Source organism: Petromyzon marinus, unplaced genomic scaffold (genome assembly GCF_048934315.1).
Source record: "Petromyzon marinus isolate PM22_M1 ecotype Great Lakes invasive population unplaced genomic scaffold, UKy_Petmar_22M1.pri1.0 PM_G_Scaffold_15, whole genome shotgun sequence".
Classification (NCBI taxonomy): domain Eukaryota; kingdom Metazoa; phylum Chordata; class Hyperoartia; order Petromyzontiformes; family Petromyzontidae; genus Petromyzon; species Petromyzon marinus.
In genome coordinates, this window is record NW_027422706.1 from 1939243 (window position 1) to 2000190 (window position 60948).

Consider the following 60948-nt stretch of genomic DNA (forward strand, 5'->3'; position numbering starts at 1 on the left):
CCAGTGGTGAGCTGTTCTCTCTGTGTGCCAGTGGTGAGCTGTTCTCTCTCTGTGTGCCAGTGGTGAGCTGTTCTCTCTGTGTGCCAGTGGTGAGCTGTTCTCTCTGTGTGTCAGTGGTGAGCTGTTCTCTCTCTGTGTTTGCCAGTGGTGAGCTGTTCTCTCTCTGTGTTTGCCAGTGGTGAGCTGTTCTCTCGCTGTGCCAGTGGTGAGCTGTTCTCTCTCTCTCTATGTGCTAGGGGTGAGCTGTTCTCTCTGTGTGCCAGTGGTGAGCTGTTCTCTCTCTGTGTGCCAGTGGTGAGCTGTTCTCTCTGTGTGTCAGTGGTGAGCTGTTCTCTCGCTGTGCCAGTGGTGAGCTGTTCTCTCTGTGTGCCAGTGGTGAGCTGTTCTCTCTCTGTGTGCCAGTGGTGAGCTGTTCTCTCTGTGTGCCAGTGGTGAGCTGTTCTCTCTGTGTGTCAGTGGTGAGCTGTTCTCTCTCTGTGTTTGCCAGTGGTGAGCTGTTCTCTCTCTGTGTTTGCCAGTGGTGAGCTGTTCTCTCGCTGTGCCAGTGGTGAGCTGTTCTCTCTCTCTCTATGTGCTAGGGGTGAGCTGTTCTCTCTGTGTGCCAGTGGTGAGCTGTTCTCTGTGTGCCAGTGGTGAGCTGTTCTCTCTCTGTGTGCCAGTGGTGAGCTGTTCTCTCTCTGTGTGCCAGTGGTGAGCTGTTCTCTCTCTCTCTGTGCTAGTGGTGAGCTGTTCTCTCTGTGTGCCAGTGGTGAGCTGTTCTCTCTCTGTGTGCCAGTGGTGAGCTGTTCTCTCTGTGTGCCAGTGGTGAGCTGTTAGTGTGTGCCAGTGGTGAGCTGTTCTCTCTGTGTGCTAGTGGTGAGCTGTTCTCTCTGTGTATCAGTGGTGAGCTGTTCTCTGTGTGCCAGTGGTGAGCTGTTGTCTCTGTGTGCCAGTGGTGAGCTGTTGTCTCTGTGTGCCAGTGGTGAGCTGTTCTCTCTGTGTTTCAGTGGTGAGCTGTTCTCTCTGTGTGCCAGTGGTGAGCTGTTCTCTCTGTGTGCCAGTGGTGAGCTGTTCTCTCTGTGCCAGTGGTGAGCTGTTCTCTCTCTGTGTGCCAGTGGTGAGCTGTTCTCTCTGTGTGCCAGTGGTGAGCTGTTCTCTCTGTGTGTCAGTGGTGAGCTGTTCTCTCGCTGTGCCAGTGGTGAGCTGTTCTCTGTGTGCCAGTGGTGAGCTGTTCTCTCTCTGTGTGTCAGTGGTGAGCTGTTCTCTCTCTGTGCCAGTGGTGAGCTGTTCTCTCTGTGCCAGTGGTGAGCTGTTCTTTGTTTGTCAGTGGTGAGCTGTTCTCTCTCTGTGTGCCAGTGGTGAGCTTTCTCTCTGTGCCAGTGGTGAGCTGTTCTCTCTGTGTGTCAGTGGTGAGCTGTTCTCTCGCTGTGCCAGTGGTGAGCTGTTCTCTCTGTGTGCCAGTGGTGAGCTGTTCTCTCTCTGTGTGCCAGTGGTGAGCTGTTCTCTCTCTGTGTGCCAGTGGTGAGCTGTTCTCTCTCTCTGTGCTAGTGGTGAGCTGTTCTCTCTGTGTGCCAGTGGTGAGCTGTTCTCTCTCTGTGTGCCAGTGGTGAGCTGTTCTCTCTCTGTGTGCCAGTGGTGAGCTGTTCTCTCTGTGTGCCAGTGGTGAGCTGTTAGTGTGTGCCAGTGGTGAGCTGTTCTCTCTGTGTGCTAGTGGTGAGCTGTTCTCTCTGTGTACCAGTGGTGAGCTGTTCTCTCTCTGTGTGCCAGTGGTGAGCTGTTCTCTCTCTGTGTGCCAGTGGTGAGCTGTTCTCTCTGTGTGCCAGTGGTGAGCTGTTCTCTCTGTGTGCCAGTGGTGAGCTGTTCTCTCTGTGCCAGTGGTGAGCTGTTCTCTGTGTGTCAGTGGTGAGCTGTTCTCTCTGTGTGCCAGTGGTGAGCTGTTCTCTCTGTGTGCCAGTGGTGAGCTGTTCTCTCTCTGTGTGCCAGTGGTGAGCTTTTCTTTCTGTGTGCCAGTGGTGAGCTGTTCTCTCTGTGTGCCAGTGGTGAGCTGTTCTCTCTCTGTCAGTGGTGAGCTGTTCTCTCTGTGTGTGTGCCAGTGGTGAGCTGTTCTCTCTGTAGGCCAGTGGTGAGCTGTTCTCTCTGTGTGCCAGTGGTGAGCTGTTCTCTCTCTGTGTGCCAGTGGTGAGCTGTTCTCTCTGTGCCAGTGGTGAGCTGTTCTCTCTCTGTGTGCCAGTGGTGAGCTGTTCTCTCTGTGTGCCAGTGGTGAGCTGTTCTCTCTGTGTGTCAGTGGTGAGCTGTTCTCTCGCTGTGCCAGTGGTGAGCTGTTCTCTGTGTGCCAGTGGTGAGCTGTTCTCTCTCTGTGTGTCAGTGGTGAGCTGTTCTCTCTCTGTGCCAGTGGTGAGCTGTTCTCTCTGTGCCAGTGGTGAGCTGTTCTCTGTGTGTCAGTGGTGAGCTGTTCTCTCTGTGTGTGCCAGTGGTGAGCTTTCTCTCTGTGCCAGTGGTGAGCTGTTCTCTCTGTGTGTCAGTGGTGAGCTGTTCTCTCTGTGTGTGTGCCAGTGGTGAGCTGTTCTCTCTGTAGGCCAGTGGTGAGCTGTTCTCTCTGTGTGCCAGTGGTGAGCTGTTCTCTCTCTGTGTGCCAGTGGTGAGCTGTTCTCTCTGTGCCAGTGGTGAGCTGTTCTCTCTCTGTGTGCCAGTGGTGAGCTGTTCTCTCTGTGTGCCAGTGGTGAGCTGTTCTCTCTGTGTGTCAGTGGTGAGCTGTTCTCTCGCTGTGCCAGTGGTGAGCTGTTCTCTGTGTGCCAGTGGTGAGCTGTTCTCTCTCTGTGTGTCAGTGGTGAGCTGTTCTCTCTCTGTGCCAGTGGTGAGCTGTTCTCTCTGTGCCAGTGGTGAGCTGTTCTCTGTGTGTCAGTGGTGAGCTGTTCTCTCTGTGTGTGCCAGTGGTGAGCTTTCTCTCTGTGCCAGTGGTGAGCTGTTCTCTCTGTGTGTCAGTGGTGAGCTGTTCTCTCGCTGTGCCAGTGGTGAGCTGTTCTCTCTGTGTGCCAGTGGTGAGCTGTTCTCTCTCTGTGTGCCAGTGGTGAGCTGTTCTCTCTGTGTGCCAGTGGTGAGCTGTTCTCTCTGTGTGTCAGTGGTGAGCTGTTCTCTCTCTGTGTTTGCCAGTGGTGAGCTGTTCTCTCTCTGTGTTTGCCAGTGGTGAACTGTTCTCTCGCTGTGCCAGTGGTGAGCTGTTCTCTCTCTCTCTATGTGCTAGGGGTGAGCTGTTCTCTCTGTGTGCCAGTGGTGAGCTGTTCTCTCTCTGTGTGCCAGTGGTGAGCTGTTCTCTCTGTGTGTCAGTGGTGAGCTGTTCTCTCGCTGTGCCAGTGGTGAGCTGTTCTCTCTGTGTGCCAGTGGTGAGCTGTTCTCTCTCTGTGTGCCAGTGGTGAGCTGTTCTCTCTGTGTGCCAGTGGTGAGCTGTTCTCTCTGTGTGTCAGTGGTGAGCTGTTCTCTCTCTGTGTTTGCCAGTGGTGAGCTGTTCTCTCTCTGTGTTTGCCAGTGGTGAGCTGTTCTCTCGCTGTGCCAGTGGTGAGCTGTTCTCTCTCTCTCTATGTGCTAGGGGTGAGCTGTTCTCTCTGTGTGCCAGTGGTGAGCTGTTCTCTGTGTGCCAGTGGTGAGCTGTTCTCTCTCTGTGTGCCAGTGGTGAGCTGTTCTCTCTCTGTGTGCCAGTGGTGAGCTGTTCTCTCTCTCTCTGTGCTAGTGGTGAGCTTTTCTCTCTGTGTGCCAGTGGTGAGCTGTTCTCTCTCTGTGTGCCAGTGGTGAGCTGTTCTCTCTGTGTGCCAGTGGTGAGCTGTTAGTGTGTGCCAGTGGTGAGCTGTTCTCTCTGTGTGCTAGTGGTGAGCTGTTCTCTCTGTGTATCAGTGGTGAGCTGTTCTCTGTGTGCCAGTGGTGAGCTGTTGTCTCTGTGTGCCAGTGGTGAGCTGTTGTCTCTGTGTGCCAGTGGTGAGCTGTTCTCTCTGTGTTTCAGTGGTGAGCTGTTCTCTCTGTGTGCCAGTGGTGAGCTGTTCTCTCTGTGTGCCAGTGGTGAGCTGTTCTCTCTGTGCCAGTGGTGAGCTGTTCTCTCTCTGTGTGCCAGTGGTGAGCTGTTCTCTCTGTGTGCCAGTGGTGAGCTGTTCTCTCTGTGTGTCAGTGGTGAGCTGTTCTCTCGCTGTGCCAGTGGTGAGCTGTTCTCTGTGTGCCAGTGGTGAGCTGTTCTCTCTCTGTGTGTCAGTGGTGAGCTGTTCTCTCTCTGTGCCAGTGGTGAGCTGTTCTCTCTGTGCCAGTGGTGAGCTGTTCTCTCTGTGTCAGTGGTGAGCTGTTCTCTCGCTGTGCCAGTGGTGAGCTGTTCTCTCTGTGTGCCAGTGGTGAGCTGTTCTCTCTCTGTGTGCCAGTGGTGAGCTGTTCTCTCTGTGTGCCAGTGGTGAGCTGTTCTCTCTCTGTGTGCCAGTGGTGAGCTGTTCTCTCTGTGTGCCAGTGGTGAGCTGTTAGTGTGTGCCAGTGGTGAGCTGTTCTCTCTCTGTGTGCTAGTGGTGAGCTGTTCTCTCTGTGTACCAGTGGTGAGCTGTTCTCTCTCTGTGTGCCAGTGGTGAGCTGTTCTCTCTCTGTGTGCCAGTGGTGAGCTGTTCTCTCTCTGTGTGCCAGTGGTGAGCTGTCTCTCTGTGTGCCAGTGGTGAGCTGTTCTCTCTCTCTGTGCTAGTGGTGAGCTGTTCTCTCTGTGTGCCAGTGGTGAGCTGTTCTCTCTGTGTGCCAGTGGTGAGCTGTTCTCTCTGTGTGTCAGTGGTGAGCTGTTCTCTCGCTGTGCCAGTGGTGAGCTGTTCTCTGTGTGCCAGTGGTGAGCTGTTCTCTCTCTGTGTGTCAGTGGTGAGCTGTTCTCTCTCAGTGCCAGTGGTGAGCTGTTCTCTCTGTGCCAGTGGTGAGCTGTTCTCTCTGTGTCAGTGGTGAGCTGTTCTCTCGCTGTGCCAGTGGTGAGCTGTTCTCTCTGTGTGCCAGTGGTGAGCTGTCCTCTCTCTGTGTGCCAGTGGTGAGCTGTTCTCTCTGTGTGCCAGTGGTGAGCTGTTCTCTCTCTGTGTGCCAGTGGTGAGCTGTTCTCTCTGTGTGCCAGTGGTGAGCTGTTAGTGTGTGCCAGTGGTGAGCTGTTCTCTCTCTGTGTGCTAGTGGTGAGCTGTTCTCTCTGTGTACCAGTGGTGAGCTGTTCTCTCTCTGTGTGCCAGTGGTGAGCTGTTCTCTCTCTGTGTGCCAGTGGTGAGCTGTTCTCTCTCTGTGTGCCAGTGGTGAGCTGTCTCTCTGTGTGCCAGTGGTGAGCTGTTCTCTCTGTGTGCCAGTGGTGAGCTGTTAGTGTGTGCCAGTGGTGAGCTGTTCTCTCTCTGTGTGCTAGTGGTGAGCTGTTCTCTCTGTGTACCAGTGGTGAGCTGTTCTCTCTCTGTGTGCCAGTGGTGAGCTGTTCTCTCTCTGTGTGCCAGTGGTGAGCTGTTCTCTCTCTGTGTGCCAGTGGTGAGCTGTTCTCTCTGTGTGCCAGTGGTGAGCTGTTCTCTCTGTGTTTCAGTGGTGAGCTGTTCTCTCTGTGTGCCAGTGGTGAGCTGTTAGTGTGTGCCAGTGGTGAGCTGTTCTCTCTGTACCAGTGGTGAGCTGTTCTCTCTCTGTGTGCCAGTGGTGAGCTGTTCTCTCTGTGTGTGACAGTGGTGAGCTGTTCTCTCTCACTGTGTCAGTGGTGAGCTGTTCTCTCTCACTGTGTCAGTGGTGAGCTGTTCTCTGTGCCAGTGGTGAGCTGTTTTCTCTGTGCCAGTGGTGAGCTGTTCTCTCTCAGTGCCAGTGGTGAGCTGTTCTCTCTGTGTGCCAGTGGTGAGCTGTTAGTGTGTGCCAGTGGTGAGCTGTTCTCTCTGTAACAGTGGTGAGCTGTTCTCTCTGTGTGCCAGTGGTGAGCTGTTCTCTCGCTGTACCAGTGGTAAGCTGTTCTCTCTCGCTGTGCCAGTGGTGAGGCCGTCGCTGTGCCGGTGAGTGGGTCAATCCCCAACGTCGCCCCCCCCCCCCGCCACGCCTCGTGTGCTGCTCTGTACAGCTCTCACACTAACAACAACTCTTCTCTCCGCCTGATGAAGGCCGCTCGTGTTGCCATCGAAACGTCGTGGGCTTTTTTGGCTTTTGTTATTTCCCCAGTGATTATTTAAACATTTTTACTATCTAATTTTTGCCGCGTTATTTTTATTTTCTATCTACCGTTACTTCATAGAAAGGACCAGGAATCACTAATAAAACCCTGTGTCTTCTTTGGTTCTTTCGGTAAAGTCACGAGGAATGAGAATAAAATAATAAATTGATAAAATAAAATAACACAATAATATTCTCACGACCTTTCGGCCACAACACAAGCGGCCTTCATCAGGTGAAGGGACGAGACTGGTAGGACAGCGCTGGAGTGAAAGAGCCACGTTCAGATCACGGCCTTTAAGCTGTGTGAGAGGAACAAAGCGCCTTGACAAAGGAATTAGCATATAATTTAGCATTGAAATGGCTGAATGATTAGCTTGTGACTGGTCACAGAAATAGTTATGTTAAAAGTTAAAGCATACACATCCGCAGAGGCACCCCTTGACAATGGAATTAGCATAGAATTTAGCATTGAAATAGCTAAGTTAAAGCATACACATCCGCAGAGGCACCCCTTGACAATGGAATTAGCATAGAATTTAGCATTGAAATAGCTGAGTGATTAGCTTGTAACTGCTTACAGAAATAGCTACGTTAAAGTCAGACCATACACATTCACCGAGGCACTTAGTACAAATCAAACAGGAGAATTTAGCATTGAAATAACTAGGCGAATTTAGCATTGAAATAACTGAGTGATTAGCTAGTGACTGGTCACAGAAATGACTATGTTGAAGTCAAGGCCTACACATCTGAGCTATTCACAGTACTATATAGTGACCCAATAAAAACTAAAATATAAATTACCTTAATGTTATCAATAAACTCTATATTCTCCAATCAGCTCAGCTACCAACAATAAGTCGTTATATATCACAATGCTATATGGCAAAAAATGGGTGGATTCTTACCCTCAACTTTAGCACCACGGATAGCTACGGGCCCCGTTCAGACGGATGAGTTCGTCCATGGTCGGAACAGAGGTGGGGGAGAGAGTCTCTCCGTGTCTCTCCACGTCTCTCTGTGTCTCCGTGTGTCTCCGTGTCTCTCCGTGTCTCTCCGCGTGTCCGTGTCTCTTGTCTCCGCGTGTCTCTCCGTGTCTCTCCGCGTCTCTCCGTGTCTCTCCGTGTCTCTCCGTGTCTCTCCGCGTCTCTCCGTATCTCTCCGTTTCTCTCCGTGTCTCTCCGCGTCTCTCCGTGTCTCTCCGTTTCTCTCCGTGTCTCTCCACGTCTCTCCATGTCTCTCCTTGTCTCTCCGTGTCTCTCCGTGTCTCTCCGTGTCTCCGTGTCTCCGCGTGTCTCTCCGCGTCTCTCCGTGTCTCTTGTCACCGCGTGTCTCTCCATGTCTCTGCGTGTCTCTCCGTGTATCTCCGTGTCTCTCCGTGTCTCCGCGTGTCTCTCCGTGTCTCTCCGTGTCTCTCTGCGTCTCTCCGTGTCTCTTGTCACCGCGTGTCTCTCCGTGTCTCTCCGTGTCTCTCGCGTCTCTCCACGTCTCTCCGTGTCTCTCCGCGTCTCTCCGTGTCTCTCCGTGTCTCTTGTCACTGCGTGTCTCTCCGTGTCTCTCCGTGTCTCTCCGTGTCTCCGCGTGTCTCTCCGTGTCTCTCCGTGTCTCTCCGTGTCTCCGTGTCTCTCCGTGTCTCTTGTCACCGCGTGTCTCTCCGTGTCTCTCCGTGTCTCTCCGCGTCTCTCCGCGTCTCTCCGTGTCTCTTGTCACCGCGTGTCTCTCCGTGTCTCTCCGTGTCTCTCCGCGTCTCTCCGTGTCTCTCCGTGTCTCTTGTCACCGCGTGTCTCTCCGTGTCTCTCCGCGTCTCTCCTTGTCTCTCCTTGTCTCTCCGTGTCTCTCCTTGTCTCCGCGTGTCTCTCCGTGTCTCTCCGTGTCTCTCCGCGTCTCTCCTTGTCTCTCCGTGTCTCTCTGCGTCTCTCCGTGTCTCTTGTCTTTCCGTGTCTCTCCTTGTCTCTCCTTGTCTCTCCGTGTCTCTCCTTGTCTCCGCGTGTCTCTCCGTGTCTCTGCGTGTCTCTCCATGTCTCTCCGTGTCTCTCCGTGTCTCTTGTCACCGCGTGTCTCTCGTCTCTCTGTGTCTCTCCGCGTCTCTCCGCGTCTCTCCGTGTCTCTTGTCACCGCGTGTCTCTCCGTGTCTCTCCGTGTCCGTGTCTCTCCACGTCTCTCCGTGTCTCTCCGCGTCTCTCCGTGCCTCTCCATGTCTCTTGTCACCGTGTGTCTCTCCATGTCTCTCCGCGTCTCTCCTTGTCTCTCCGTGTCTCTCCTTGTCTCCGCGTGTCTCTCCGTTTCTCTCCGTGTCTCTCCTTGTCTCTCCGTGTCTCTCTGCATCTCTCCGTGTCTCTCCGTGTCTCTCCACGTCTCTTCACGTCTCTCCTTGTCTCTCTGTGTCTCTCCGTGTCTCTCCGTGTCTCTCCGCGTCTCTCCGTGTCTCTCCTTGTCTCTCCGTGTCTCTCCGCGTGTCTCTCCGTGTCTCTCCGTGTCTCTCCGTGTCTCTCCGCGTCTCTCCGTCTCTCTCCGTGTCTCTCCGTGTCTCCGTGTGTCTCTCCGCGTCTCTCCTTGTCTCTCCGCGTCTTTCCGTGTCTCTCCGTGTCTCTCCGTGTCTCCGCGTGTCTCTGCGTGTCTCTCCATGTCTCTCCGTGTCTCCGCGTGTCTCCGCGTGTTTCCGCTTCTCTCCGTGTCTCTCCGCGTCTCTCCATGTCTCTCCGTGTCTCCGCGTGCGTTCGATGCGCGTGGAGCGACCCGCGTCACGGACTCACGCGCTATCTTCCTTTCTCATCGCCGCCCGCCCGCCCGCCCGCCCTTCTCTCTCTCTCCTCCTCCTCCTCCCTCTCCATGACCTCGTCGCCCATCGAGTCGACGAGCGAGGAGCAGCCAAATTCAACTGTGCGCCGGCCAGCCGGGGTGGAAGGCCGGACACACTGGACATACAGGGGAGGGTCGTGCATGCGGGCGTGCGGGTGGGCGGGCGGGCTCGCGTTCCACTCACTAACTCACTCACTCACCCGCTCACTCACCCACTCACTCACTCACCCGCTCACTCACCCACTCACTAACTCACCCGGTCACTCACTCACCCGCTCACTCACCCATCCACTCACCCACTCACTCACCCATCCACTCACCCACTCACCCAACCACTCACTCACCCACTCACTTACCCAACCACTCACCCGCTCACTCACCCATCCACTCACCCACTCACTCACCCACCCACTCACCCACCCACTCACCCGCTCACTCACCCATCCACTCACCCACCCAACCACCCACTCACTCACCCATCCACTCACCCACCCAACCACCCACTCACTCACCCACTCATTAATTTTTCCCCCCCGCAAAGACGTCCAGCAGGGGCACGGGGCTCAGCGAGTGACACCGACAATCGGGGCGACATTCTCGTCACAACAGACGGTCACGTGGGCTGGCGGCACCTGACGACAGCACGTGGGTCAAAACGTTGGACGCCGCGTTTGGTGGAATCGGGTGACATTGCTCATCGCTGTGCCAAGGTGCGACTCGAAGCGGTCTAAGTACGGGGCTCACGAGCGGCCGCGTTTGTTCCTCCGTGCCTGCTTGTAGCCGCTAAACAGCGGAATAAAACCCATCGCATTTAGAGGATATTGTCCCTTGTGATGCTTTGAATGTTGAACTGTGTCCATGTACATACAGAACAGAACAAACATACTCGTGATTAAAAAACACAAACATTAAATTCCGATTTAAAGCTTTCGTGACTGCAAGGATTCATCTTCTTTGGTTCTTTCGGTAAAGTCATTACCACGTAGAATGAGAATAAAATAATAAATTGATCAAATAAAATTCTCACGACGTTTCGGCCCAAACAGGGTGATGCCACTTCAGGTTGTCCGTTAGTTCTGCAAGATATAAACCCCACGGCGAAAGGTCTCGAGACCTCCCACGAGGCACAAATAAGACCGCGCGGCGTTGCAGCGGCGGTTTCTTATACGAACTACTCAAAATGTTACCTATAGAAAAGTCTTTTTTATTTGAAAAATCATTCTCATGTCCAGCTGCCTGGTGGGGTGGCGCCCCACCGCCCCCTAGTGGACTAAGTCAGACACCACCCCCCACTGCCCCTAGTGGACTAAGTCAGACACCACCCCCACTGCCCCCTAGTGGACTAACTAAGTCAGACACCACCCCCACTGCCCCCTAGTGGACTAAGTCAGACACCACCCCCACTGTCCCCTAGTGGACTAAGTCAGACACCACCCCCACTGTCCCCTAGTGGACTAAGTCAGACACCACCCCCACTGTCCCCTAGTGGACTAAGTCAGACACCACCCCCCACTGCCCCCTAGTGGACTAACTAAGTCAGACACCACCCCCACTGTCCCCTAGTGGACTAAGTCAGACACCACCCCCACTGTCCCCTAGTGGACTAAGTCAGACACCACCCCCCACTGCCCCCTAGTGGACTAAGTCAGACACCACCCCCACTGCCCCCTAGTGTGTGAACGCGCACCACCACTGCCACCACTGCCACGACCGCCACCACCACCACTGCCACCACCGCCACGACCGCCACCACCACCACCACCACCACGGCCACCACCACCACTGCCACCACTGCAACCACTACAACCACCACCCACCTCACCTCAAATGAGTACCTGGTGCGGTGTGTAGTAATCATCGCCAGGAGGGAGACAAAGGCGGCCGGGCGTGGTGCTGACCACCCACCCCCTCGTGTGCCACAGTGCCGGCAGCCTTCATAGCTGCTGCTACTCGCTAACAGCACTTGCCCCTACAGTCTGTTACAGGCTACACAGTGGGGAATCTTTGTCTTTGTGTTTGTGTGTGCCTGGCCCCGCCCTGCCTCACCCACCCACCACAGCCAGAATACCTCGTCACACACACAACGTGACGAGGTGTGAACACACACAGCGTGACGAGGTGTGAATACTCACAGTGTGACGAGGTGTGAACACACAGTGTGACGAGGTGTGAACACACACACACACACAGTGTGTGACGAGGTGTGAACACACACAGTGTGTGACGAGGTGTGAACACACACAGTGTGTGACGAGGTGTGAACACACAGCGTGACGAGGTGTAACACACACACACACAGTGTGACGAGGTGTGAACACACACAGTGTGACGAGGTGTGAACACACATTGTAACGAGGTGTGAACACACACAGTGTGACGAGGTGTAACACACACACAGCGTGACGAGGTGTGAACACACATTGTAACGAGGTGTGAACACACACAGTGTGTGACGAGGTGTGAACACACACACAGTGTGACGAGGTGTGAACACACACAGCGTGACGAGGTGTGAACACACACACAGTGTGACGAGGTGTAACACACATTGTAACGAGGTGTGATCACAGTGTGTGACGAGGTGTGAACACACAGGATGACGAGGTGTGATCACACAGTGTGTGACGAGGTGTGAACACACACAGCGTGACGAGGTGTGAACACACATTGTAACGAGGTGTGAACACACACACATTGTAACGAGGTGTGATCACACACATTGTAACGAGGTGTGATCACACAGTGTGTGACGAGGTGTGAACACACACACAGCGTGACGAGGTGTGAACGAGGTGTGAACACACACACAGCATGACGAGGTGTGACGAGGTGTGAACACGGAGTGATTGGGAACCCAGCAATAATGATCATTTCATTCACGCACGACTTGACCGTGGTAAAATCCTCTATACAAAAATAATAATTAAGGGGACGTCCATAAATGACGTCACGCGACTTTGGGTCATTCGGTAAAGTCACGGATAAAGGTTTCAAAGGAAATAAAATAAACTACGACGTTTCGATCCCAACACCAAGAAAATGAATTCCTGCAGTCATGAAAGTTTTAAGTCTTAAAATTGTATTTCTTACACTTGGCCAAAATAATGGGGTGGAGGGTATTGCGTGATTTCAAGAGGAGATTTTATATACACACCACCACACCTGGCTAAAGCAATTAACCACTCAGTTAATTAAGGTGCTAAGTGGAGGCACGTGGCTGGGCTAAACCATTTAAATGCTCACGCGCCACCCGCTAAAGCAATTAACCACTCAGTTAATTAAGGTGTTAAGTGGAGGCACGTGGCTGGGCTAAGACATTTAAATACTGACACGTGACACACCCGCTAGGCACTTTGAACACAGCACGTGGCTGGGCTAAGACATTTAAATACTGACACGTGACACACCAGCTAGGCACTTTGAACACAGCACGTGGCTGGGCTCAGACATTTAAATACTGACACGTGACACCAGCTAGACACTTTGAACACAGCACGTGGCTGGGCTAAGACATTTAAATACTGACACGTGACACACCAGCTAGGCACTTTGAACACAGCACGTGGCTGGGCTAAGCCATTTAAATACTGACACGTGACACCCCCACCCCCACACGCACAGCAGCGGTGGTGGTGACGGTGGTGGTGGTGGAATCTGCTCCTCCGCTTCTCAGCTGACAAAAATTTTTTTTATCTGCCGGTGTAGCGATGGAGAATGTAAAATCTCCGCTGCAAGTGAGTAGATAACCCCCCCTCTCTCTCATTCAGCGCTCCAACATCTCTCCCCATCTCTCTCTCTCTCCCCCTACCCCGACTCTCTCCCCCATCCACCTCCCGTACCGCGCGTCCTTCATTCCCGCAGTTTTGACTTCAGCAGCCAAGTGCGTCTCTGTGTTGTCTCTCTCTCTGTGTCTCTGTGTTGTTGCTGTGTCTCTCTCTATCTGTGTCTCTGTGTTGTTGCTGTGTCTCTCTCTATCTGTGTCTCTGTGGTGTGCCTCTCTCTGTGTCTCTGTGTTGTTGCTGTGTCTCTATATCTGTCTCTCTCTCTGTGTCTCTGTGTTGTTGCTGTGTGTCTCTATCTGTGTCTCTCTCTCTGTGTTGTTGCTGTGTGTCTCTCTCTCTATCTGTGTCTCTCTCTGTGTCTCTGTGTTGTTGCTGTGTGTCTCTCTCTATCTGTGTCTCTGTGTTATTGCTGTGTCTCTCTCTATCTGTGTCTCTGTGGTGTGCCTCTCTCTGTGTCTCTGTGTTGTTGCTGTCTCTCACTCAAAACTGCTCTAGAGGAGTTGTACAACCCTAGCTGCCACTGCTATTCAGTGGCCTAAATTATGGCCCTAGATTTTGGTGTTATAATTTATTTATGGAGTTTATTGTTAAAAATTCGGTCACAGTCCCTATGATCACTGTTACATTGCATTTATGGCTTTTATTTTGGTGATTTCAAAAAGTTTTTTTTGTTTTGGCCATGTTTTTGTTTATTGTAGTACGGAGTTAGACTGATAGCCTTAATCTTAGTTGTCTTGTGGTTGTTGTTGTTGTTTGACCTGCATCCCACTGGGATTTTTGCACACAGCGTTGGTGTACGGTGCTATTTCAGGAATATTTTGATATTTTTTTCCTGTATTTTCTGTTTGCACAGTCACAAAATCACTTTAAGATGTTTTCCTGTTCATGTTTTTTGTTTGTTGCGGTTGCACCCGATTCAAGAGCCGAATGTCTCACAGGGCTATACCAAATAAATGAACTATGAACTATGAACTCTCTCTGTGTCTCTGTGTTGTTGCTGTGTTTCTCTCTCTCTGTGTTTCTCTCTGTGTTGTTGCTGTGTCTCTCTCTCTCTCTCTTTGTGTCTGTCTCTGTGTTCTCTCTCTGTGTCTCTGTGTTGTCTCTCTCTCTCTCTGTGTCTGTCTGTGTGTCTATGTTGTGTGTCTCTGTGTGTCTCTGTGTTAGCAGTGGTGTAGGCAATTCCAACAAGACCTACATCTCTGCTTTATTGACCTGGTCAAGGCCTATGATACCATCAGTAATCCTGGGCTCTGGGTTGTTCTTCGTGCTTTTGGAGTACCTGACCCTCTGCTCACGATCATTAAGGACCTTCATGATGGTGAGCGGACCCGGGTAAAACTACGTGGCTGGGAGTCAGAGCCATTCCCTGTACACCTTGGGGTGCGACAGGGATGTCCTCTGGCTCCCACATGATTTAACATCTATTTTGACCACGTAGTTCGTGAAACCTTCAGTAGCTGTACCAGAGGAATTTCCATCTGGTACAGATACAATCGGAGGCTGATCGATGCCCGGGTGCAGTCAAGGGATGGCTCCCTATTGGTCAACCACGTTATGTATGCCGACGACCTGGTAATTGGGGTTCACTCAGAGGAGGCGTTGGAGGTGCTGCTGCTGAAACTGGAGTGTGCCACTAAGAGGTGGGGCCTTACCATCAGCCCCACCAAAACTAAGCACCTGCCTGGGTATTTTGTACCATCGGGCACTCCACCCCCGAAACTCACAATCGGTGATGGGACAGTTGTGGAGAGAGTGGAGAGTTTCCCATACCTGGGCAGTGTGCTCATGGCCGGCTCCAGTTTAACAGCAGAGGTCTCACTCCGAATCAGTCGAGCGGCATTATCTTTTCATCGGTTGCATAACGCTGTGTGGAAGCTACATGGTCTGTCGCTCCGCATCTCTACGCTTGCGAAACATGGACCCCCCTAATGGAATATCTTCGCCGGTTAAAAACATTTAGGCTGGCCTGCCTACGATCAATCCTGGGTTTAACCAGGCTGGATTGTGTGAGCAGCTCACAAATCCTCGAAAGATCTGGACAAAGTCCCATCGGTGAGTTCCTCCAGGCAGGTAAGGCTGCGTTAGCTGGGTCATGTAGCCCGCATGCCCAGCCACCGCATGTCTAAACAGCTTTTGTTCGGACGGATTGAGGGGGCTAAACGGGCGCGGCACGGGCTGGAGAAGAGATGGAGTGATGTGGTACAGAAAGACGTGGAGCTGAGTGGACTTGCCGATGACCGGTACCAGCGGTGTCAAGATCGGCCTCTGTGGAGGAGGCTCGTGAAGGACGCTACTGGGCAGTTGGAGGTAGTCGCCCTCCAACAACAACGGAGGGCGGAGGAACGACGCTCACAACAACGAGCGGAGCGCCAGGTGGCTAAAGCACAGCAGGTTGGCACAGTAGGAGGCACAGGTGGTGCATCAGCCAGTCATCTCAGTCAGTCAACCCGTGGCACCTGCTGGGTCTGCCCCGTGACCCCCTGCCAGCGGGCGTTCGACACTTCACGTGGCCTCAGGGTGCACATGGCCTGGCACAAGCGTCGTGGTGATGTCACCGCCACTTAGTGGCGAACGGCGGTTGTTGTTGTTGTTGTCTCTGTGTTATCTCTCTGTGTCTGTGGCGAGGGGTGATGCAGCGGGCCGTGAGCGGTGTGCTCCCTCTCCACGCCCCCGCGCTACGTCCTGATGACACCCAAACGGGCAGAATCATTCTTCGTTACATTTTCGGAAAAGGCAAACAGCGATGCTGCTGCTGCTGATGATGATGATGCTTGTTACTGCATGATGATGGGTGATGATGCTGCTGCTGATGATGATGCTGCTTGTTACTGCATGATGATGGGTGATGATGATGCTGCTGCTGCTGATGATGATGCTGCTTGTTACTGCATGATGATGGGTGATGATGGATGCTGCTGCTGATGATGATGATGCTGCTTGTTACTGCATGATGATGGGTGATGATGGTGCTGCTGCTGCTGCTGATGATGATGCTGCTTGTTGCTGCGTGATGATGGGTGATGATGCTGCTGATGATGATGATGCTTGTTACTGAATGATGATGGGTGATGATGGATGATGATGATGATGCTTGTTACTGAATGATGATGGGTGATGATGGATGCTGCTGATGATGATGATGCTGCTTGTTACTGCATGATGATGATGGATGCTGCTGCTGATGATGATGCTTGTTACTGCATGATGATGGGTGATGATGGATGCTGCTGCTGATGATGATGCTGCTTGTTACTGCATGATGATGATGAATAGGGGAGTGTATTGCCTAGAGCTCCTGCGTTATCTCCCGCAGCTGCAGCAGCAGCTGGAGCTGCAGCAGCAGCAGCTGGAATTCCAGCAGCAGCGGCTGGAGCTGCAGCAGCAGCAGCAGCAGCTGAGGCGTCAGCAGGAGGAGCTGCTTTTCCAGCAGCTGGACGCGAGCCTGGAGCTGCACCTGGTGACGAGGCTTCAGCACCACGAGTGGCTGGAGCAGGCGGAGCTCCGGCAACAGCAGCAGGAGCAGCAGCAGCATCTGGAGCTGCGGCACCAGCAGGCGCTGGAGCAGCAGCAGCAGCAGGAGCTGGAGCTGCAGCAGCAGCTGCAGCAGCAGCCGCTGGAACTTCGGCAGCAGCAGCAGCAGCCGCTGGAGCTGCGGCACCAGCAGCAGCTGGCGCAGCAGCTGGAGCTGGAGCTGCAGCAGCAGCTGGAGCTGCTGTAGCAGCAGCATCAGCTGGAGCAGCAGCAGCAGCAGCAGCGGCTTGAGTTTGAGGAGCAGCAGCTGGACCCACACCTGGAGCTGCACCTGGTGCTGAGGCACCGGCAGCATCAGCAGCCGCAGCAGCTGGAGCTCCGGGAGCAGCAGCGGCTGGAGCAGCTGGATCTTCGGGAGCAGCAGCGGCAGCAGCAGCTGGAGCATCCGGAGTGGCAGCAAGCTGCAGCGGATGGAGCTTGACCTGGAGCATGCGGAGCGGCAAGCTGCCGCCGCCGCCGCTGCTCCTCGGTGAGCATCCAAACGACGTCAATCAGCCGACGCTGACACCGAGAGTGGTGGTGCTGGGGGTAGCGGTGGTGGTGGTGGTGGTGTCAAGAAGCCGCTGTTTGCTTCTCTTGGACAGCCGCTCAGCGTGCAGCAGCACGATCACAGCCAGATGCTGAGTGAGCTCTTGAGTCGAAAGTGATTGGGGGGGGGGGCAATAAGCCAATTGCTTGACCGCATTAATTTTTTTATTTTTCCATCCCCATAGGAGATACTCTGCGGCGACACAAGCGCCGGTGCTTTTGCCGAGATTGTTGACAAAGCACGCTGGCCTTGAACCAGTTGATGCGTGCTGCTGTATGCCTCTTCGTGCTTACCTGCAGCGTGGAAAATAAAGACGATTTCTTGTCTTCTGTCCGGGCCACTTTATCACAGTTCGTTACACAACACTCACCTGCTAGGCCCGTCGCTCGTTCGCTCCCTCACTCGCCTCGTCCTTATCCTATTACTACACTCCTTCACGATCCTATTACTACCCTCCTTCACGATCCTATTACTAAACTCCTTCCCGATCCTATTACTACACTCCTTCACGATCCTATTCACTACTCTCCTTCCCGATTCTATTACTACTCTCCTTCACGATCCTATTACTACACTCCTTCCCAATCCTATTACTACCCTCCGTCACGATCCTATTCACTACTCTCCTTCCCGATCCTATTACTACTCTCCTTCCCGATCCTATTCACTACTCTCCTTCACGATCCTATTCACTACTCTCCTTCCCGATCCTATTCACTGCTCTCCTTCCCTACTCTCCCCGTTTCACCCCTCCCGGCTGCCGTGTCTCGCCGTGTCTCAGCAGCCCCCGGGGGGTCAAGCGTGCCGACGTACGGACCGCGCTTAACCCCCTAGCGGCCCTACCCTAGGCAGCTACGCAGGGCCACACAGGGCTACTCTCAGCCTGGCGAGCTTGGCCGGTCCGGCTTCTCTCGTCCTCTGTCTTCATCGACTCGACCCCTCCGGCTCGTCTTGCCTCCCTCTCTCTCGTGTGTCCCTCGCGACCCCTCCCAGGTCTCCCCGTCGATCCTCTCGTTTTGTTTATTTCCGTGTTTTTTTGCGTGCACCGGGATCATCCGTCCCGAGAGACAAAGTGCACGGCGGCTTGCGGCTCTTGGTTTTGATTGACGTGCCATTAAATGACCCCCATTGGGCGAGGCAGTCACGCCCCAAAACCCGTTGGTTGGCTTCCGCTACATTTGCTGTCCTTGGCCTGCAAGCAGACAGGCCGGAAATTAATACATCTGTAACTTTAGACGGTGGTGCACGTGGGGGCGTATTGTCAGAACTCCACAATTGTGCTGTAAATTTAAGTCGTTAATACCAGCTAACATCGTCAATACCAGCTAACATCGTCAATACCAGCTAACATCGTCAACACCAGCTAACATCATCAACACCAGCTAACATCGTCAATACCAGCTAACATCGTCAACACCAGCTAACATCGTCAATACCAGCTAACATCGTCAACACCAGCTAACATCGTCAACACCAGCTAACATCATCAATACCAGCTAACATCATCAATACCAGCTAACATCATCAATACCAGCTAACATCGTCAATACCAGCTAACATCGTCAATACCAGCTAACATCGTCAACACCAGCTAACATCATCAACACCAGCTAACATCGTCAATACCAGCTAACATCGTCAACACCAGCTAACATCGTCAATACCAGCTAACATCGTCAACACCAGCTAACATCGTCAACACCAGCTAACATCATCAATACCAGCTAACATCATCAATACCAGCTAACATCATCAATACCAGCTAACATCGTCAATACCAGCTAACATCGTCAACACCAGCTAACATCGTCAACACCAGCTAACATCATCAATACCAGCTAACATCGTCAATACCAGCTAACATCGTCAACACCAGCTAACATCATCAATACCAGCTAACATCATCAATACCAGCTAACATCGTCAATACCAGCTAACATCGTCAACACCAGCTAACATCGTCAATACCAGCTAACATCGTCAACACCAGCTAACATCGTCAACACCAGCTAACATCGTCAATACCAGCTAACATCATCAATACCAGCTAACATCATCAATACCAGCTAACATCATCAATACCAGCTAACATCGTCAATACCAGCTAACATCGTCAATACCAGCTAACATCATCAATACCAGCTAACATCGTCAATACCAGCTAACATCGTCAACACCAGCTAACATCATCAATACCAGCTAACATCATCAATACCAGCTAACATCGTCAATACCAGCTAACATCATCAATACCAGCTAACATCGTCAATACCAGCTAACATCGTCAATACCAGCTAACATCATCAATACCAGCTAACATCATCAATACCAGCTAACATCAATACCAGCTAACATCATCAATACCAGCTAACATCATCACACGCCTCACCAAAGAGAAGCAGTTCCAGCCCATCGCATTAGGGGGCGAGTTAATTAAATGTTTGACCAAATATTAACGGGCAAATTTTTAAGTTGATGATTTTGTATGGCCCTGCGAATGATGATGTTATAAATATCCGAATGTCCCTTGGCAGAAAAAATGTTCCCCACCCCTGCTCTAAGACTTCCAGTGATTTCTTTTCAGCTGTCATTGCTTCAAGGAATGCAAGAGGGCAGCTTTACAGGAGGCACTTAGCACAACAAGCTGCAACCATAACCTGCTGTACCAGCTGGGTTGTGACGAGTGTTGTCGTGGTGTCGTTGTGCACGGTACGATACCAGTTCTCGCTATTAGGTACGACGATTGTCGCGATATATGAACGTTCCATCACGGGAGAGAAAACCACAGACTCGGTATTCATGTCCGTTATTAACGTTTTAATGTTCGGTTTTTCACGACTGCAACAGACGTAAAAAAAAAAGTTACCGTCAAAATAAACGAAATGTATAAACACTTGAACACGTGGTAGAAGTAGGAAGCTTTTGCGACCAATTTTATCCATGAGGGGGTTTTTTTGGGGGGGAGTTAGATCACTTAAATGTGTGTCGTGAAACCCGCCACCACCCGACAGCCAAACAGGGAGGTTTGTCACGTGAACAAGACGTGCCAATTCGTTACGAGTGCAGCACGACACCGGCTGTGTGTTGGGGAGCCAAATCTGGCTGTCGCCTGACGATGCCGGCTGTAATCACTGGTGAAACGTCGTCCTCAAATAGTAAATGTTGTGGATTTACCCTCAAACACAGCGGTGTGCTGTACTAATAAGGAATTGTCCACGTTCTATTTACACTCAAACACAGCGGTGTGCTGTACTAGTAAGGAATTGTCCACGTTCTATTTACCCTCACACACACCGCTGTGCTGTACTAGTAAGGAATTGTCCACGTTCTATTTACACTCAAACACACCGGTGTACTGTACTAATAAGGAATTGTCCACGTTCTATTTACCCTCAAACACAGCGGTGTGCTGTACTAGTAAGGAATTGTCCACGTTCTATTTACACTCAAACACAGCGGTGTACTGTACTAGTAAGGAATTGTCCACGTTCAATTTACCCTCAAACACAGCGCTGTGCTGTACTAGTAAGGAATTGTCCACGTTCTATTTACCCTCAAACACAACGGTGTGCTGTACTAGTAAGGAATTGTCCACGTTCTATTTACCCTCACACACACCGCTGTGCTGTACTAGTAAGGAATTGTCCACGTTCTATTTACACTCAAAAACAGCGGTGTGCTGTACTAGTAAGGAATTGTCCACGTTCTATTTACCCTCAAACACAGCGGTGTGCTGTACTAGTAAGGAATTGTCCACGTTCTATTTACACTCAAACACAATGGTGTGCCGTACTAGTAAGGAATTGTCCACGTTCTATTTACACTCAAACACAGCGGTGTACTGTACTAGTAAGGAATTGTCCACGTTCTATTTACCCTCAAACACAGCGGTGTGCTGTACTAGTAAGGAATTCTCCACGTTCTATCTACCCTCAAACACAGCGGTGTGCTGTACTAGTAAGGAATTGTCCACGTTATATTTACCCTCACACACACCACTGTGCTGTACTAGTAAGGAATTGTCCACGTTCTATTTACACTCAAACACAGCGGTGTGCTGTACTAGTACGGAATTGTCCACATTCTGTTTACCCTCAAACACAGCGGTGCGCTGTACTAGTAAGGAATTCTCCACGTTCTATTTATCCTCAAACACAGCGGTGTGCTGTACTATGAAGGAATTGTCCACGTTCTATTTACCCTCAAACACAGCGGCGTGCTGTACTAGTAAAGAATTGTCCAGGTTCTATTTACCCTCAAACACAGCGGTGTGCTGTACTAGTAAGGAATTGTCCACGTTCTATTTACACTCAAACACAGCGGTGTGCTGTACTAGTAAGGAATTGTCCACATTCTATTTACACTCAAACACAGCGGTGTGCTGTACTAGTAAGGAATTGTCCACGTTCTATTTACCCTCAAACACAGCGGTGTGCTGTACTAGTAAGGAATTGTCCACGTTCTATTTACCCTCAAACACAGCGGTGTGCTGTACTAGTAAGGAATTGTCCACGTTCTATTTACACTGAAACATACTGCTGTGCTGTACTAGTAAGGAATTGTCCACGTTCTATTTACCCTCAAACACAGCGGTGTGCTGTACTAGTAAGGAATTGTCCACGTTCTATTTACACTGAAACATACCGCTGTGCTGTACTAGTAAGGAATTGTCCACGTTCTATTTACGTGACACCATACCAATTGGTTGGCGGGTTTAACGGCACATTTGTATTGAAGTGATCTCACCCAGAAAATAAAACCGTATGGATATATAACTGTCTTGGTACGAAGCGTACCAAATGGCACTAGGTTTTTATTTAAATTCTAGTATGCATTATCTCCACTAGGGTGCACACACATATACATTGTACCCAGGTTTAATGATATCTTATCGCAAAGAGGAAACATGCTCTTTGGTTCTTTCGGTAAAGTCACGTAGGTAATCAAATAAAATAAATGACGTTTCGATTGTAACACAAGCGTCCATCATCATCATTGGGAAAACCACAGCAAGAATTGCGTGGACGCTCCCCTCCCCCTACCCCCCTCTCTTACCGACACTGTATAACCTACATTCTTAGTTTTTTCGGTAAAGTCACGTTGAAGAGAAACAACAAAATAATAAAATATATATAACAATAAAAAATTCTCACGACGTTTCGACCATAACTCAAACGGTCATCTTCAGGTGTTTATGCAAACCAACACACCTGAAGATGACCGTTTGAGTTATGGTCGAAACGTCGTGAGAATTTTTTATTGTTTTATATATATATTATTATTTTGTTGTTTCTCTTCAACGTGACTTTACCGAAAAAACTAATAATATGAATTACTGCAGTCATGAAAGATTTAAATCAAAACTGTATAACCTCTTACCACAGCATCTCTCTCCCACTTCATCAAATAAATGTTCTTGCTGTGTCCTGACTGTAGTGAGTGTCAAGGCACGTGCATGCTGGGTGTGTGTTCACTGTCATCAGGAAACGTTTATTAAGAAGTCTGTTTACTCTTTAATTCAGCAGGACGTGTTTATTTAAAGTTGCGCATTTTGACGTGACGTCACATTTCTCAAACACCCCCCCCACCTCCTCACACATCGTCACAAATGTCTGACCTCTCCTCCACCCCCCCAGCTGGGTTACGTCATTTATGGACGGCCCCTTAACACATGTTTCAGCTATCATTTGTATTACCATACTCATCCTATCTACGAAATTCATTATATTACCTATCCAGACTAGGATTTAAAGTCTGAATCTTATCCTGGCTATCATTTGTATTGCCCGACTTATCACGTCTATGATAAGCACTAAACAGCCCCGCCGTGACTGAGAGGGACAATACGAATATCTTAGCACTGTGAGAATCACTGCAGAGCTTACGTTAACTAGAACCGATAACGCTCGCGATCATTCATCAATCAAGCGATACGTAAGGTCTAACTTACACACGTTACGACTAAGCAAAATGGGCCTCAATTCTGGCAGCCCAAACAAATGAACAATTTCAAACGCAGCAAAATCGTCAACAACTATTTAATACTTATTTAAAACAATTAACAAATAAGTGTACGCGCAGACACACACACAGACACACACACAGACACACACACAGACACACACACACACAGACACACACACAGACACACACACACAGACACACACACACACACACAGACACACACAGACACACACACAGACACACACACAGACACACACACAGACACACACACAGACACACACAGACACACACAGACACACACACAGACACAGACACACACACAGACACACACAGCGATCAAACCCCTAACATCGATGCGCTAGCCATGCGGATCGCACGCCCAGAGAGAGACGAGACATCGCCCTGGAGAGAGATGCCGCCACCACCCATCATCGCCCTCCTCCGTGTTCGCGTGAATCACCTTCGCCACCTTCGCCAATTTCGCCACCTTCGCCACCTTCGCCACCGTCGTCGTCCACACCGCCGCCACGTCCGACTAAAGAGTTTCGTGGGGGGCTACGGCAACCGGGGGGGGGGGAGGATTGGGGGGGGAGGAGGAGGGGGGACAGCCCCCCAGGACCTGGGCAGCTCTCCCTCACGCCAAAAACAAAACCTTCACTCGCGACGTCGTCGCCATCGCCGCCAACGACCGGGACGTGACGAGAGTGGCACGCGGACGAGGGGGACCCACTACCAGGGTCCCTCTACTGGGGTCCCCCTACCAGGGTCCCTCTACCAGGGTCACTCTACCAGGGTCCCACTACCAGGGTCCCTCTACCGGGGACCCTCTACCAGGGTCCCTCTACCAGGGTCCCTCTACCAGGGTCCCTCTACCGGGGTCCCCCTACCAGGGTCCCTCTACCAGGGTCCCTCTACCAGGGTCCCTCTACCGGGGTCCCACTACCGGGGTCCCTCTACTGGGGTCCCACTACCAGGGTCCCTCTACCAGGGTCCCTCTACCAGGGTCCCTCTACCAGGGTCCCACTACCAAGGTCCCTCTACCAGGGTCCCTCTACCGGGGTCCCTCTACCAGGGTCCCTCTACCAGGGTCCCTCTACCAGGGTCCCTCTACCAGGGTCCCACTACCAGGGTCCCACTACCAGGATCCCTCTACCAGGGTCCCTCTACCGGGGTCCCTCTACCGGGGTCCCTCTACTGGGGTCCCACTACCAGGGTCCCTCTACCAGGGTCCCTCTACTGGGGTCCCACTACCAGGGTCCCTCTACCAGGGTCCCTCTACCAGGGTCCCTCTACCGAGGTCCCTCTACCAGGGTCCCTCTACCAGGGTCCCTCTACCAGGGTCCCACTACCAGGGTCCCTCTACCAGGGTCCCTCTACCAGGGTCCCTCTACCAGGGTCCCACTACCAGGGTCCCTCTACCAGGGTCCCTCTACCAGGGTCCCTCTACCGGGGTCCCTCTACCGGGGTCCCTCTACCAGGGTCCCTCTACCAGGGTCCCTCTACCAGGGTCCCACTACCAGGGTCCCACTACCAGGCCTCTACCAGGATCCCTCTACCAGGGTCCCTCTACCGGGGTCCCTCTACCGGGGTCCTTCTACTGGGGTCCCACTACCAGGGTCCCTCTACCAGGGTCCCTCTACCAGGGTCCCTCTACCAGGGTCCCCCTACCAGGGTCCCTCTACCGGGGTCCCTCTACCAGGGTCCCTCTACCAGGGTCCCACTACCAGGGTCCCTCTACCAGGGTCCCTCTACCAGGGTCCCTCTACCAGGGTCCCTCTACCGGGGTCCCTCTACCAGGGTCCCTCTACTGGGGTCCCTCTACCAGGTCCCTCTACCAGGGTCCCTCTACCAGGGTCCCACTACCAAGGTCCCTCTACCAGGGTCCCTCTACCAGGGACCCTCTACCAGGGTCCCTCTACCAGGGTCCCTCTACCGGGGTCCCTCTACCGGGGTCCCTCTACCAGGGTCCCACTACCAGGGTCCCTCTACCAGGGTCCCTCTACCAGGGTCCCTCTACCGGGGTCCCTCTACCGGGGTCCCACTACCAGGGTCCCTCTACCGGAGTCCCTCTACCAGGGTCCTACTACCAGGGTCCCACTACCAGGGTCCCACTACCAGGGTCCCACTACCAGGCCTCTACCAGGGTCCCCCTACCAGGGTCCCTCTACCGGGGTCCCTCTACCGGGGTCCCTCTACCAGGGTCCCACTACCAGGGTCCCTCTACCAGGGTCCCTCTACCAGGGTCCCACTACTAGGGTCCCTCTACCAGGGTCCCTCTACCAGGGTCCCAGGGTCCCTCTACCGGGGTCCCCGCTAGTCTGAGGCGCTAGTCTGAGGCGCTGGGCTGAGGCGCAAGTCTGAGGCGCTAGTCTGAGGCGCTAGTCTGAGGTGCTAGTCTGAGGCACCAGTCTGAGGCGCTAGTCTGAGGCACTAGTCTGAGGCACTAGTCTGAGGCGCTAGTCCAAGGCGCTAGTCTGAGGCGCCAGTCTGAGGTGCTAGTCTGAGGCACCAGTCTGAGGCGCTAGTCTGAGGCGCTAGTCTGAGGCGCTAGTCTGAGGTGCTAGTCTGAGGCGCTAGTCTGAGGTACTAGTCTGCGGCGCTAGTCTGAGGTGCTAGTCTGAGGCGGTGCCCTCGTGAGGACCGCTCCTGCGGCTGCGCTTGCTGGGAATCTCCTCCTGGCTGCAGCCCTGGAAAGGGAGGGGGTGGGGAGTTACCCACACACAGAGACCCAAAGACTCACCACACATAGAGACCCATAGACTCACCACACACCGAGACCCATAGACTCACCACACACAGAGACCCATAGACTCACCACACACAGAGACCCATAGACTCACCACACACAGAGACCCATAGACTCACCACACACAGAGACTCATAGACTCACCACACACAGAGACCCATAGACTCACCACACACAGAGACTCATAGACTCACCACACACAGAGACCCATAGACTCACCACACAGAGACCCACAGACTCACCACACACAGAGACCCATAGACTCACCACACACAGAGACCCACAGACTCACCACACAGAGACCCATAGACTCACCACACACAGAGACCCATAGACTCACCACACACAGAGACCCATAGACTCACCACACAGAGACCCATAGACTCACCACACACAGAGACCCATAGACTCACCACACACAGAGACCCATAGACTCACCACACACAGAGACCCACAGACTCATCACACACAGAGACCCATAGACTCACCACACACAGAGACCCATAGACTCACCACACACAGAGACCCATAGACTCACCACACACAGAGACTCATAGACTCACCACACACAGAGACCCATAGACTCACCACACACAGAGACCCATAGACTCACCACACACAGAGACCCATAGACTCACCACACACAGAGACCCACAGACTCATGACACACAGAGACCCATAGACTCACCACACACAGAGACCCATAGACTCACCACACACAGAGACCCATAGACTCACCACACACAGAGACTCATAGACTCACCACACACAGAGACCCATAGACTCACCACACACAGAGACCCATAGACTCACCACACACAGAGACTCATAGACTCACCACACACAGAGACCCATAGACTCACCACACACAGAGACCCATAGACTCACCACACACAGAGACTCATAGACTCACCACACACAGAGACCCATAGACTCACCACACACAGAGACCCATAGACTCACCACACACAGAGACCCATAGACTCACCACACACAGAGACCCACAGACTCATCACACAGAGACCCACAGACTCACTACACAGAGACCCATAGACTCACCACACACAGAGACCCATAGACTCACCACACACAGAGACCCATAGACTCACCACACACAGAGACTCATAGACTCACCACACACAGAGACCCATAGACTCACCACACACAGAGACTCATAGACTCACCACACACAGAGACCCATAGACTCACCACACAGAGACCCACAGACTCACCACACACAGAGACCCATAGACTCACCACACACAGAGACCCACAGACTCACCACACAGAGACCCATAGACTCACCACACACAGAGACCCATAGACTCACCACACACAGAGACCCATAGACTCACCACACAGAGACCCATAGACTCACCACACACAGAGACCCATAGACTCACCACACACAGAGACCCATAGACTCACCACACACAGAGACCCACAGACTCATCACACACAGAGACCCATAGACTCACCACACACAGAGACCCATAGACTCACCACACACAGAGACCCATAGACTCACCACACACAGAGACTCATAGACTCACCACACACAGAGACCCATAGACTCACCACACACAGAGACCCATAGACTCACCACACACAGAGACCCATAGACTCACCACACACAGAGACCCACAGACTCATGACACACAGAGACCCATAGACTCACCACACACAGAGACCCATAGACTCACCACACACAGAGACCCATAGACTCACCACACACAGAGACTCATAGACTCACCACACACAGAGACCCATAGACTCACCACACACAGAGACCCATAGACTCACCACACACAGAGACTCATAGACTCACCACACACAGAGACCCATAGACTCACCACACACAGAGACCCATAGACTCACCACACACAGAGACTCATAGACTCACCACACACAGAGACCCATAGACTCACCACACACAGAGACCCATAGACTCACCACACACAGAGACCCATAGACTCACCACACACAGAGACCCACAGACTCACCACACACAGAGACCCATAGACTCACCACACACAGAGACCCATAGACTCATCACACAGAGACCCATAGACTCACCACACACAGAGACCCATAGACTCACCACACATAGAGACCCATATACTCACCACACACAGAGACCCATAGACTCACCACACACAGAGACCCATAGACTCACCACACAGAGACCCACAGACTCACCACACACAGAGACCCATAGACTCACCACACACAGAGACCCATAGACTCACCACACAGAGAACCATAGACTCACCACACACAGAGACCCATAGACTCACCACACACAGAGACCCATAGACTCACCACACACAGAGACCCATAGACTCACCACACACAGAGACCCATAGACTCACCACACACAGAGACCCATAGACTCAGCACACACAGAGACCCATAGACTCACCACACACAGAGACCCATAGACTCACCACACACAGAGACCCATAGACTCATCACACACAGAGACCCATAGACTCACCACACACAGAGACCCAGAGACTCACCACACACAGAGACCCATAGACTCACAACACACAGAGACCCATAGACTCACCACACACATAGACCCATAGACTCACCACACACAGAGACCCATAGACTCACTCACACAGAGACCCATAGACTCACCACACACAGAGACCCATAGACTCACCACACATAGAGACCCATATACTCACCACACACAGAGACCCATAGACTCACCACACACAGAGACCCATAGACTCACCACACAGAGACCCACAGACTCACCACACACAGAGACCCATAGACTCACCACACACAGAGACCCATAGACTCACCACACAGAGAACCATAGACTCACCACACACAGAGACCCATAGACTCACCACACACAGAGACCCATAGACTCACCACACACAGAGACCCATAGACTCACCACACACAGAGACCCATAGACTCACCACACACAGAGACCCATAGACTCACCACACACAGAGACCCATAGACTCAGCACACACAGAGACCCATAGACTCACCACACACAGAGACCCATAGACTCACCACACACAGAGACCCATAGACTCATCACACACAGAGACCCATAGACTCACCACACACAGAGACCCAGAGACTCACCACACACAGAGACCCATAGACTCACAACACACAGAGACCCATAGACTCACCACACACAGAGACCCATAGACTCACCACACACAGAGACCCATAGACTCACTCACACAGAGACCCATAGACTCACCACACACAAAGACCCATAGACTCACCACACACAGAGTCACAGCATTACCGTCCGACACCAATGAGGTAGGGGATCGTTTCGCTGGACAGACAAACACACGCACACTTACAGACAAACACACGTACACACACACGTACACATCCACACACACACACACACGTACACACAAACACACACACATACACACAAACACACATACACACAAACACATACACACACAAACACATATACACACACACACACGTACACACACAAACACGCACACATACACACAAACACACATAAACACATATACACACACACGTACACACACAAACACGCACACATACACACAAACACACACACACGTACACACATACACACAAACACACGTACACACACGCACAAACACACGCACACACACGCACACGTACACACACACAAACACGCACACATACACACAAACACACATACACACGCACACAAATACACATACACACAAACACACGTACACACGCACACACATACACACATACACATACACATGTACACACACACACACCACGCATCGTGACGGTGCCCTCACCAGGTCAGCCAGCAGTGGAGTGAACTTCCCACTGCTGCTGTTGCCGCTGCTGCTGTTGCTGTTGTTGTTGCTGCTGCTGCTGTTGTTGCTGGGTAGCTCCTCGGTGCCCGGCCCTCGTAGAACCTCGGTTCCACTCCTGGCCAGGGCTGACGCACGGACGGCGCCACCACCACCACCACCAGCGACCATTCCTCCTCCGCCGGCAACGAGCACGGCGCCGGCGGCGCCGTCGGCACCGAGCCGGGGCGCCGGCGACGCCGCCGACGGGCACAGCCGCGCCACCACGGCGCTCACGTTGTCGGCCTTGGTGCCGAGCCGGTGCCAGCGGGACAGCGCCTCCGCCACCAGCGCCTGCGCCAGCGTCAGGTCTACACCGCTGCTGCTGCTGCTGGCACCACCGGCACAACAACCGGCACCACCAGCAGCACAACCACCGGCACCACCAGCAGCACAACCACCGGCACAACCACCGGCACCACCACCAGCACAACCACCGGCACCACCACCGACATCACCACCACCACCACCGGCACCACCACCACCGCTGGCCTGCAGGATGAGACGTGTAAGTGCATGTAGACGTGTGTGTGTGTAGATGTGTGTGTGTGGATGTAGACGTGTGTGTGTGGATGTAGACGTGTTTGTGTGTATGTAGACGTGTGTGTGTGTATGTAGACGTGTGTGTGTATGTAGATGTGTGTGTGTATGTAGACGTATGTGCGTGTATGTAGACGTGTGTGTGTGTATGTATAGTGTGTGTGTGTAGACGTGTGTGTGTGTATGCAGACGTGTGTGTGTGTAGACGTGTGTATGTAGACGTGTGTGTGTATGTAGACGTGTGTGTGTGTGTATGTAGACGTGTGTGTGTGTAGATGTGTGTGTGTGGATGTAGACGTGTGTGTGTGTATGTAGACGTGTGTGTGTGTATGTAGACGTGTGTGTGTGTATGTAGATGTGTGTGTGTATGTAGACGTGTGTGCGTGTATGTAGACGTGTGTGTGTGTGTATGTATAGTGTGTGTGTGTAGACGTGTGTGTGTATGTAGACGTGTGTGTGTGTATGTAGACGTGTGTAAGTGTATAGTGTGTGTGTATGTAGACGTGTGTGTGTGTATGTAGACGTGTGTGTGTGTATGTAGGCGTGTGTGTGTGTAGACGTGTGTGTGTGTGTATGTAGACGTGTGTGTGTATGTAGACGTGTGTGTGTGCATGTAGACGTGTGTGTGTATGTAGACTTGTGTGTGTATGTAGACGTGTGTGTATATGTGTGTGTATGTAGACGTGTGTGTGTGTGTATGTAGACGTGTGTGTGTGTATGTAGACGTGTGTGCGTGTATTTAGACGTGTGTGAGTGTATGTAGACGTGTGTGTGTGTATGTAGATGTGTGTGTGTATGTAGACGTGTGTGCGTGTATGTAGACGTGTGTGTGTGTATGTATAGTGTGTGTGTGTAGACGTGTGTGTGTATGTAGACGTGTGTGTGTGTAGACGTGTGTATGTAGACGTGTGTGTGTATGTAGACGTGTGTGTGTATGTAGACGTGTGTGTATGTAGACGTGTGTGCGTATGTAGACGCGTGTGTGTGTATGTAGACGTGTGTGTGTGTAGACGTGTGTATGTAGACGTGTGTGTGTATGTAGACGTGTGTGTGTGTGTATATATAGTGTGTGTGTGTATGTAGACGTGTGTAAGTGTATAGTGTGTGTGTATGTAGACGTGTGTGTGTGTGTATGTAGACGTGTGTGTGTGTATGTAGGCGTGTGTGTGTGTGTAGACGTGTGTGTGTGTGTATGTAGACGTGTGTAAGTGTATAGTGTGTGTGTATGTAGACGTGTGTGTGTGTGTATGTAGACGTGTGTGTGTGTATGTAGGCGTGTGTGTGTGTGTAGACGTGTGTGTGTGTGTATGTAGACGTGTGTGTGTATGTAGACGTGTGTGTGTGTGCATGTAGACGTGTGTGTGTGTATGTAGACGTGTGTGTGTGTATGTAGATGTGTGTGTGTGTATGTAGACGTGTGTGTGTGTATGTAGATGTGTGTGTGTGTATGTAGACGTGTGTGTGTGTATGTAGACGTGTGTGTGTGTATGTAGACGTGTGTGTGTGTATGTAGACGTGTGTGTGTGTATGTAGATGTGTGTGTGTGTATGTAGACGTGTGTGTGTGTATGTAGACGTTTGTGTGTATGTAGACGTGTGTGTGTGTATGTAGACGTGTGTGTGTGTGTATGTAGATGTGTGTGTGTATGTAGACGTGTGTGTGTATGTAGACGTGTGTGTATATGTAGACGTGTGTGCGTGTATGTAGACGTGTGTGTGTGTGTATACGTGTGTGTATATGTGTGTGTGTGTATGTAGACGTGTGTGTGTGTGTGTATGTAGACGTGTGTGTGTGTATGTAGACGTGTGTGCGTGTATGTAGACGTGTGTGAGTGTATGTAGACGTGTGTGTGTATGTATGTAGACGTGTGTGTGTGTATGTAGACGTTTGTGTGTATGTAGACGTGTGTGTGTGTATGTAGACGTGCCCGTGCTCGCTGCTGCTGCTGTGCGTCCGCACGATGACAGAGCGCCACGGCCTCTGTGGGCGTGAGGACATCCCAGACTCCGTCGGTGGCCAGCACCAGGTAGCGGTGGTGCCCTGGGTCCAGCCTGTAGGCGCTGACGTCCGGCTCGGGGGAGACCACAAACTGGGCGCTCGCAAAGTCGTAGCTCCAGAGGTCCCCTGTGGGATATCGCCAACACACACACACACACGTACACACACACACACACGTACACACACACGTACACACACATACGTACACACACACACGTACCACACACACACACGTACACACACACACGAACACACACACACACGTACACACACACGTACACACGTACACACACACACTCACACACGTACATACTCACACACGTACACACTCACACACACGTACACACACACACGTACACACACGCACACGTGCACACGTACACACACACACGTACACACACACACGTACACACTCACACACGTACACACGTACACACACACACGTACACACACACACGTACACACACACACGTACACACACACGTACACACACACACGTACACACACACGTACACACACACACACGTACACACACACACGTACACACACACACGTACACACACACACGTACACACGTACGCACACACATACACGTACACACAAACGTACACACACACACGTACACACACGAACACACACACTTACACACGTACACACACACACGTACACACACGTACACACACACACACGTACACACACACATGGACACGTACACACACGGACACACGTACAACAACAACAACAACCGCCATTCGCCACTAAGTGGCGGTGACGTCACCACGACGCTTGTGCCAGGCTATGTGCACCCTGAGGCCACGTGAAGTGTCGAACGCCCGCTGGCAGGAGGTCACGGGGCAGACCCAGGTGCCACGGGTCGACTGACTGAGATGACTGGCTGATGCACCACCTGTGCCCCCTACTGTGCCAACCTGCTGTGCTTTAGCCACCCGGCGCTCCGCTCGCTGTTGTGAGCGTCGCTCCTCCGCCCTCCGTTGTTGTTGGAGGGCGACTGCCTCCAACTGCCCAGTAGCATCCTTCACGAGCCTCCTCCACAGAGGCCGATCTTGACACCGCTGGTACCAGTCATCGGCAAGTCCACTCAGCTCCACGTCCTCCTGTACCACATCACTCCATCTCTTCTCTAGCCCGTGCCGCGCCCGCTTAGCCCCCTCAATCCGGCCAAACAAAAGCTGTTTCGGCATGCGGTGGCTGGGCATGCGGGCTACATGACCCAGCCATCGCAGCCTTGCCTGCCGGAGGAGCTCACCGATGGGACCCTGCCCAGATCTTTCAAGGATTTGTGAGCTCCTCACACAATCCAGTCTGGTTAAACCCAGGATGGATCGTAGGCAGGTCAGCCTAAATGTTTCTAACCGGCGAAGATGTTCCATTAGGGGGGTCCACGTTTCGCAAGCGTAGAGAAGGGAGGGAATGACCGTGGCCGAGAAGACCTGAAGCTTAGTGCGGAGCGACAGACCAGGTAGCTTCCACACAGCCTTACGCAACCGATGAAAAGATATTGCCGCTCGACTGATTCGGAGTGAGACCTCTGCTGTTAAACTGGAGCCAGTCATAAGCACACTGCCCAGGTATGGGAAACTCTCCACTCTCTCCACAACTGCCCCATCACCGATTGGGAGTTGTGGGGGTGGAGTGTCCGATGGTACAAAATACCCAGGCAGGTGCTTAGTTTTGGTGGGGCTGATGGTAAGGCCCCACCTCTTAGTGGCACGCTCCAGTCTCAGCAGCAGCGTCTCCAACTCCTCCTCTGACTGAGCAGCTATTACCAAGTCATCAGCATACATAACGTGGTTGAGCAATAGGGAGCCATCCCTTGACCGCACCCGGGCATCGATTAGCCTCCCATTATATCTGTACCATATGGAGATTCCCCCGGTACAGCTATTGAAGGCTTCACGAACTACGTGGTCAAAATAGATGTTAAATAATGTGGGAGCCAGAGGACATCCCTGTCGCACCCCAAGGTGTACAGGGAATGGCTCTGACTCCCGGCCACGTAGTTTTACCCGGGCCCGCTCACCATCATGAAGGTCCTTAATGATCGTGAGCAGAGGGTCAGGTACTCCAAAAGCACGAAGAACGACCCAGAGCCCAGGCCTACTGATGGTATCATAGGCCTTGACCAGGTCAATAAAGCAGAGATGTAGGTCTTGTTGGAATTCCCTACACCTCTGCTGTAGCAGACGGACAGAAAATATGGCATCTGTGCAGGACCGCCCTTTCCTGAAACCGCATTGGGGCTCCGCAAGCCTCTCCTCAGCGTGCCTGGCAAGGCGATGCTGAATAATCCTTGCCAGGACCTTTCCCGGCACACTGAGGAGTGAGATGCCCCTGTAGTTGTTACAGTCTGTGCGGTCCCCCTTCTTAAAAAGGGGGACCACCAGGGCATCCTTCCAATCCTGCGGAACCCGTCCAGTGGTCCAGACTGTTGTTATGATGTCATATAGGGCAGTCTGTGCACAAACGCCACCCTCCCTCAGCATTTCGCTTGGGAGATCATCTCTGCCCGCTGCCTTTCCTGGTCTCAGACTCCGTATCGCCTTCAATACTTCCTCAGCAGATGGCACCTCAGCCAGCCACTCACAGGGGGTGACTTCATCCAATATTTGAGGCACCGCAGCCTCAGCAGGGTCATCCTCACTTTGTGCCACGATGTTTTCCTGGCTGTGGGATTTTCCCTCCCCCAGGACCTCACAGAAATGCTCAGCAAATCTGCGAACCTGTTCCTGGGGGTCGGAAATTGGATCACCGTTTTTTCCCCTAATGATGGTAATAGGTGTGGCGCTGCAGGTTACTTTTTTGATGGAGTTAAATAGCGATTTGTGATCACGGGCCACTGAGGCAGACTCCATCTCCTCAGCAACCCGCGACCACCACCCATCCTTGCAGCGCCTCACGGCTCTCCGAACCTCCGAGCGAAGGCTGCGGTAAGCCTCCTCATTCTCTGACGTGGGATTCTGTAGCCGATGACAGTGGGCCTGTCGCTTTTTCTCAACCATCCTGAACAACTCCTCTGTCATCCAGGGTGTCTGGGGAGGTCTGGACCGCGTACCCAAAGCAGCCATTGCAGCTGCATGAGTCACAGTCCTAAACCTCGCCCATTTACCCTCGACATCAGGAGGAGTCGGGGACGATGCCAATCCCAGCCGCAAGCGATGATGAAATTCTCGCTTGCAACTTTCATCAGATAACTGAGACCAGGCCACTTTAGGTTGGAATGGGGTCCTGGGTGTACACCCACCACCGGAGTGGAAGAATGGCAGGCGCATCTTACAGATGACTAGTCGATGGTCAGAGGGCAGATCAGCTCCACGGTAGGTCCTGGTGTCAAGGACATGGGCTCGCATTCGCTGGTCCGTCACTATGTAGTCCAGCAGATGTTCTTGCTTGGACCCGGCATGCATCCATGATGTTGTGTGGATGCGCCGATGCCGGAACAGCGTGTTGGTAATTACAAGCCCATGGGCTGCACAAAAATCTAGCAGCCTCCTACCGTTGTTATTGAGCTGATCTGGCCCATGCCCTCCAATCACTCCAGACCAGGTGCCAGTATCATGACCAACTCGGGCATTGAAGTCACCCAACATGATGACTCTATCCCGAGGGACCACTTTAGCCAGCACCTGTGACAGGAGGTCATAGAAGGCATCTGACTCATCGGCTTTGCCTGCATCCCTCCACGGATGTTCATCTTCGGTGGGGGCATAAGTAACCACGACCACCATTCCTCGCCTCCGGTTGATGGGAAGGCGAGCCCAAAGTAGCCTGGGGCTTACAGCTTCCCACACCTCACCGCCACGCTCCCACGCCCCCTTCATTCTTTTGTTCAAAAGAAGACCCACACCCTGTTGTTTGGCAGTCTGCTGCCCCGAGTAGAGGACTGTCCACCCCTCATGGTGGCAGGAGCCAGAGCCGGTCCACCGGACCTCCTGAATGCCGCATAGATCCATGCGGTACCGGTCCAGCTCCCGACAGAGGAGTGGCAGCCTCTCCTCTGCAGTGAGCGTTCGAACATTCCACGTGGCCACCCGTAGTGGCTTTTCGTTGCTACACACACATGTACACACGCACACACGTACACACACACGCACACACGTACACACACACGTACACACACACGTACACACACGTACACACACACGTACACACACACACGTACACACACACACGTACACACACGTACACACACTCGTAAACACACACGTAAATACACCTATGCGTACACACACATATACATGAACACACGTTTCACAACAACTGCCATTCGCCATTAGGTGGCGATGACATAACCAGGGCGCCTGTGCCAGGCTACGTGCACTTTTAACGCCAGATGAAGTGTCGAATGCCCGCTGGCAGGAGGTCGCCAGGAGGTGCCACGGGTGTGTATAGGTGTGTGTGTGTGTAGGTGTGTGTGTAGGTGTGTGTAGGTGTGTGTGTAGGTGTGTGTGTGTGTGTAAGTGTGTGTGTGTAGGTGTGTGTGTGTAGGTGTGTGTGTAGGTGTGTGTAGGTGTGTGTGTAGGTGTGTGTGTAGGTGTGTGTAGGTGTGTGTAGGTGTGTGTATAGGTGTGTGTGTAGGTGTGTGTAGGTGTGTGTGTAGGTGTGTGTGCCGGACGGGCAACTCTGTCGTGGACAGTGCTGTGGGGGGAGGTCCAATTTTGATTGGCTCCTCTACATACACACACAGGGGCTAAACGGGGGCTCTGGATGGATGCGAGGGGCTGGTAACCCCTCCACCTTCAATTAATTACCACTAAACCACGAATTAAGAATATATAACTAATAAGCTTGTGCCGGAGGCCCCGGGAGGCCAGGCGTCTATGACGTCTCCTGGCCAAACCCCAATTGGCGGAGCCAGGAGATTGAATATCTACCCTCGGGGCTCCTCCAGAAACAACGAAAAACCACTACGGGTGGCCACGTGGAATGTTCGAACACTCACTGCGGAGGAGAGGCTGCCACTCCTCTGTCGGGAGCTGGACCGGTACCGCCTGGATCTATGTGGCATTCAGGAGGTCCGGTGGACCGGCTCTGGCTCCTGCCACTATGAGGGGTGGACAGTCCTCTACTCGGGGCAGCAGACTGCCAAACAACAGGGTGTGGCTCTTCTTTTGAACAAAAGAATAAAGGGGCGTGGGAACATGGCGGTGAGGTGTGGGAAGCTGTAAGTCCCAGGCTACTTTGGGCTCGCCTTCCCATCAACTGGAGGCGAGGAATGGTGGTCGTGGTTACTTATGCCCCCACCGAAGATGAACATCCGTGGAGGGATGCAGGCAAAGCCGATGAGTCAGATGACTTCTATGACCTCCTGTTACAGGTGCTGGCTAAAGTGGCCCCTCGGGATAGAGTCATCATGTTGGGTGACTTCAATGCCCGAGTTGGTCATGATACTGGCACCTGGTCTGGAGTGATTGGAGGGCATGGGCCAGATCAGCTCAATAACAACGGTAAAAGGCTGCTAGATTTTTGTGCAGCCCATGGGCTAGTAATTACCAACACGCTGTTCCGGCATCGGCGCATCCACACAACATCATGGATGCATGCCGGGTCCAAGCAAGAACATCTGCTGGACTAGATAGTGACGGACCAGCGGATGCGAGCCCATGTCCTTGACACCAGGACCTACCGTGGAGCTGATCTGCCTTCTGACCATCCGACTAGTCATCTGCAAGATGTGCCTGCTATTCTTCAACTCCGGTGGTGGGTGTACACCCAGGACCCATTCCAACCTAAAGTGGCCTGGTCTCAGTTATCTGATGAAAGTTGCAAGCGAGAATTTCATCATTGCTTGCGGCTGGGATTGGCATCGTCCCTGACTCCTCCTGATGTCGAGGGTAAATGGGCGAGGTTTAGGACTGTGACTCATGCAGCTGCAATGGCTGCTTTGGGTACACGGTCCAGACCTCCCCAGAGACCCTGGCTGACAGAGGAGGTGTTCAGGATGGTTGAGAAAAAACGACAGGCCCACTTCGGAGAGCCATGAGGTGCTGCAAGGATGGGTGGTGGTCGCGGGTTGCTGAGGAGATGGAGTCTGCCTCAGTGGCCCGTGATCACAAATCTCTATTTAACTCCATCAAAAAAGTAATCTGCAGCGCCACACCTATTACCATCATTAGGGGAAAAAACGGTGACCCAATCTTCGACCCCCAGGAACAGGTTTGCAGATTTGCTGAGCATTTCTGTGAGGTCCTGGGGGAGGGAAAATCCCTCAATCGGGAAAACATCGCGGCACAAAGTGAGGATGACCCTGCTGAGGCTGCGGTGCCTCAAATATTGGAAGAAGTCACCCCCTGTGAGTGGCTGGCTAAGGTGCCATCTGTTGAGGAAGTACTGAAGGCGATCCGGAGTCTGAGACCAGGAAAGGCAGCGGGCAGAGATGATCTCCCAAGCGAAATGCTGAGGGAGGGCGGCGTTTGTGCACAGACTGCCCTATATGACATCATAACAACAGTCTGGACCACTGGACGGGTTCCGCAGGATTGGAAGGATGCCCTGGTGGTCCCCCTTTTTAAGAAGTGGGACCGCACAGACTGTAACAACTACAGGGGCATCTCACTCCTCAGTGTGCCGGGAAAGGTCCTGGCAAGGATTATTCAACATCGCCTTGCCAGGCACGCTGAGGAGAGGCTTGCGGAGCCCCAATGCGGTTTCAGGAAAGGGCGGTCCTGCAAAGATGCCATATTTTCTGTCCGTCTGCTACAGCAGAGGTGTAGGGAATTCCAAAAAGACCTACATATCTGCTTTCTTGACCTGGTCAAGGCCTATGATACCATCAGTAGACCTGGGCTCTGGGTTGTTCTTCATGCTTTTGGAGTACCTGACCCTCTGCTCATGATCATTAAGGACCTTCATGATGGTGAGCGGGCCCGGGTAAAACTACGTGGCCGGGAGTCAGAGCCATTCCCTGTACACCTTGGGGTGCGACAGGGATGTCCTCTGGCTCCCACATGATTTAACATCTATTTTGACCATGTAGTTCGTGAAGCCTTCAATAGCTGTACCGGGGGAATCTCCATATGGTACATATATAATGGTAGGCTGATCGATGCCCGGGTGCGGTCAAGGGATGGCTCCTTATTGCTCAACCACGTCATGTATGCTGATGATTTGGTAATAGCTGCTCATTCAGAGGAGGAGTTGGAGACGCTGCTGCTGAGACTGGAGCGTGCCACTAAGAGGTGGGGCTTTACCATCAGCCCCACCAAAACTAAGCACCTGCCTGGGTATTTTGTACCAGCGGACACTCCACCCCCACAACTCCCAATCGGTGATGGGGCAGTTGTGGAGAGAGTGGAGAGTTTCCCATACCTGGGCAGTGTGCTTATGACCGGCTCCAGTTTAACAGCAGAGGTCTCACTCCGAATCAGTCGAGCGGCAATATCTTTTCATCGGTTGCGTAACGCTGTGTGGAAGCTACCTAGTCTGTCGCTCCGCACTAAGCGTCAAGTCTTCTCAGCCACGGTCATTCCCTCCCTTCTCTACGCTTGCGAAACGTGGACCCCCCTAATGGAACATCTTCGCTGGTGTGAAACATTTAGGCTGGCCTGCCTACGATCCATCCTGGGTTTAACCAGGCTGGATTGTGTGAGGAGCTCACAAATCCTTGAAAGATCTGGGCAAGGCACCATCGGTGAGCTCCTCCGGCGGGCAAGGCTGCGATGGCTGGGTCATGTAGCCCGCATGCCCAGCCACCGCATGCCGAAACAGCTTTTGTTCGGCCGGATTGAGGGGGCTAAACGAGCGCGGCACGGGCTAGAGAAGAGATGGAGTGATGTGGTACAGGAGGAGGTGGAGCTGAGTGGACTTGCCGATGACTGGTACCAGCGGTGTCAAGATCGGCCTCTGTGGAGGAGGCTCGTGAAGGATGCTACTGGGCAGTTGGAGGTAGTCGCCCTCCAACAACAATGGAGGGCGGAGGAGCGACGCTCAGAACAACGAGCGGAGCGCCGGGTGGCTAAAGCACAGCAGGTTGGCACAGTAGGGGGCACAGGTGGTGCATCAGCCAGTCATCTCAGTCAGTCGACCCGTGGCACCTGGGTCTGCCCCGTGACCTCCTGCCAGCGGGCGTTCGACACTTCACGTGGCGTCAGGGTGCACATAGCCTGGCACAAGCGTCGTGGTGACGTCACCGCCACTTAGTGGCGAATGGCGGTTGTTGTTGTTGTTGTGTAAGTGTGTGTGTAGGTGTGTGTGTAGCTGTGTGTGTGTGTAGGTGTGTGTGTGTGTGTAGGTGTGTGTGTGTAGGTGTGTGTGTGTGTAGGTGTGTGTAGGTGTGTGTGTGTGTAGGTGTGTGTGTGTGTGTGTAGGTGTGTGTGTAGGTGGGGAGTGATAGTGTAGCGGTTAGCGCGCTGCACTATGAACCTGGCGACCCGGGTTCGATTCCCGCTCACGGCCAACACCAGTGACGATTATCTGAACCGGTCCCGGGCCTCCCCTAGGTCGACTCAGCCTCAAATGAGTACCTGGTGCGGTGTGTAAACATTGCCACTAGGGAGACAAAGGCGGTCGGGCGTGGTGCTGGCCACCCACCCCCTCGTGTACCGTTCCGGCCTTCATAGGTGCTCGCTAACAGCACTTGCCCCTACAGTCTGTTAAGGCTATATGGGGGATCTTTGTCTTTGATCTTTGTGTAGGTGTATGTGTGTAGGTGTGTATAGGTGTGTGTGTAGGTGTGTGTGTAGGTGTGTGTGTGTGTACCGAGGGAGCGTGACACGGCCAGGAAGGGGATGTCCTCCGTGGCTGAGCTTTGCTGCCCAGGGCCGCAGCGAGCCACAAGGGGCCTCCTCCAGGCCACACGGCAAGGCCCCCCTGGCTTCCTCATCACCCTGGTGGGCAGACACACAAAGACAAAGATCCCCCCGTGTAGCCTTAACAGACTGTACGGGCAAGTGCTGTTAGCGAGCACACACAAAGACAAAGATCCCCCGTGTAGCCTGTAACAGACTGTAGGGGCAAGTGCTGTTAGCGAGCACACACAAAGACAAAGATCCCCCGTGTAGCCTGTAACAGACTGTAGGGGCAAGTGCTGTTAGCGAGCAGCACCTACGGAGGCCGGAACGGTACACGAGGGGGTGGGTGCCCAGCACCACGCCCGGCCGCCTTTGTTTCCCTAGTGGCGATGTTTACACACCGTACCAGGTATTCATTTGAGGCTTAGTTGACCTAGGGGAGGCCCTGGACCGGTTCAGATAATTGTGACTGGTGTTGGCTGTGAGCGGGAATCGAACCCGGGTCATCAGGTTCGTAGCACAGCGCGCTAACCACTAAACTACTCCTCCCCATACACCCATACACAACAACAACAACAACAACCGCTATTCGCCACTAAGTGGCAGTGACGTCACCACGACGCTTGTGCCAGGCTATGTGCACCCTGAGGCCACGTGAAGTGTCGAACGCCCGCTGGCAGGAGGTCACGGGGCAGACCCAGGTGCCACGGGTCGACTGACTGAGATGACTGGCTGATGCACCACCTGTGCCCCCTACTGTGCCAACCTGCTGTGCTTTAGCCACCCGGCGCTCCGCTCGCTGTTGTGAGCGTCGCTCCTCCGCCCTCCGTTGTTGTTGGAGGGCGACTGCCTCCAACTGCCCAGTAGCATCCTTCACGAGCCTCCTCCACAGAGGCCGATCTTGACACCGCTGGTACCAGTCATCGGCAAGTCCACTCAGCTCCACGTCCTCCTGTACCACATCACTCCATCTCTTCTCTAGCCCGTGCCGCGCCCGCTTAGCCCCCTCAATCCGGCCAAACAAAAGCTGTTTCGGCATGCGGTGGCTGGGTATGCGGGCTACATGACCCAGCCATCGCAGCCTTGCCTGCCGGAGGAGCTCACCGATGGGACCCTGCCCAGATCTTTCAAGGATTTGTGAGCTCCTCACACAATCCAGTCTGGTTAAACCCAGGATGGATCGTAGGCAGGCCAGCCTAAATGTTTCTAACCGGCGAAGATGTTCCATTAGGGGGGTCCACGTTTCGCAAGCGTAGAGAAGGGAGGGAATGACCGTGGCCGAGAAGACCTGAAGCTTAGTGCGGTGCGACAGACCAGGTAGCTTCCACACAGCGTTACGCAACCGATGAAAAGATATTGCCGCTTGACTGATTCGGAGTGAGACCTCTGCTGTTAAACTGGAGCCAGTTATAAGCACACTGCCCAGGTATGGGAAACTCTCCACTCTCTCCACAACTGCCCCATCACCGATTGGGAGTTGTGGAGGTGGAGTGTCCGATGGTACAAAATACCCAGGCAGGTGCTTAGTTTTGGTGGGGCTGATGGTAAGGCCCCACCTCTTAGTGGCACGCTCCAGTCTCAGCAGCAGCGTCTCCAACTCCTCCTCTGACTGAGCAGCTATTACCAAATCATCAGCATACATAACGTGGTTGAGCAATAGGGAGCCATCCCTTGACCGCACCCGGGCATCGATTAGCCTCCCATTATATCTGTACCATATGGAGATTCCCCCGGTACAGCTATTGAAGGCTTCACGAACTACGCGGTCAAAATAGATGTTAAATAATGTGGGAGCCAGAGGACATCCCTGTCGCACCCCAAGGTGTACAGGGAATGGCTCTGACTCCCAGCCACGTAGTTTTACCCGGGCCCGCTCACCATCATGAAGGTCCTTAATGATCGTGAGCAGAGGGTCAGGTACTCCAAAAGCACAAAGAACGACCCAGAGCCCAGGCCTACTGATGGTATCATCAACAACCGCCATTCGCCACTAAGTGGCGGTGACGTCACCACGACGCTTGTGCCAGGCTATGTGCACCCTGAGGCCACGTGAAGTGTCGAACGCCCGCTGGCAGGAGGTCACGGGGCAGACCCAGGTGCCACGGGTCGACTGACTGAGATGACTGGCTGATGGCAAAACAACCCCCTACCTCCTCGCGGTGCCGGACGGGCAACTCTGTCATGGACAGCGCTGTGGGGGGAGATCCAATTTTGATTGGCTCCTCCCCTCATGGCATATGTGTCCACCACAGGGGCTAAACGGGGGCTCTGGACGGGTGCGAGGGGCTGGTAACCCCTCCACCTTCAATTAATTACCACGAAACCACGAATTAAACTGATGGTATCATAGGCACACACACACATACACACGAATGTCTTACCGCCCGCCCAGCCTCTCGATGCGTTCCATCTCCACTGGATCCTCCGGCTTGTGGTCGCGCGTCAACGCCACGGCAAGTAGCGGCACCACCTCGTCCACCACCTCGTCCACCACCTCCTCCTCCACCTCGTCCACCTCCTCATCCACCACCTCGTCCACCTCCTCCACCACCTCGTCCACCTCCACCACCTTGTCCACCTCCTTGTCCACCACCACCTCCTTGTCCACCTCCTCCTCTTCCATCTCGTCCACCACCTCGTCCACCTCCTCCTCCACCTCGTCCACCACCTCCTCCTTGTCCACCTCCTGCCGGGGCGGTGGTGGTTGTGACAGTGGTGGCCATGGTGGTGGTGGTGGTTGTGACAGTGGTGGCCGTGGCGGTGGTTGTAGTGGTGGTGGTGGTGGTTGTGACAGTGGTGGTGGTGGCGGTGGTGATGGTGGTTGTGACAGTGGTGGTGGTGGTGGTTGTGACAGTGGTGGTGGTGGTTGTGACAGAGGTGGTGGCCGTGGTGGTGGTTGTGACAGTGGTGGTGGCCGTGGTGGTGATTGTGATAGTGGTGGTGGTGGTGGTTGTGACAGTGGTGGCCGTGGTGGTGGTTGTGACAGTGGTGGTGGTTGTGACAGTGGTGGTGGTGGTTGTGACAGTGGTGGTTGTGACAGTGGTGGTGGCCGTGGTGGTGGTGGTTGTGACAGTGGTGGTGGTTGTGACAGTGGTGGTGGTGGTGGTTGTGACAGTGGTGGTGGCCGTGGTGGTGATGGTTGTGACAGTGGTGGTGGTGGTTGTGACAGTGGTGGCCGTGGTGGTGGTAGTTGTGACAGTGGTGGTGGTTGTGACAGTGGTGGTGGTGGTTGTGACAGTGGTGGTGGTGGTTGTGACAGTGGTGGTGGTGGTTGTGGTGGTTGTGACAGTGGTGGTTGTGGTTGTAGTTGTGGTGGTTGTGACAGTGGCGGTGGTTGCGGTGTTGCCACGGCTTGGCCGATGGCCGCTATGAAGTCCGCCACGACTTGGCCATGCGTAGGTGGGGTTCCGTCCCAGGCTAGGTGGGCCTTCACAGAAGGGGGGCCCATGTCCGAAGGGGGGTCCGCTGAATAAATGGGGCGCAAGGAAGAAGGGGGGCCCGCTGAATAAATGGGTCGCAGTGAGGAAGGGGGGGCCAATGAATAGACGGGGTGCGTTGAAGGGGGGGGAGGTCCGTCTGCGGGGGTGCCCCCTCCCCGGGGGTGCCGCTGGGCGATGACGGCTCGCGAGTCTCCCACGTGGGCGACGTAGAGCTCGTCACCGCCCCTGATGAGGCAGCAGCAAGCCGTGGTGCCTGCCGTGCTGGGATGGCCCTGCGGTGTGCGCGGCCAGTTAACTGTGGGGGGGGGGGGGGGTTAGACAGAGGTGTGGGTGAGTGACTGAGTGGGTGGGTAGGTGGGTGATTGAGTGACTGTGTGAGTGGGTGGGTGAGTAATTGAGTGGGTGGGTGAGTGACTGAGTGGGTGAGTGACTGTGTGGGTGGGTGAGTGATTTAGTGGGTGAGTGACTGTGTGAGTGGGTGGGTGGGTGAGTGACTGAGTAGGTGAGTGAGTGACTGAGTGGGTTAGTGACTGAGTGGGTGGGTGGGTGAGTGATTGAGTGGGTGGGTGGGTGAGTGACTGTGTGAGTGGGTGGGTGAGTGATTGAGTGGGTGGGTGAGTGACTGAGTGGGTTAGTGACTGTGTGGGTGGGTGGGTGGGTGAGTGATTGAGTGGGTGGGTGGATGAGTAAGTGAGTGACTGTGTGAGTGAGTGGGTGGGTGAGTGACTGAGTGGGTGAGTGACTGTGTAATTGGGTGGGTGGGTGAGTGACTGTGTGGGTGGGTGAGTGATTGAGTGGGTGAGTGACTGTGTGAGTGAGTGGGTGGGTGAGTGATTGAGTGGGTGGGTGAATTAGTGGGTGAGTGACTGTGTGAGTGGGTGGGTGGATGGGTGAGTGACTGAGTGGGTGGGTGAGTGACTGAGTGGGTTAGTGACTGTGTGGGTGGGTGGGTGAGTGATTGAGTGGGTGGGTGGGTGAGTGACTGAGTGGGTGAGTGACTGTGTGAGTGAGTGGGTGGGTGAGTGACTGAGTGGGTGAGTGACTGTGTAATTGGGTGGGTGGGTGAGTGACTGTGTGGGTGGGTGGGTGAGTGACTGAGTGGGTGAGTGACTGTGTGGGTGAGTGACTGAGTGGGTGAGTGACTGTGTGGGTGGGTGAGTGACTGAGTGGGTGAGTGACTGTGTGAGTGGGTGGGTGGGTGAGTGATTGAGTGGGTGGGTGAGTGACTGTGTGGGTGGATTAGTGACTGAGTGGGTGAGTGACTGTGTGAGTGACTGAGTGGGTGAGTGCCTGTGTGAGTGGGTGGGTGGGTCAGTGATTGAGTGGGTGGGTGGTGTGCCAAAAAAACCTCTGGAAGGTAAGATGGACAATTGTTGCTCGGAATTTTATGTTATTAAATTTGTTATAACAAAAATTAAATTGTAAAAGTTTTTTTTGTATTTTGAAACGTTTTACAATTTTCAATGTTATTGAACAAAAATATATCAAATATGAAAAATGTTGCGAGAATCTCTTACACATTAGCCATGGGTGAAATAAATGTATTGTGCAACATTCACTGCCATTAATGCAGTGCTACAGTGAAATGCAGCGAAGTGTTTGATGACATTATTTCTGTCAATATTCCCTGCCATTACATTGAGACAAAATAAAATTAGACTCTGATCAATTTATTGGTAACTCTACCACTTCTCTTTGCTCTTCGTTATTTCCTAAGTAACGTCAGACAGCATCAGCCACACTCACGTTTCTTCACTCTCCGCTATCAAGCAGCATCCATCGGAGAAGATCAAATTCATTATGAGACCTCATTTGCCAGTAACAAGATATAGTAATAGGTTTTACCCTTTTAACTGGCAGAAAAACTGACACCTTTATTCAAGGCATCATGTTTGCAATAACCACAACACAAGCAGTCAAAATGCAAACAAAAGAGACAACTCTGATAATAATATTGGCACTGTCCTTGAATTTTATTGGTCCACACCCGAGACGGCTTTTCTTAGAGCCTTCCCTGATCAACAAATTAAACCAATTTCAATGTTTATTTTGCCTCTATCAGCTACATTTGGCCCCAATCACGCGACAAAATGTTGCGCCTTTTGGCGTCATCATCACCTGGTCTAACACCGCAAGTGTGAGACGTCATCATCATCTGGTCTAACACCGCAAGTGTGAGACGTCATCATCATCTGGTCTAACACCGCAAGTGTGAGACGTCATCATCACCTGGTCTAACACCGCAAGTGTGAGACGTCATCATCATATGGTCTAACACCGTGTGTGTGACGTCATCATCACCTGGTCTAACACCGCAAGTGTGAGACGTCATCATCACCTGGTCTAACACCGCAAGTGTGAGACGTCATCATCATCATCTGGTCTAATACCGCAAGCGTGAGACGTCATCATTACCTGGTCTAACACCGCCTGTGTGAGACGTCATCATCACCTGGTCTAACACTGCGTGTGTGAGACGTCATCATCACCTGGTATAACACCGCAAGTGTGAGACATCATCATCATCTGGTCTAACACTGCGTGTGTGAGACGTCATCATTACCTGGTCTAACACCGCAAGTGTGAGACGTCATCATCACCTGGTCTAACACCGCAAGTGTGAGACGTCATCATCATCACCTGGTCTAACGCTGCAAGTGTGAGACGTCATCATCATCTGGTCTAACATCAGAAGTGTGAGACGTCATCATCATCATCTGGTCTAACACCGCAAGTGTGAGACGTCATCATCATCGCCTGGTCTAACACCGCAAGTGTGAGACGTCATCATCATCTGGTCTAACACACCGCAAGTGTGAGACGTCATCATCATCACCTGGTCTAACACCACAAGTGTGAGACGTCATCATCACCTGGTCTAACGCCGCGTGTGTGACGTCATCATCGTCTGGTCTAACACCGCAAGTGTGAGACGTCATCATCACCTGCTCTAACACCGCAAGTCTGAGACGTCATCATCACCTGGTCTAACACCGCAAGTGTGAGACGTCATCATCATCTAGTCTAACACCACAAGTGTGAGACGTCATCATCACCTGGTCTAACACCGCAAGTGTGAGACGTCATCATCATCTGGTCTAACACCGCAAGTGTGAGACGTCATCATCATCACCTGGTCTAACACCGCGTGTGAGACGAGGCTCTAAGGGAAGCTGTCTCGGGTGTGGACTTATCAATTCCACCGCCAATACATTATCAGAGCTGCCTGTTTTTTGTTTGCATTCCGACCGCAGCTATTGTGCTCAATGCACAAACAATGACTCCTTGTACCCGAAAAACATTGGTGTCAGTTTTGTTGCCAGATGAAAGGGTTAATTTTTTTTTTATCATATTGTGCTACAGGCAAACGAGGTTCAAATGGTGGAACAAAACGTTAATTTAGTGTAGTGTATAGTGTAATGTAGTGTGTAGTGTAGTGTGTAGTGTAGTGTATAGTAGTGTATAGTGTAGTGTATAGTGTAGTGTATAGTAGTGTATAGTAGTGTATAGTGTAGTGTATAGTGTAGTGTATAGTAGTGTAGTGTATAGTAGTGTAGTGTATAGTAGTGTATAGTAGTGTAGCGTATAGTAGCGTATAGTAGTGTATAGTGTAGTGTATAGTAGTGTAGTGTATAGTAGTGTATAGTGTAGTGTATAGTAGTGTATAGTAGTGTAGTGTATAGTGTAGTGTATAGTAATGTATAGTAGTGTAGTGTATAGTGTAGTATATAGTGTAGTGTATAGTAGTGTAGTGTATAGTGTAGTGTATAGTGTAGTGTATAGTAGTGTATAGTAGTGTAGTGTATCGTAGTGTAGTGTATAGTGTAGTGTATAGTGTAGTGTATAGTAGTGTGTAGTATATAGTGTAGTGTAGTGTATAGTAGTGTATAGTGTAGTGTATAGTGTAGTGTATAGTAGTGTATAGTAGTGTATAGTGTAGTGTATAGTGTAGCGTATAGTGTAGTGTATAGTAGTGTAGTGTATAGTAGTGTAGTGTATAGTAGTGTAGCGTATAGTAGTGTATAGTAGTGTATAGTGTGGTGTATAGTAGTGTAGTGTATAGTAGTGTATAGTAGTGTATAGTGTAGTGTATAGTAGTGTATAGTAGTGTAGTGTATAGTGTAGTGTATAGTAATGTATAGTAGTGTATAGTGTAGTATATAGTGTAGTGTATAGTAGTGTAGTGTATAGTGTAGTGTATAGTGTAGTGTATAGTAGTGTATAGTAGTGTATAGTAGTGTAGTGTATAGTGTAGTGTATAGTGTAGTGTATAGTAGTGTATAGTGTAGTGTATAGTAGTGTATAGTGTAGTGTATAGTGTAGTGTATAGTGTAGTGTATATAGTAGTGTATAGTAGTGTAGTGTATAGTATAGTAGTGTATAGTGTAGTGTATATAGTAGTGTATAGTAGTGTATAGTGTAGTATAGAGTAAAGTAGTGTATAGTGTAGTGTATAGCGCAGCGCGCGTGAGACCCACCCAGCTCCTCCCACATGGCGCGCTGGCACGCCAGGAAGCCGTCACGGATGGCGTGGCAAACTCCCGCGGGGTCGGCGGCGCCCCACAGCCCGGGCTGGGCGCGGATCGAGGGCCAGAGGCAGCGGCGGGCGAATCGAGCGGCCTGGGGGCCGCCGTGGCCGTCGAACACGGCCAGGAAGATGGCATCCCCGTCGCCCTCGGTGGAGACCTGTGGGCACGGGGCGGCGAGGGGAACGTCACGTGACGCGAGCGGTGCATTGTGGGTCGGTCCTAGGCCTCGACCGGCGACCCGGCGGACAAAGAGGACAAAGATCCCCTGTGCAGCCTTAGCGGACCGTGGAGGCAAGTGCCGTTAGCGAACGGTGCCCGCGATGGCCGCGAGGGCACACGAGGGGGTTGGTGGCCGGCACCACGCCCGGCCGCCTTTGTCTCCCCAGTGGCGATGTTCACGCACCGCACCAGGTACTCGTTTGAGGCCGAATCGACCTAGGGGGAGGCCCAGGACCGGTTGAGATAATCGTCACTGGGCGTTGGCCGTGAGCGGGAATCGAACCCGGGTCGCCAGGTTCATAGTGCAGCGCGCTAACCGCTACACTATCGCTCCCCACACACACAGAGACACACACAGAGACACACACAGAGACACAGAGACACACACACACAGACACACACAGAGACACACAGAGACACACACACAGAGACACACAGACACACACAGACACACACAGAGACACACAGAGACACACACAGACACACACACATACACACAGACACACACAGAGACACACAGACACACACACAGACACACACAGAGACACACAGAGACACACACAGACACACACACAGAGACACACACACAGATACACACACACACAGACACACACACACACAGACACACACACAGAGACACACACACACAGACACACACAGAGACACACACACAGACACACACACAGACACACACACAGAGACACACACAGAGACACACACACACACAGAGACACACACACAGACACACACACAGAGACAAACACAGAGACACACAGAGACACTCACAGACACACACACAGAGACACACACACACAGAGACAACAACAACAACCGCCATTCACCACTAAGTGGCGGTGACGTCACCACGATGCTTGTGCCAGGCTATGTGCACCGTGAGGCCACGTGAAGTGTCGAACGCCCGCTGGCAGGAGGTCACGGGGCAGACCCAGGTGCCACGGGTCGACTGACTGAGATGACTGGCTGATGCACCACCTGTGCCCCCTACTGTGCCAACCTGCTGTGCTTTAGCCACCCGGAGCTCCGCTCGTTGTTCTGAGCGTCGCTCCTCCGCCCTCCGTTGTTGTTGGAGGGCGACTGCCTCCAACTGCCCAGTAGCATCCTTCACGAGCCTCCTCCACAGAGGCCGATCTTGACACCGCTGGTACCAGTCATCGGCAAGTCCACTCAGCTCCACGTCCTCCTGTACCACATTACTCCATCTCTTCTCTAGCCCGTGCCGCGCCCGCTTAGACCCCTCAATCCGGCCAAACAAAAGCTGTTTCGGCATGCGGTGGCTGGGCATGCGGGCTACATGACCCAGCCATCGCAGCCTTGCCTGCCGGAGGAGCTCACCGATGGGATCCTGAACAGATCTTTCAAGGATTTGTGAGCTCCTCACACAATCCAGTCTGGTTAAACCCAGGATGGATCGTAGGCAGGCCAGCCTAAATGTTTCTAACCGGCGAAGATGTTCCATTAGGGGGGTCCACGTTTCGCAAGCGTAGAGAAGGGAGGGAATGACCGTGGACGAGAAGACCTGAAGCTTAGTGCGGAGCGACAGACCAGGTAGCTTCCACACAGCGTTACGCAACCGATGAAAAGATATTGCCGCTCGACTGATTCGGAGTGAGACCTCTGCTGTTAAACTGCAGCCAGTCATAAGCACACTGCCCAGGTATGGGAAACTCTCCACTCTCTCCACAACTGCCCCATCACCGATTGGGAGTTCTGGGGGTGGAGTGTCCGATGGTACGCAATACCCAGGCAGGTGCTTAGTTTTGGTGGGGCTGATGGTAAGGCCCCACCTCTTAGTGGCACGCTCCAGTCTCAGCAGCAGCAGCGTCTCCAACTCCTCCTCTGACTGAGCCGCTATTACCAAATCATCAGCATACATAACGTGGTTGAGCAATAGGGAGACATCCCTTGACCGCACCCGGGCATCGATTAGCCTCCCATTATATCTGTACCATATGGAGATTCCCCCGGTACAGCTATTGAAGGCTTCACGAACTACGTGGTCAAAATAGATGTTAAATAATGTGGGAGCCAGAGGACATCCCTGTCACACCCCAAGGTGTACAGGGAATGGCTCTGACTCCCGGCCACGTAGTTTTACCCGGGCCCGCTCACCATCATGAAGGTCCTTAATGATCGTGAGCAGAGGGTCAGGTACTCCAAAAGCACGAAGAACGACCCAGAGCCCAGGCCTACTGATGGTATCATAGGCCTTGACCAGGTCAATAAAGCAGAGATGTAGGTCTTGTTGGAATTCCCTACACCTCTGCTGTAGCAGACGGACAGAAAATATGGCATCTGTGCAGGACCGCCCTTTCCTGAAACCGGATTGGGGCTCCGCAAGCCTCTCCTCAGCGTGCCTGGCAAGGCGATGCTGAATAATCCTTGCCAGGACCTTTCCAGGCACACTGAGGAGTGAGATGCCCCTGTAGTTGTTACAGTCTGTGCGGTCCCCCTTCTTAAAAAGGGGGACCACCAGGGCATCCTTCCAATCCTGCGGAACCCGTCCAGTGGTCCAGACTGTTGTTATGATGTCATATAGGGCAGTCTGTGCACAAACGCCACCCTCCCTCAGCATTTCGCTTGGGAGATCATCTCTGCCCGCTGCCTTTCCTGGTCTCAGACTCCGGATCGCCTTCAATACTTCCTCAGCAGATGGCACCTCAGCCAGCCACTCACAGGGGGTGACTTCTTCCAATATTTGAGGCACCGCAGCCTCAGCAGGGTCATCCTCACTTTGTGCCACGATGTTTTCCCGGCTGAGGGATTTTCCCTCCCCCAGGACCTCACAGAAATGCTCAGCAAATCTGCAAACCTGTTCCTGGGGGTCGGAGATTGGATCACCGTTTTTTCCCCTAATGATGGTAATAGGTGTGGCGCTGCAGGTTACTTTTTTGATGGAGTTAAATAGAGATTTGTGATCACGGGCCACTGAGGCAGACTCCATCTCCTCAGCAACCCGCGACCACCACCCATCCTTGCAGCGCCTCACGGCTCTCCGAACCTCCGAGCGAAGGCTGCGGTAAGCCTCATTCTCTGACGTGGGATTCTGTAGCCGATGACGGTGGGCCTGTCGCTTTTTCTCAACCATCCTGAACACCTCCTCTGTCAGCCAGGGTCTCTGGGGAGGTCTGGACCGCGTACCCAAAGCAGCCATTGAAGCTGCATGAGTCACAGTCCTAAACCTCGCCCATTTACCCTCGACATCAGGAGTCGGGGACGATGCCAATCCCAGCCGCAAGCGATGATGAAATTCTCGCTTGCAACTTTCATCAGATAACTGAGACCAGGCCACTTTATGTTGGAATGGGGTCCTGGGTGTACACCCACCACCGGAGTGGAAGAATGGCAGGCGCATCTTACAGATGACTAGTCGATGGTCAGAGGGCAGATCAGCTCCACGGTAGGTCCTGGTGTCAAGGACATGGGCTCACATTCGCTGGTCTGTCACTATGTAGTCCAGTAGATGTTCTTGCTTGGACCCGGCATGCATCCATGATGTTGTGTGGATGCGCCGATGCCGGAACTGCGTGTTGGTAATTACAAGCCCATGGGCTTTACAAAAATCTAGCAGCCTCCTACCGTTGTTATTGAGCTGATCTGGCCCATGCCCTCCAATCACTCCAGACCAGGTGCCAGTATCATGACCAACTCGGGCATTGAAGTCACCCAACATGATGACTCTATCCCGAGGGGCCACTTTAGCCAGCACCTGTGACAGGAGGTCATAGAAGGCATCTGACTCATCGGCTTTGCCTGCATCACTCCACGGATGTTCATCTTCGGTGCGGGCATAAGTAACCACGACCACCATTCCTCGCCTCCGGTTGATGGGAAGGCGAGCCCAAAGTAGCCTGGGGCTTACAGCTTCCCAGACCTCGCCGCTACACTCCCACGCCCCCTTCATTCTTTTGTTCAAAAGAAGACCCACACCCTGTTGTTTGGCAGTCTGCTGCCCCGAGTAGAGGACTGTCCACCCCTCATGGTGGCAGGAGCCAGAGCCGGTCCACCGAACCTCCTGAATGCCATATAGATCCAGGCGGTACCGGTCCAGCTCCCGACAGAGGAGTGGCAGCCTCTCCTCTGCAGTGAGCGTTCGAACATTCCACGTGGCCACCCGTAGTGGCTTTTAGTTGTTTCTGGAGTAGCCCCGAGGGTAGGTATTCAATCTCCTGGCTCTGCCAATTGGGGTTTGGCCAGGAGACGTCATAGATGCCTGGCCCCCCGGGGCCTCCGGCACAAGCTTATTAGTTACATATTTCAGTTTAATTCGTGGTAATTAATTGAAGGTGGAGGGGTTACCAGCCCCTCGCACCCATCCAGAGCCCCCGTTTAGCCCCTGTGGTGGACACATATGCCATGAGGGGAGGAGCCAATCAAAATTGGATCTCCCCCCACAGCACTGTCCACGACAGAGTTGCCTGTCCGGCACACAGAGACACAACAACAACAACAACCGCCATTCGCCACTAAGTGGCGGTGACGTCACCACGACGCTTGTGCCAGGCTATGTGCACCCTGAGGCCACGTGAAGTGTCGAACGCCCGCTGGCAGGAGGTCACGGGGCAGACCCAGGTGCCACGGGTCGACTGACTGAGATGACTGGCTGATGCACCACCTGTGCCCCCTACTGTGCCAACCTGCTGTGCTTTAGCCACCCGGCGCTCCGCTCGCTGTTGTGAGCGTCGCTCCTCCGCCCTCCGTTGTTGTTGGAGGGCGACTGCCTCCAACTGCCCAGTAGCATCCTTCACGAGCCTCCTCCACAGAGGCCGATCTTGACACCGCTGGTACCAGTCATCGGCAAGTCCACTCAGCTCCACGTCCTCCTGTACCACATCACTCCATCTCTTCTCTAGCCCGTGCCGCGCCCGCTTAGCCCCCTCAATCCGGCCAAACAAAAGCTGTTTCGGCATGCGGTGGCTGGGCATGCGGGCTACATGACCCAGCCATCGCAGCCTTGCCTGCCGGAGGAGCTCACCGATGGGACCCTGCCCAGATCTTTCAAGGATTTGTGAGCTCCTCACACAATCCAGTCTGGTTAAACCCAGGATGGATCGTAGGCAGGCCAGCCTAAATGTTTCTAACCGGCGAAGATGTTCCATTAGGGGGGTCCACGTTTCGCAAGCGTAGAGAAGGGAGGGAATGACCGTGGACGAGAAGACCTGAAGCTTAGTGCGGAGCGACAGACCAGGTAGCTTCCACACAGCGTTACGCAACCGATGAAAAGATATTGCCGCTCGACTGATTCGGAGTGAGACCTCTGCTGTTAAACTGGAGCCAGTCATAAGCACACTGCCCAGGTATGGGAAACTCTCCACTCTCTCCACAACTGCCCCATCACCGATTGGGAGTTGTGGGGGTGGAGTGTCCGATGGTACAAAATACCCAGGCAGGTGCTTAGTTTTGGTGGGGCTGATGGTAAGGCCCCACCTCTTAGTGGCACGCTCGTAGTCTCAGCAGCAGCGTCTCCAACTCCTCCTCTGACTGAGCAGCTATTACCAAGTCATCAGCATACATAACGTGGTTGAGCAATAGGGAGCCATCCCTTGACCGCACCCGGGCATCGATTAGCCTCCCATTATATCTGTACCATATGGAGATTCCCCCGGTACAGCTATTGAAGGCTTCACGAACTATGTGGTCAAAATAGATGTTAAATAATGTGGGAGCCAGAGGACATCCCTGTCGCACCCCAAGGTGTACAGGGAATGGCTCTGACTCCCGGCCACGTAGTTTTACCCGGGCCCGCTCACCATCATGAAGGTCCTTAATGATCGTGAGCAGAGGGTCAGGTACTCCAAAAGCACGAAGAACGACCCAGAGCCCAGGCCTACTGATGGTATCATAGGCCTTGACCAGGTCAATAAAGCAGAGATGTAGGTCTTGTTGGAATTCCCTACACCTCTGCTGTAGCAGACGGACAGAAAATATGGCATCTGTGCAGGACCGCCCTTTCCTGAAACCACATTGGGGCTCCGCAAGCCTCTCCTCAGCGTGCCTGGCAAGGCGATGCTGAATAATCCTTGCCAGGACCTTTCCCGGCACACTGAGGAGTGAGATGCCCCTGTAGTTGTTACAGTCTGTGCGGTCCCCCTTCTTAAAAAGGGGGACCACCAGGGCATCCTTCCAATCCTGCGGAACCCGTCCAGTGGTCCAGACTGTTGTTATGATGTCATATAGGGCAGTCTGTGCACAAACGCCACCCTCCCTCAGCATTTCGCTTGGGAGATCATCTCTGCCCGCTGCCTTTCCTGGTCTCAGACTCCGGATCGCCTTCAATACTTCCTCAGCAGATGGCACCTCAGCCAGCCACTCACAGGGGGTGACTTCATCCAATATTTGAGGCACTGCAGCCTCAGCAGGGTCATCCTCACTTTGTGCCACGATGTTTTCCTGGCTGAGGGATTTTCCCTCCCCCAGGACCTCACAGAAATGCTCAGCAAATCTGCGAACCTGTTCCTGGGGGTCGGAAATTGGATCACCGTTTTTTCCCCTAATGATGGTAATAGGTGTGGCGCTGCAGGTTACTTTTTTGATGGAGTTAAATAGAGATTTGTGATCACGGGCCACTGAGGCACACACACAGACACACACACAGAGACACACACAGACACACACAGACACACACAGAGACACACAGACACACACACACAGACACACACACAGACACACACACACAGAGACTCCGCCCACCTCTGTGATGTCCTCCATGTAGCGCTGCCCCCCACGGTTGGAATCGGCGCTCACGATCAGCTTCAATGGGCTCGACATGGTGCAACCTTAACACACACACAGAGACAGACACATACAGACACACAGAGACACACATACATACACACACACAGACACACACACACAGAGACACACACACAGATACACACAGACACACACACACAACAACCTGTGTCTCTATGTGTGTGTGTGTCTGTGTGTGTCTTTGGTGCAACCTTACCCCACACATACACACACAATAACCTGTGTGTGTCTGTGTCTGTGTGTCTGTGTGTGTCTGTGTGTGTGTCTGTGTGTGTGTCTGTGTGTGTGTCTCTGGTGCAACCTCACCCCACACACACACACAACAACCTCTATGTGTCTGTCTCTCTGTGTGTCTGTGTGTGTGTGTCTGTGTGTGTGTGTCTCTGGTGCAACCTCACCCCACACACACAACCACCTCTGTGTGTCTGTGTCTCTTGTGCAACCTCACCCCACACACACAACCTGTGTGTCTGTGTGTGTCTCTGTGTGTCTGTGTGTGTCTCTTGTGCAACCTCACCCCAAACACACACACACAACCTGTGTGTGTGTCTCTGTGTGTCTGTGTGTGTCTGTGTGTGTGTCTCTTGTGCAACCTCACCCCACACACACACAGACACACAACCTGCGTGTCTGTGTATGTCTGTGTGTGTGTAGTCGTGCTCTCAGTGCGGGCTACTCACAACACTGATGACAAATGTCGCCGTGACTACCACGTTTTTGCCGTCGTAAAATGACAGATTAATAATAAACAAAAATTAGGTTAATAATGAAAAATGACAGATTAATAATACACACAAATTAGGTTAATAATGAAAAATGACATATTAATGACAGACTCATAATCAATAATGACAGATTAATAATGAAAACCACAGACTAATCATGGAAAATGACAGATTAATAATAAACAGAAAAGCCTTAAAGCTCTAAGCGTGTTGTGGTGGCAGCAGCAGCAGCAGTGACAAGGCACACCACGTAACGTTGCCGGGGCAAGCCAGGGCAAGCCAGGGCAACACACGCCTCACACCACACACACAGCCTCACACTACACACACACAGCCTCTCATTTACACACCGACCCCCCTGGTTCCATCTGTGGGGGGCTAGTGCCCCCCTCCACACTCCCCATTAGGTGGGGGGGGACTGATCTCCCCCTCCCCACTCCCCACTAGGTGGGGGGGGGGGCTGATCTTCCCCTCCCCCCTCCCCCGCGAGCGGGTGGGGTGACATCAGCACCCCTCCACCCCCCCCCACTCGCCGCTGGCGGCTGCTCAGAGTTAATTATTTATTTATACTAAGCCGTTGTGTCAACAGCCAACGGGCGCTGGACGGCCCTCCCCCACCCACGTGACCCCCCCACCCACGCGCGCGACCACCCACGCGCGTGGGTGCGGGCAGCCGTAGTAGGGTAGTTTAATATGCACGCGCTGGGTAAGCAATTAATTAATTAATCTCTGCGCGCGCTCGGTAAGCAATTAATTAATTAATCTCTGCACGCGCTCGGTAAGCAATTAATTAATTAATCTCTGCGCGCTCGCTCACGGTGAAAGTCAAACGTCCCTCTGTTTAATTATTTATTTACGGGTGCCTATGCTGATTAAAGCCACCCACACACACGCACAGCGTGGTACGCCGATCGCTGTCCCACCGCTCTTCACAAAGATCCCCCATATAACCTTAACAGACTGTAGGGGCAAGTGCTGTTAGCGAGCAGCACCTATGAAGGCCGTAACCGCTCTTCACACATGCACACACACGCACAGCGTGGTACGCCGATCGCTGTCCCACCGCTCTTCACACACACGCACACACACACACGCACACACATGCGTCACAAAGTCAGTAGTCTGCGCTAAGATTTATTTCCCGTGTATGTCCCCCTCCAGCCAGCAGCAGCCCTTCCTCCTCTCTCACCTACCCGTCTCAGAGTGCGTCCACCGCCTGAGCCCGAGCCGACCGAACTGACCTCCTTTGTCCGTGTCCGCCGCTCACCTCTGCGGCCGCTGCCGCCGCTGCCCGACGGGACCGAGGGAGATGTTTCTCTCTCTCGCCTTGGGGGACTGTGTCGTCGATCGCTCTCAGCTCCACCCTGCAGGCGTCCCGAGCGCGGACCCTGAGGACGGCTAGCTCCTCTCTCTCTCCGCTGCCGCCGCTCCAGAAGGACTCTGCCACAAATTCTCCCTCCTGCACCACACTTATATATGTAGCAAGCCCCTTAACCCCGCCCCCCAACCCCCTGGGTCATGTGACATCATCCCACTCATCCAATCGAATCCTCTTTGCGGCCGTTAGGAGCGCTCTGGCCGTTGGGGATGGGGGGAGGGGGGAGTCACGTTATCCCCCTGTTGTATATATAGGTGTTATGAAAATTGATGAAAATAATGAGAATTAAATGAAATTTGAAATCAGCATAATTTATCCGAAATTTTGTTGTGTAATTATGCGCATAAATTATGCTGATTCGAGAGATAATCGTATTAATTTATGCGAGTGGGCGTGGTTATGATAATGCAGGTCATTATGGATTATAAGGTCGAGCCTCGGTGACGAGGATTGTGTTATGAATTGGAATAACGCAATTAATCGTATGCAGTGACGCAGGCATTGTGAGCGTGAATGAGAGAGAGTCGATTCGACTCTGCTCTTTAATTCCGTATTATCGATAAGGATACGATTACTCTCGATTGAACATTATGAATTATGTGTGTTATGGATTATGTGTGGTGATAGTGTGCTTATGATAGGTCCCCAGGATTCAGATCTCATACACAGAACAATATTATGCAGAATTTCAGGAAGAATCACACACAAACCTTCTGCTTTGATCAATTTTATTTTCTAGCTAACTTTAATTTTTGGATAATATGAAAAATCAATCTCGGGATGTTGGAATTTCAACACAGCGTTAACATGATACCATCACGATTGCGTTGTTTCACCTCGATAGCGGCACCTGTGGTTAATTCCCGACGCGTAACGCAATCGATCAGTTGTTGAGAGAGAGATTAAAAACAAGCGAACTATTCTATCAAAACCTTAACCTTATAATATGCAAACTCGTATTCTTGAATGATTACACAGCACGGCACTCGGTCTTTGATTCGTATCCAATCCTTAACACATTCTGATATGCGAAATTATTATGCTTGAAATCGTCAGCACAGTACCACGGCGATGTTCGTTCATTGATTCATCAACGATTATGCAATTAAAGCGTTCGACTGAAATAATTCTGATTGCCTCATCAACTTAACTCAATGGGTGGCGATGTTTTTCGTTATCAGCTAATAGTTGACGCAGTTATCATGAGTCTTGTATGTTTAATGGGAGGGTTGTTGATTTCTTGCGTTGAGCAAACACCTAGGTTGATTTCCTTGTCAAAAAAAATGTTTATTCGTTGTGTAGCGGTGGGGGAGTGAGAAGGGAGTGTGGGGGAGGGGCATACGAACGACTGCCAGTTTCTGTCCACCGCTGGCTGGATGAGTCAGCACGATGCTCGCCGTCGTCGCGCCGATGGGTGTTGAGTGCGGGGCCGCTGCCCTCTCAGCCCTGGTGACGCGAAGTTGCGTGCTGTAGCACGCTGGTGGCACGCTGTTGGCACGCGCTGGTGCTGGTGGCACGCTGGTGGCGCGCTGTTGGCACGCGCTGGTGCTGATGCTGGTGCTGATGGCACGCTGGTGGCGCGCGCTCCCTCTCCTTGAAGATGCGCGAACGCGCCCGTGCTGGTTCGCTGATAGCAGTTTCTCTCCACTGCTGGCTGAGCTGCTGCACGCTCTTGCTTGGCGTTGCTGGCCGCGCTCTTTCTCCTTGAAGATGCGCGAACGCGCCCGTGCTGGTTCGCTGACAGCAGGTTTCCTCCACTGCTGTATGACTCACTTTTGTTGATACATCGCGACTCAGCGATCCTCGCTACTCAGCGAGGCTCGGAGCCAGCCGCTCCATGCGACTGCTCGTCCTGTGGACGTCTTGACTCGCTGATCTGTCTTGACTCTTGACTTAACTTCACTCTTTTGAAAATGCGGCTGACCGTTATATTCAAAGACAATTCTCTCTGCGCAGTGGAAAAGGGGGGGGGGGCGGGGTCTGTGTGTGTGAGTTCGTGTGTGTGTGTGTGTACAGATGGCTCCTGCGATAACGATCTGTTTGCCCTGGCGTGAAATTCCTCTCTCGCGCTCTTCGGGAGAGACAACGGTGGTAGGGAGTACCTATCTCTTTATACTTTCGATTTTATATTTCTCAAATACCATTTGGTCCCATGTTCGCCAAGACTCGTGTTTGTAACTACGTCCTCCCGACACCCCTCTCGGGTTACCGAGGTTCGCATTGATATGATGGAGTTATTAGAAAGAAAAATAATTTTCATCCTGAGTTTAAGAGGTCCGTTTCCAGATTGTTGGAATCCATATCCCTTGGTTCTGTAAGGTTCTATAATGGAATATCGTTTAAGGTTAACACGTTGTTATTATTAATATTATATTGCAATTTTCTTTAAAACTTTGTTTGCCTGGTTGCCGTGTGTGGGGTGGAGTGTGTCTCCTCATCAAACCCGGCTGGCTTTTCCAGATGGCCCCTTGTGATAAGGTGTAATTCCTGCTTCTCCGCGCTGTGAGAGAGACAAAGGTGGTCAGGGTTGCTTGGGATATTGTTTAAACTCTTTCGTAAGTTTGCCCGTTCGCCTCATTCCTTCTCGATAACCTTTGATGTGACTCGGTATTTTGTCTCCAAGCTTTGTTTTAACAGTAAAAGTATTAAAGGTGAAAATCATTTGATAGCGAATTCATTATTGGATAATAATTCACTGATGTATCTGGTGGCCTGGTCTTGATTGGAGTGAGCGCGAGGACCGCTAACTTTAGCTTATTCTTGTTATTGCATTTTAAATTTGAACCGTTGTCTTAATCACAAAGGAAAAAAATATATATGGTTTAACCCGTGGGCGTCCTCGTTTCTGGCTTGCGGAGGGCTTCCCTCTGCGTGACCTCCCTTAGGGCACATCAAACTCTTGTTCATCTGGAGATCTTCGCAGATAGCTGCTAACATCCTCGCCTGGAGAGTTTTATTATTTCTTTATTTTTTAATGGTCTGTTTATGATCGACATCTGGTTTTTCGTGTGCCTGGCTTACGGGTTTTATTGATTATTTTTTTGTTTGTTAAAAATATATATAACGCAAATATTATTGTTAATATCAATTTTGGAAAAGGCACATATACAACAGTTTTGTTTGCATTTTGACTGCAGGTATTGTGGTTAATGCAGTGACATGAATCCTTGTAAAAAGGTTTCAGTTTTGTTGCCAGAAAAAAGGGGAAAAACCCCTATTATTATTACAACTTGGCAGGATCTTCCTATGCAAGTCACA

General features: G+C 52.5%; 1 protein-coding gene across 1 annotated transcript; it reads right to left on the reverse strand.

Annotated features, from left to right (window-relative positions):
- Positions 1-24519: 24519 nt before the first annotated feature.
- Positions 24520-57761, reverse strand: LOC116938365 (uncharacterized). Its single transcript, XM_032945480.2, has 8 exons — positions 57580-57761; positions 55525-55610; positions 48547-48754; positions 43010-44363; positions 40597-40724; positions 31811-32007; positions 29287-29835; positions 24520-25421 (listed from the first exon to the last, which is right to left on the reverse strand). The coding sequence occupies exons 2-8, from the start codon at positions 55600-55602 to the stop codon at positions 25347-25349; spliced, it is 2589 nt and encodes an 862-aa protein (XP_032801371.2). The 5' UTR covers positions 55603-55610; positions 57580-57761; the 3' UTR covers positions 24520-25346.
- Between the last annotated feature and the right edge of the window lie 3187 nt (positions 57762-60948).

Coding starts and splice junctions, on each gene's coding strand:
- LOC116938365 (XM_032945480.2), bottom strand. CDS start 55,602: ATGTCGAGCCCATTGAAGCTGATCGTGAGCGCCGATTCCAACCGTGGG. Junction 44,364..48,546: donor CGCCATGTGGGAGGAGCTGG/GTGGGTCTCACG, acceptor CCCCCCCCACAG/TTAACTGGCCGCGCACACCG. Junction 40,725..43,009: donor ATCGAGAGGCTGGGCGGGCG/GTAAGACATTCG, acceptor TCTGCCCACCAG/GGTGATGAGGAAGCCAGGGG.